Here is a 72,089-nt window from a genome sequence, read left to right on the forward strand (position 1 = left end):
TGTTTCTGTATCTTCCTGAAGCACTTGAGAATACTAATGAATAGAACAATTTATTTTTACTTTCAAAGTTCAAGAAATACATCGGGTTCAACTAGCTAAGGTTAAATAATTACTAGATTGATGACACCTAAAAAAGAATGTGACTTGTTTTCCAGGCTGTAGCCAGGGTTTTGGCAGCAGGGGTTTTTTTTGTGTGTGTGTGTGTTTTGTTTTTTTTTTAGCTTCTGCAAATTGTGCTCTGTATAATAGGATAGGGTTGTCTGCTGATTTGGATGCTTGGTGCACGCTTGCAGATGGGAAGAGAATAATACTGTTTTCTACATGATAAAAGATAAAGTCGGCTTTTGTATTGGAGTTTGCATTATAAAGACTTATACAACTTTTCCCCTGCCTCTTTTTCCTGGCAAATGTTAAATAGGTGATTAAATATCTGTTGCTAGTCCCAGTGCAATTTTTAATGTCTATTCTTTGTCCAGTTCAAATTGATGTGAGAGTCTATATTTATCTTAAAAGTAAATAGCGATTAATTATTTTCAGGAAAATGTATGTACTGTGATGACATGAGTACAGTAAGTGCAAATATTATGAACTGTTTTTCTGTTGGATAGTCACTCTATTCCTTATCTCATGGTGGTGAAATTGCTAACCGAGCCCCAGCCTGTTGTTATCCTTTGTAGACTCAATATATAGTATTCCTGGAAAGACACATATACAGTAATTTTTTTCCCATTAATTTTCCTACCAATTTGATAATGGTTGTCTTGAATAAGTGGTTTAGAGATGTATATGAGAAGAGAAAACCTTTCAGAAATGTTTATACTTTCCTGGCAGGGACTTTACCATTAAAATGAGTAGAAATGAAGAATTTTTCAGGGAGATATTAGGTTCTGGAGACATTTTGTAGCCCTGTTACCTAACAAGGTGTTCTGTTCATGGTAAACTCAGTAAAAATATCTGTCTATTATGATGATGCATTACGTTCAATAGCTATTTTCAAGTCGGTTGACTGATACTGCTCTGACACTAATGAAATTCCTTAGCAGTAGGGCCCAGAGCATGGTTTGATTTTCTCTTGGGAGCTGTGCTTGTTAGGAACAGCAACTCTCTTTAGAGCAGTTCTAAATATTTCATATACTTTCAGAAAATCAGACTAAAGCACAGTTCATGGCTCTTCAAAGAGTTCAGTGTCTTACCGGCCCTTGAGGGATGTCCCGCTATGGCCGCTGTTGAGATCACAGCATTTTAAAGGGATATTAAAATGTCATATGTTAGGTTATTATATGTCAGGGGTAGAGACACTTCTCTTATTTCTATCTTAAATAAGGAGAATATAAACAGAGGAGAAAATGGAATTCCATAAAAGTAAACCTTTCTGATAGAGTATTCCTAATAATGTTCAAGAATACCCTCACTTATAATTAAATACAAGGTTAATGTTTTGGCACCAGGGGTAAATAGTTTAATTGTGAAAAACCTAATGGTAGGAACCCAATGGAATCCAGGTAGATAAAACCATTGAGATTTATATCAGATTTTCTCACACTGATTGAGCAGCAGAAGAAAAACTTGTAACCCTTCTGGGTAACTCTTGTTCAATTCCAGTATTTGGTAGACACTATAGGATTTTTATATTATTATTAAAAAATCATCACTTTGATATCCTGATTCTTTCCTGAAAATTTATATTTCTCTTTCCCTAACTTAGTCACTTGGGCAGAGAACCCAAGCAATTATCTCATTCTCTGGCAAAGCCTGTGTTTACATTTCATTGTTCTTCCCCATTCTTTCCACTATTGTGCTAAGAAAAATTTTATCTTTTTAATGTGTGTGTAAAGAATTATTTCATCTTTTTAATGGTTGTGTAGTATTCCACCATATATATGTACTAATATATTCAATCATCTATCACTTCTTTATCCAATATCTGCTAAAGCAGGGGTCTCAAACTCGCGGCCCGAGGGCCGCATGCGGCCCGCCGAACAATTTTGTGCGGCCCGCAGACTAATCCACGAAGTTCAAAATATTTTGGATAAAATTAAGTAAGCCTAGGGGCCTACTTGTATTTTTCATTTCTCTAGCATCCTAGCTAGATATTAGGTTAGTTAACAGCAGTTGTGATGCGAACTACAGTTTCTGGTCGTTTTGTGATACTGAGTAAACTGCATGTACGATTGTGCTTGTTGTACTGATTTTTTTTTGTTTTCAACTGCAGTGAGAAAAGTGTTGCATAACAGTTGCCTTTTGTAGACTTAGTGCGGCCCGCCAAACGGCTGTGATCTTGCTCTGCGGCCCACATGCTGAGTTGAGTTTGAGACCCCTGTGCTAAAGGCTACTTAGATTGTTTTCATGTCTTAAAGCCAATGTGAATAATGCTGCAGTGGACATAGGAATATATATATCTTCATTTTAAATCTTTATTTTTTGATTTTAGCAAGAGAAGAAAGGGGAAAGGGAGAGAGAGAGACAAGTATATCAAGCTGTTTCTGTATATGCCCTGACTGGGGAACTAACTGGCAACTTCTGTGCTTCAGGACAATGTTCTAACAAACCAAGCTATCTGGCCAGAGCATATTTATATATCTTTGTGAAAAAATATTTTCAATCTTTTCAGAAGAGGCAAATAAGTCAGACAAAAATGGGCAGAGATAGTATGATTTCACTAACATATGGGATATATTTTCTTTAAAAAGCAACAAATAAACACACATATTGTAAGGTCGGTGAATAATGGAGAAAGGTCAGACCTGCGAACTTTGGCTAGGACAGCCCACAACCAAGCATGCGAAAAGAAACTTACCAGGAGCCCTTTGGAAAAGAGTGACACCACATCATATTAGCTCAACCACCCTAGGGACCCTTTACATATCTCTCACGAGGGTCATTCCTTGCAACTTGCCTAGCCCCTGTCCCCGGGGCTAGGGAACCTCGGGCGGGAAGCACGCTGTATTCAATAAAGCCTTTTATTATTCCATACTTTGTGGCTCCAGCCCCTTCCTTCCTTCTCAGAGGAGAAAAACACTTTACATTTTGGTGCCAAAAACCTGGGAAGAGTTTGAAGTCCACAAGGACCACTCCTCTCCCTATTCCCTCCGAGAAAGGACCAGGATCTCTGACCTTCCACCCACTTCGGCGCACGGTGCGGTAATTCCCCTGCCTCCATCCACCCTTGAGTTCTTTCCACTGAGACTCCCTGTCTGGAAACCGTAGCTACGTCAGGGACCTCTTTCCGTTCTGTTCTGAGTGTGTGTGCTCGTGGAGACATCCCGAGCACATCCACTTTACCTTATCCGTCATGGCCAGAGCTTGAGTTTTGGGATGCCAGTTCTCAACTCTGACCACTCCAAGACTGAGGGTAGCCATGGGGGCACAGGGATCTCCATCCCTAAAGAAGAAGAAACTGTTCTTCTTCTCCGCTGTGGCCAGGCCACAGAACCCACTGAATTAGCCTCCTGAAGGGACTTTCGGTGTTAACACCCTCACCAATTAATCGCCAAAAAAGCTGAGAACTGATTGGAAATCTCTTACATTCACAGCTTCTAGTTATTAGAGCACCCGTCTTTAATCTCTGTGCCGCATGTTCTATACGCAGGCCATTTTCTGGCCAGAGAAACCTCACCTAAAACCTCCACTCCTGATCTCTCCTTCTCTACGGACTCCCAACTCTCTCCCCCTCCTGCCTGACCCGTGGTGTCGCCCCTCTCTTGGGACTTCTCTCTGGTCACTCTGTAGACCTCTTTTGCTTGGGTCTCTTCCCTCCAAGAGCCCCCTCCCTTCCCTTCACAAAATCTTGTTTCTTATTCACCACTACCAGTCTCTCTTTCTCCTCCCCTGCTGGCCAGGGGCCCCTCCCTTTTCCACTGTACTCTTAAGTCCCTCCTCCATCAGGCCATTCTCCACCTACTATTGGCTCTTACACCAGTTTGCAGGACCCCAAGGCCCAACCCCAGTTTTCTTATAGGAAGTTCTGTCCCTGTCCTGTCTTTGGCTCCAGCGTTTCCTGCTGGATCTGGGTGCCGAGCTCCCCACAAGCCCCCCTCCTCTTATTCTAATCCCCAAGCCCCTATCCAGGACCTGTGAACACCGCATTTAAAGTTTTTAATGGTCCCAACTAGTAGAAACAGGCCAAGGCTGTTTGCCAGGCCTGCATGCAGCAGAAGATAATGCTCCAAACCCAGACTTTTGTGGCAGCCCTGAGGCCGGCACAGCAACAGAGGCAAGGCACAGGAAGTACCCGACCCAAGTCCAAGCCACAAAGAAAATCCCACCAGCAGCTCGCTTTAAGTGTGGCAAGCAGGGTCACTGGTTCCGGCAGGACCCCTGACCGCAGCTGCCCACTGAGCACTGCCCTGACTGCAAGCAGCTTGGTCACTGGTGGAGTGATTGCCCCTTTGGGCAACAAGTTTTTCCTCAGAGCCTCTACGTGGAGGACAAGCCGCCCGAATGGGAGGCCAATCCAGCCAGGTGGGTGCATCACTCATACTCCTAGGACATGGCCTGGACTCAGAGAACCCAGGGTATGCTGCAACTAGTGGGCAAGTCCATCTCATTTCTTGCGGACATGGGGGCTACCTTCTCTGTTTTGCCATCACACTCTGGATCTCTAGTTCCCTCACAGGTCTCAGTTATGGGAATGGATGGGATCCTTCCTTTCCCCTTTTTACACCACTCCTGACATGCAGTTTTGCCTCAAGCTTGCCTCCTTACAGGACCACTGGCAGTCAGAACCACTGGACTCCCTCCACCTCCAGCTCATCAAAAGGCTGGGCCCTGCAAATTCCCCTATTACTCCTCTTTTTAAAAAATCCTTAAGGGACTGCATCTGCGAAGTTTTTCCAGTCACGGCCAAACAGATGTTCCTCCTGACACCCCTCAAAGCCACCACCTTCCAATCTGCCCCTTCCCACCATGCCCCTAGTCAGCAAGAAGTAGCCAGATGAATAAACGGCACCCCTATTCTATTTAACACAAAAGGTCGGAATGTAAGGTTGGTGGATAATGGGGAAAGGTCAGACCCATGAACTTTGGCTAGAACTGCCCACAACCAAGCGCACCAAAAGAAACTTTCCAGGAACCTTTTGGAAAAGAGTGACATCTCCATCAGGCAGTGAGATTTCACCATGTCATTTTAGCTTGACCACCCTAGGGACCCTTTAAATATCTCCTACACGGTTCACTCCTTGCGACTTACTTAGCCTCTGTCCCCGGGGCTAGGGAACCTCGTTGGGCAGGAAGTGCTCTGTACTCAATAAAGCCTTTTATTATTCCACACTTCGTGGCTCCAGCCCCTTCCTTCCTTCTCGGTGGGGAAAATACCTTACACATATAGTTTCAGACAACAGGAAGGTGGTTACCAGAAAGAAGGGGATATGGGAGGATGAAGAGAGTAAAGGGGGTCAAATATATATATATATATATATGGTGAATAAAAGAGACTAGACTTCATAAGCACACAATGGAGTATACAGATGTTGTATTATAAAGTTGTACACCTGAAATTTATATAATGTTATTGTTGGTCAAATAAGTTTGTAAATATAATGTATATGTTTGCTTGCTTTGGGTGTGGGAGACAGGCTGTAAGCTGGCAAAGTCCTTATAGCCTAAGGCTTAGTTTTAAGACTAAGCCTTTTCCTCCCTTCTAATACTAAAGTCTTCCCAAAACTACGCTTTTCCCTACACTTTGACTGTTGCATGTTAGGAGGTGGTGTGTACTCTTATGAGGAATCCCATTAATGCCTCAGATAAGTGGCTTTGTATCAGAGACTTCCTTATTTGTATATTGGCTGAAAGGCTTTAATTTTCTACACTATAAAATGAAGCAGACCAGGGGCTCTCGCTCTCTCAGTCCTGCTATCACCATTGCAGAAGCCTCCCTGATCCCTTGCCCTCTATGGGAAAAGCAGGTTTTCTGCTTTTGCCTTGGTTTTTCTTGTGGCTTGCCTGTCTTGGTGAGACACCAATAAACAGAATGTCCCACCATCCTCCAACTCTGCCATTTCTTTACCATCTGTCCGAATTCAACGAGAACCTTCATGTGAATGGCCACGATGGCAGCCCCTGGCCATACAGTTATACACCAGTTATCTCAATATATTTAATTTAAAAATTAAAAATAAAAAAAGAATTAGAAGTAAAATGCACTATTGATTTTGTTTCAAGAACTGTGCAGGTTAATTTTGGTTGTTAGAAGAAAAAGGCAAATATACAAAACTGAAAATAACAAATCTACCTCCATAAACCCAATTGTCTATGTTTTGATTTTTAGTAGGAATTTCTTCAGTGAAACTCCATTTTGTCTTTATCAAAGTTCAGTCCTCCTGAGAAACTTCTACTGCTTACCTAATTATCCATTTACTCCTCTAATGCAGGGTGATAAAAAGCTAGTGTTGGGCAAATGAGTTTGTAAAATTTGTGTATTTTGAGTTTGCTCACTTTTGTTGTTAGAAAATGGTGCTGGGCAGCCACATTTGTGCTTGCCCTCTGATCAGGGCAGTTGACTGCAAATTGCGGATTGCATTCCTGCTTGGGAGGGGCCATTGTCTTGCTAATGTTTGCTGAAGGAAAGATTTTCATGCCAGAAAGTTTTGAAAAGAGAGAGAAGAGAAGGAGAGGAGGAAAGAAAGGAAGTCATGTTTTGCAAGTAGAGTAGAGACAATGCAGAGTGCTGAGAGAGAAGCCAGTTTGTGCAGAGAGAGAGAGAGAGAGAGAGAGAGAAGGTGTACAGATGAAGAACCAAAGGTGAAGGGCTTTTGTGAGCTCTGCTGAGACTGGTGAGGCCTTTGATTCTAGGAGAAACCAGAGAAGATTCTCTTGGTTGTGAAACTGGAGAATGTGTCAGTGGCTTTGGGAGACCTGAGTGAAAGGGAAGTGTTTTTTTCCTGTGTGTTTGCTTGCTGGCTGGTGCAAGACTTTATTAAAGTGTAAAGCCAGTATCCACAGCCACCATCACAGCCGCTTGGCCCATGCAGATTCGCATCTGATTCGGACAGACGGTAATGAAACAACAGAGCCAAGAACTGGTGGGCCATTACCTTTAATCCTAGCTTGCACCCAGTGGGCAAGTCAAAACACACACTGGGCTCCAAAACCCACTCATTCAGTGCTCACAAAGCTACTGACTTATCCGAGTTTCCTAGAATCAAAGGTTTGTACCTCACCAGCCTTATTCACCTCTGCTCCTCATCTCCTTCTCTCTGCACAAACTCTGCACAGGCTGGCTTCTCCTTCAGCACTCTGCCATCTTGGCTGCTTCTCCTCTCCTCCACATGGCCTTTTGCTTCTCTCCTCTCTAATGTTAATCTCAGCAACTGAGAGAGCAAGTTCCTGGTCTACCCCATTTTATAGTGTAAAAATCAAAACCTTTAATCCAATATACAAACAAGAAAATCTCTGATACAAAGTCACTTACCTGAGACATAATGGAATTGATTCCTCATGAAAGTGAACCATCTCACATCATGCAATCAGTCAAGGGTGTGGGGAAAAGCTTAGTTTTAAAACTAAGCCTTAAGCTATAATGAATGATCCTGCCTGCTTACAGCTTGTCCCTCAAACCCAATGCAAACTATAAGTGAGCAAACATATATATCATATTTATAAACTTATTTGACCAAACAGAATGGCCATTTTTTGGCTCTACTCTTTCCTTACCATCTGTCCAAATTCAACAAGAATCTGCATGTGCATGGCCAGCCACGATAGCGGTGACTACTGGCCCTACAGCTAGGTTTACAGTTGTGAGTACACAAAACACAGAGTTTACTCTTGTATTATTTATTAATTATTGTATTACTTTCTATATGAACAACTGTAAACCTACCTTGACTTCATCCTGTAGTTCTCTTATTTTTGCTGAATTGAAACAGTTTTCTCAAAGCTGAACAATTTTTTTAAATGTTATTTAATACCGTTTTCTTCTAATTTTGAATTTATGCAATATTTCTTGTGAACGAAAGTGTTACTCTGAAAAGGATAAGAACAATTTTATGAAGATCCTCAAGCTGTAGCAAAACTTCTCTTCACACCTACTCTCTGCTCTCTTCAGAAACTTCTGCCCAGGATCCCTCTAAATGACTGGCTTTCGTTAGTTAAAGGGTCAAAGAGACACTTCCTCAGGGCCAGAAGAGCTTCTAGTCTGCACTCGCAGCTCTCCTGTCTTTGAAGCCTCTGTGCACTGTTTCCTTTCCATTTGGCCAACACCACTAGGAGTTCAGTCATCAAAGAATCATCCCTTTTGAGAATTCTTAAAGAAAAACACTCCCATTCTGAGATAAGAGAGCAGATGCAATAAGTTTCCCATTTATTCCATAGGATACTAAACAATGTCAAACTGAATTTTCCCTAGTGCATGGTTTGAAGTGGATTTTGTCCAGGTATAAAATGGGCAGGCTACATCCACACAATGTCATTGGAGGAAAACTTGCTAATCGATTATTGTGTTATTTCTAGATGCTTCTAGATTAATTTCTCTCTCTGCCCATGATATTCCTGAGCTATTTCTTGTGGCTTAACATCAGTACACTATAATACTTCCTGACAACAGAGCTAATGTCTTATTAAGAAGCACTAGGGGGAGGGGATGTATTGTGATACACCACTCTGTATTTGTTGAAATCAACATTTATTGGAACAAATGTGCTATGAAATAATGATTGGTAATCTTTTTTGCTATATTGAGATTTATATTACAATATATTTTTGAAAAACAAAGTGGGAAAAGGGTCCATTATATGTCAGGTGTTTGGTTTGTTGTCTCATTTAATTGTCACTACAGTCCTGTAAGATAAATGTTTGTAATTCACACTATACAGAGGAGAAGATGAAAGGCTCCAATGAACAAAGAACTTGCCTGATGTGACCCATGGGGAAGAGTCAGTGCATGAACCCAGATTTCCCAGATTCCTCATTCTGTGTTCATTTCAGTGAACTCTTCACTTATCATGACATCATTTCAGGATTAGAAAGATCAACCTGTCTCATAATATTTAGACACTATAAAACTAAATTCTTGTTTATTGTTTGTAAATATGAAAATATAAGAATATAAAATTCATAGGTGAGAGTACTGTGTTCACTCTTTAGTGAAGAACAGAATTAAAGTTAAGGATACCCACCAAAGAGTAAAGTTGATTTTGTTTCTAGGATATTACAATGAAAACAAAGCTAAATAATGAATGAGAATCAGCTTTTTGATATTTTCTTAGGAAATAAATCATATGTTTAATGTTCTAATGTAATGGTTAAAGTGAGTGTACACATGTACACGATACACATTAGAGGGACATATTACATTGAGCAGTGGTCCCCAACTTTTTTGGGCCATGGACCAGCCTTTAGGGTGGGACGGATAAATGTATCACGTGACCGAGACAAGCGTTAAAGAGTAAGTCTTAGACAGATGTAACAGAGGGAATCTGGTCATTTTTTAAAAATAAAACATCATTCAGACTTAAATATAAATAAAATGGAAATAATGTAAGTTATTTATTCTTTCTCTGCGGACTGGTACTAAATGGCTCACAGACTGGTACCGGTCCATGCCCCAGAGGTTGGGGACCACTGACATTGAGTATTTAATTTTAATATTTCCAAACTCTTGCTCACAGAGAGTTGTAATTATGAATACAAAGTCTGAAGTTTGACTATCTGGATTATGTCCTGGTACTACAACTTAATAAATGAGTGGCTTTGGGAAAATCATGTAAGCATATTAGCATGGTTTTTCCTCATATAAAGTGGAGATAATAATATCTAATGTATGTGTATCAGATAAGATGCTTGTATTTTCAGGCAACAGAAATCCTGACTCAAAATTAGAGTTTTTCCTGTGTTGTAAAGTAACATTTCTGGAACTTACTTCCACAGGTTTATGTAGAGACAGCAAGTCAAAATGAATTTTTGAGGAGTTCTATTAATATGCTGGCTGCATATGACTAACATGGGGTATAGCTGACCCAAATCGTGTAGTGTCGAATATAGCTCTGAAGCTGGTTATATACACTTGATCACATACAGGTTGGTGGGAAAAGGAGTGGGGAATGACACAATCATTAGCAAGCTTATAACATTTGTCTATAGGATTTATAAAAAAACAACAACATTCCTACATATTAAAACTTATAAGGTAACACAATAGTGAAGAATGTTGTTTTACATATCAAAAGACATCCCCAAATCTTTTAGTGTCCATCTGCCATCCCTTTGTCTAGAGGTACATACATCAATCACATGTTTTCAGGATAGGAGGGGTTTATATGATGTCAGAGGATAAGCATTTGTAAATCCCCCATTAAGGAAAAAGAAAGGGGAAAGGAAAGGATTACTTAAATCTTTCCTCCCTCTCTGCACCTGGCTAGTTGTTTACCTTCTTTCTCACAGGTGTGGGGAAGGGAGGGTATCAAAGTCTCCTTCCTTTCATTTGAAATGTAGTACAAAAACTTCTCTATTTACAATATAATAGCCCTTCCTAACCATAAACACAAGTTTAAAATCATATTTACAAAATCTTTCTGAATGCTTGGCCTAAATTATAAAATGTCTTTTAAGCTTTTTAGTAAAAGAGGGTTTCTTATCTCAGGACATAGTAAGTCTTTGTAAGACAGGAAACTCCCATATTCCTCTCCCTCCATTCTTTACCGAAAGGAGGGGGCCAGAAACCTGACTTTTCCTTCTAAAATATTAATTTTTTTTTAATTCTTTGGTACCTTACCTCACCTGCATGGAATTCAATATTCCAAAAGTAGTTCTGGCTTGACATGTAACTTCATCTAGGATTTAAGCATGATCATCTGGATCCATCTCTAAGACCTGGTTCCCTTTTATCTTGGTTCCAAACTCAGTCATAGAATAGGCCTTTGCCAAATATTGACTGTAAGAGTTTCAAGCCCCAAATTCTTATGCCCAGTGGAGAACATGTAAATTTATACACTAAAATTCCCAGAACAGATACTAAGACTCATCTTATTGATCCTGAAATCAGTTATTGTGGTGATAATATACTCTGAGTGACTTCAGGCATTAAATTCTTAAGAGAGGACTATACTGGGCCCTGAGCAGTGGATCAGTGAAAAGAGTATGGGCCCAGAGCAAAGACATCCTGGGTTCGATTCCCAATCAGAGCACACAGGAGAAGTGACCATATGCTTCTCATCCCTCACCCCTTCTCTCCCTCTTTCCCTCCCACAGTCAGTGGCTCTATTGGTTTGAGTGTGGACCTGGGTGCTGAGGATAGGTCTATTGTCCAGAGTGTCATCCTCATGTGCTAAAAATAGCTCGGTACTTGAGCATCAGGCCTAGACGGGGTTGCCAGGTGGATCCTGGTCTGGGCACATGTGGGAATCTGCCTCACTATCTCCCCTCTTCTCACTTGAAAAAAAATGATATAAGACTGGGCTGAAGGTAGACATTTTGGACCTGTCAGCATATGAAGTGTATTCAACTCATAAGATTAGATACAATTGTCAAGAAAGTATAAACAGAGAAGAGAGGAGGAGCAAGATTTAAACATTGAAGAACTTTAAGGGTTTGTGAGAGGAAGAACCAAAAAATGATGCCAAAAAGGAAAAATCAAATGAGATAGGCTAAAAATCAAGAGACCATGTTATTTTGAATACCAAGTTAATATTTTTTCCTATAAGTAAAGAATTGCTAAGTCAGATATTACTGACAGAGTAAACAAGAGCAAGACCAATCAGGAGCAAAGAGAATGTCACTAATGACATTGAGAACAATGATTTTAGTGTTATGAACAAGAACCTGATTGGAGTGGATTCAGAAAAGAGGGAGAGAGAAATTAGAAAAAGGCTGATTAGAAAACTCTTTCAAGGGGACAAAAAGATCAGAGTAGTAGTTGGCAAAGAAAATGAAGTCATGAAAAGATTTTTCTAAGATAAGAGAAATAACAATGATTAAAAATTAAACAGTTAATGCTGGAGCCTGACCAGGTGGTGGTGCAGTGATATAGCACCAGACTGGGATGCAGAGAACCCATGTTCAAGACCCCAAGGTCACCAGCTTGAATGTTGGCTCATCTGGTTTGAGCAAAAAGCTCACCAGCTTGCACCCAAGGTCGCTGGCTTGAGCAAGGGGTTACTCAGACTGCTGAAGGCCAGTGGTCAAGGCACATATGAGAAAGCAATCAATGAACAACTAAGGTGTCACAACAAAAAACTGATGATTGATGCTTCTCATCTCTCTCCGTTCCTGTCTGTCTGTCCCTATCTATCCCTCTCTCTGACTCTCTCTCTGTCCCTGTAAAAAAATAAGAAAAAGAAAAAGAAAAAGAGTTAATGCTGGAGAGGGGAGAGAATTGCTGACATAATGTTCAAAAGGAGGTGAGAAGATCTAGGATCTAGTAGAGAGACTGGCTTTGGATAGATCTTGGAAAATTCACCTGTAGTGACTGGATAGAAAAAAGAATGGTTGGAGGTACTGATGTTGGTAGGTGGATAGATGCAGAGGTAGAAATCTGTGAACATCTTCTTCTGATTTTTCAGTTTTATGGTGAAGATGAAAGATCATAAGCTCAAACTAGGAACAGGGGAGAAGAGGTTGAGAATTTAGAGAGGGAAAATGAGTGAAATTGGGTGCTTTTTATTTGTTTGTTTGATTGTTTTTATTAGTACAACTGGAGGATAAATGATTATAGGGGATAAAGAATATGATGCCTGAACAACATTTTAATTGCCCACTGACAGCTATTTTCATGAATTTAAAATGAGACCAGTAAGCTTAGTTGTATGTTTAGCCTCAGTCACTTTTAACTTCTTGTGTATAAGCAGAGCTGATAAAGAGAGCGGTGGTATTATTTCTATAGATCAGTGGAAAAGCAGCAAGAGAATTAAGGGAGTGAGGGATTTGAGACTACTTTCTTAGCTTAACTATCTTCTCTCATTGGAATTGCTTAAATAATCTCCTAAAGCAGTGGTCCCCACCTTTTTTGGGCCATGGACCGGTTTAATATCAGAAAATATTTTCACAGACCGGCCTTTAGGGTGGGACGGATAAATATATCACGTGACCGAGACAAGCATCAAGAGTCTTAAACGAATGTAACAGAGGGAATCTGGTCATTTAAAAAAAATAAAACATCATTCAGACTTAAATATAAATAAAACGGAAATAATGTAAATTACTTATTCTTTCTCTGTGGCCCGGGGGTTTGGCACCACTGTTCTAAAGGACACCCTTGCCTTAATTATGTTCCTCTCAGCTTCCTTCTCCCCATTGCAGCCAGAATGATTTTTCTGAAGAAAATACTTGATATTACTTTCTTATTTTAAACTCTTTAATGGATACCCAAAACCCTAAGAAAAAGTCCAAAATTCTTAGCAAGATTTCTAGGGACCTTTATGATCTGGCAATGCTTACTTTCTTAAGCCCCGTTTCTCTCCACTTCCCTTCACACTCTTGAATTCAACGAGAATTAATGGGTTTCAATTCTATGCTCTTTCTAACCTCTGGAACAATCTCATTTCTATAATCCCCTCCTTTTTCAGAGCTCAGTAAGACATTGATCACCCAGATGGTCTTCTCAGCTATCCTAAGGCTGTTTGTGGACCTCCACTCTTACTTGTTTTCATGCATAAGATTCCTTCTGAAGAATGTTCCTGACCCATTAAAATTTTTATTTTAATGCCTTAGAATACTGCTAGTTTAGATTTTAGGTTAATCCTAATTTTATAAAACTGAGTTTATGATTCTTTCTACACACAAATCTCTGATAAGCAGGACCATATAGCTGCCCTCTAAGAACCTTGCATCTCAGGGGAGACAAATACCTCTTTCCTTATTTATGATTACTGTCTAGTACTTGGTCTGTCTACCAAGACTTTAATAAAACCTACTGATGGAGTGGTGCTAATGTTCTGTTTTCCAATTCCTGTAAAACATTGACTATATAGCTAAACCAAGTTCTTGTACTATTTCCTGTAAAATATTGAATGTATAGCTATACCAAGTAAGGACTGTAAAGCATTTTCTGAGTCAGAATGCCTCTAGCCCTATGAGAAATGATAAAAACTAAGTTGAAAGCAAACTCTTAGACTTTAAGAGAGAAGTGAGATATTAATAATACCTAACACAGCCATGGCCAGAGGTGCACTGAATAGAGTGTCCTCCTGGAATGCCAAGATCTCTGGTTTGATCCTGAGGTCACTTGTTTCAAGCCTGCATTTGGGCTTGATCCATAGTATGACACATTGACCCTCAAGTTGCCTGTTTGAGCAATCAATGGGTGTATAATTAAATGGAACAAGTTGATGCTTCTCTTCCTCACCCCCCAAATAATAATACCTAACACTGATCCATGAGCTCCTGAAGTACTTTATTTATACTATCTAATTTAATGGTCACAACAGTCTTTCTGTTTTTGTTATTACTATTTTTTAAGTAAGAATACTAAAATACAGAAACTTTATAGAACCTTTCAATACCACACAGCCAAAAAATCATGAAGCTGGGATTTGAATCCAGATAGTCTATCTTAGATGCATGCATAAATTCAACTGAATTACTATATATAATCTTCCCACTCATGTCCTTCAGGACCCAGTTGATACACCAAAACAACATCAGGCCCTTTTATTTTTGTTTTTCATCTTATATTTTCCCAAAATTTATTTTTTTACAAGATAATTGTTTCTGGTTAGGAACAGAGACATTTTCTTATATTTTGATTAGCACTCATATTTTTACTACTTACTGATATTAAAATAATTATAATATATATGATCATTTACATTATCTCAAACTTCTAATTAGGTTTCATTTCTTTAATCCTGCCAGTCTGTTTCAGGGCTCGCAGCAGATGACCAACCACAAAGGAATTTCTGATGTTACAAGCCGAGAAGTCCTGGCAAACTTTCATAAAAGACCCTCCTTGCCTGACCTGTGGTGACGCAGTGGGATAAAACATCGACCTGGAACATTGAGGTCGCCGGTTCGAAACTTTGGGCTTGCCTGGTCAAGGCACATATGGGAGTTGATGCTTTCTGTTCCTCCCCCTTCTCTCTCTCTCTCTCCCCTCTCTCTAAAAATCAATAAATAAAATATTTTTTAAAAATTTAAAAAAAAAGACCCTCCTTGGTCCAGCAGCCAATGGGCTAAATGCCCCACGACCCTTCTCACTCCTCCTCCCCTAAACCCTTAAAACCCAGTCCTAGGCTGTGCCTGGCTCTCTATTCCCCATTGCAAGTCAGCCTGGCAGGGTTCCTTTCTTCCTTTCTATAAAGCCTGTTACTCTGATCTTTTTGGACTCCCATGGATTCTAACACTAATTAAATCAGAAGATTTGAATTCCAGATTTTTCTAGAAAAAATGAAAAGAATAACTAGAAAATTGAAGCATCCACCAGGTATAATAAAAAAACAAATGTCGGAGACTTTCAGAGGTAGGTATAGATGTAATTTTATTGGCCAGTTTCACCTGCGCAGGGGCGAATTCCCTGATGTCCGGAGACACCGTACTCAGTAGGAGCTGCAAACAGGAACCGCCCCGGGTGCTTACAGCTAGTTCCTTATATATCCTAAGTAAGCAAGCATAATACAGAAGCAAAAATAGCAGTTACTTATTCGCTAAGGGAGTTGCACATAGCATAGCAACAGGGGCTGGGTCTAGCTCATTGGCGAACTTCAAACATAAACTTCTGATAAGGGTCTCTAACCAATGGAATGCAAACAAATGTTTGTCTTCCTTTGTTCTTAGCCTTACAGGGTCCCTATCCTTACCTCCCTGTCTCTGCGTCTACACTCTGGCAATCCCAGCACACTTTCCTGAATCTAACAATTTGATCTTCTCTTGATCCTTACAAAAATCAACACCTTGATTAATCTGGATGAAATGCAATTTTGTATTTCTCTTAAATAAAGGTAATTATTTATTACTAGTTTAAAAGTTTTTTTAGGTATCGTAAGGTCAATTTGTTATGCGGTGATTAATGTCTAGGGCAATTTGTTTTCCATCACAAAGAACCTAATATTAGATAAGCTCTACTCATAGGCAGACATACTACTTTAAGCTTTCCTTTCAGAACTGGGCCAGCTCTCCAGAGAACATAGGCTTCCATATTTGGAGATGGATCTATAACTTGATCAGTACTCACACATACCAGAAAGGCTTTTGGAAAAGCCTTTGGGACAGTCAACCTTCCCACATGCCACTCACTAAAAGATAAATGAAGAAAAACAGCTTTTACAAAATAGTTTTTTTGGATGAAAGTATAAGTTCATACATATAAGCTATTGCTATATTTAGACTATATTTATATATATGGTCTTTTTTTACTTCCTATACAGATAGTATACTATACTCAGGAATTTAGACTTCCAATTCATGGTTTTAAGACAACCCTACACCTCATATTTTCCTTGTAATATTTATAGTATTTTACAAATGTTTCAGAATATAGTTTCACATATTCAAGAAAGACAGTCAGATTGGCCTTTTAGTCAGCTAAAGGGCAAATGAGAAGCACTATAACATCTAAAAAGGAAAAAAAAACTAAGAATGTAAGGATGATAAAGATTTTTAAAGAACAAATGGCTATTTAACAAGACAAACAATGGTCAATTACACAAGAATATAAGTAAAAAGCTTTGGAAACATCAGAGAGGTTTCTGATTTAAAGTCTTAATCTTGTTAAGATAAGAATTCATCAAGGAGCTCAGTGGGAAAATTGGATTATACTTTGACCCATGGTTGGATGAGTTGCAGAATGTCTTTCAGGACAAGAAATTAAATAAAAAGAAATTTAATTCTTCTTTGATATAATACATAAATATTCCCCAGCTCCCTTTTTTTTTTTCTTACAAAAAAAAAAGATAAAATGCTACTTAAGAACTCTAGGGAATGAGTAAAACTACTATCCAAGATTTTTTCCCCTCCTATCTATATATTTATTACTTGAAATCTTGCCACTGCTGCTGGTGTTTTGTCCCTCCTCCCCCCTCAGGTATAATATAGTCTTTTGCATTTTCATAGTCATTAAGATTTTTCAGTTACTCTCACAGACATTGGTGATTATCTACTTAATAGCTCTTTCTCTCTTCTTACTAATAAAACTCTCCCCTCTACCCCCCAGTTATCAGGAATTCTGCTTGAAGGAATGCTTTAGGGAAGGCTGGTTCCTGCCACTGGGAAGAAATCTTGATAACCCAATTATGTTTATTAAATAATTATAGATTGATTAAGCCTTTTTTTAAATTTCACTGCCTATTGACAATGATTGATTATGCAGTACCATGTGACCTAATTCAGATCAAGGAGATATGAGGAGAAGATGGCTGGGGATTCTGAGGTTTTTTAAATCTTGTAAAGGCACATAAGGATTTGTTTTTCCCCTTGTTGTCTTCCCTCTGGACATTGCTGTTTAGGCAAGCACTGTTTGGTAGTTCCGTACCCATCTGAGATCATAACGGGAGCTGGCTGACAAAATAAGAAGAGCAAAACAGAAAACAGGCCTTACAATATATATAGATCTGTTTCTTTTAAAAAATCACAACACTTCATCGAAATGATTTGAAATCAAAATATGAAGAAATAAAACAAATATTTATTGATAGACACACTAAAAAGGAATTCCAAGTGGTTTGAAGAATTAAAAGAAAACCTTTTCCTTCTCTCCAGCAACATAGTAGAGAAGTCAGAACAGAAATATAGCTACAGTTTTGAAGAAAGATGAAAAAAGCCATTTCAAGGGTTAACAAGGAAAGTACTCAGACAGCAAGCAGTTTGCAGAGCAGATGAGTTAGGAGCAAGTAAGAAAGGGAAGCAAAGTATCTGTAGAAATCATTTGGTTAAGACTTAGTTTTTGAAAAAAACTGAATGACATTAGCAGGGACTAAACAAAAACTCTTCCAACATGTAAAGTGACACTTCATCAAAGACAGTATGCATTTGGACCTAGGTATATACTAGGAGTCAGAACCCAGAATATAACAATTCTCACAATTTTCTTGTGGTGATTTCAATCATTTGTGAAAAATTCTTGCTGTGTTCAAAAACTTGTCAAGTCTTTTGAGTAACAAGTACTACTAAGTAGCTTGTTTTAATAAGTGCTTTAAATTAGCAAAATAAAGCAAGTAGAATTTTTTGGTTCAGGGTCCATCAGGAAACAAAAAGCATATTGAAATGGGATTCATTTGAAGAGTGTTAATAAAGGACCATTTACAAAAGTATTAGCAAGATGCCGGAAAATCAGGAGAGTGTAGATATTTTGGACTGGTGACAGGATGATGTTACCACCTCCCATTTTAAAGGAAGAAGAAGAAGAAGAAGAAGAAGAAGAAGAAGAAGAAGAAGAAGAAGAAGAAGAAGAAGAAGAAGAAAAGAAAAAGAAGAAGAAGAAGGAAGAAGAAGGAGGAGGAGAGGGAGGAGGAGGAGGAAGAGGAGGAGGAGAAGAAGAAGAAGAAGAAGAAGAAGAAGAAGAAGAAGAAGAAGAAGAACAACAACAACAACAACAACAACAACAACAAAAATAAAAAAACAAAAACAAAAAACCAAACAGGGCAGTCACTGGATGCAGTCATTTAATGGACCTGAAGGAAAAAAGCTAAGGGAATAAATACTTTGACCTTGTTTTCTTCCTTCATTCTGATATTCTGCTGGTGTTTCCCATTGGCTAAACCCTACCAGAAACCAGAATGTAAAGGAATTTGTTGATCCAGTTCACGGACATATCACACTTCTAGGGTACAAGGCAGATGGAGAAGAGGGGAGAGTAGAGACACCCACCACAATCTTTTTTAGAATGCCTTCTTTTTTAATTTTAATTTAATTTATTGTGTTTACATAGATTCTAGTGTTGCCCCGAATGCATCCACCCCTCCCCTGTATTCCCCTCAACATCTCCTGTTGTCCCCTCCTAACAGCACCCTCCCCCCTTTCCTTTAGGTTTATCCCATCCTATCATCCCCTTTCCCTCTGTTCTCTTTTCCTCTGGTCCCTTTGATCCTTCCTCTGTCTCAGTTCCGTTCCTCAGTTCACATTGTTCATTGGATTCCTCAAATGAGAGAGTTATATGCCATTTTTCTTTCTCTGCCTGGCTTATGTCACTTAACATAATAGTTTCCAGGTCCATCCATGTTGTCACAAAAAGGTAAGATTTCCTTCTTTTTCATGGCCCCATAGTATTCCATTGTATATATGTGCCACAGCTTTTTAATCCACTCGTCCACTGACAGACACTTGGGCTGTTTCTAGATCTTCGCTATTGTGAACAATGCTGCCATAAACATGGGGGTGCATTTCTTTTTTGAATCAGTAATATGGTGTTCTTGGGATATATTCCTAAAAGTGGGATGTCTGGTCAAAGGCAGTTCCATTTTTAATTTTTTGAGGAATCTCCATACAGTTTCCCACAGTGGCTGCAAAAGAAATAGAATGTCTTCTTAGCAAGCCTTAATGACTTACTGTCCCCATGTATAAGACGCTCCTATGTATAAGACATACCTTAATTTGGGGCCCAAAATTTGAAAAAAAGACAAGCGCAAAAAAGCAAGAAATGCAAGTTAAAAAACCTACAACCACCGTATAAGATGCACCCAGTTTTTAGACCCCAAATTTTTTGAAAAAAAGGTGCATCTTATACATGAGGAAATAACTAAGTCTGTGTGCATTTCTAGTACATTTGAACATAGTGGTTATTATGGCTGAAATGCTCCTTTATATTCCATTTTTTAAAGTCACAACAACTTAACTCAAACTCCATCTGGCTAAGAATCTAGTTCAAGACTCAAATCAAGTGTTACCTCCCCTGGTAATAGAGTCTATTCTGCATCAGAATTAGAATCAGTTGAATAAAGCAGAATACCCCCAAAAAAGAGTGACTTAAACACAAGTTTCTCACTCATGAAAATTGGATCTATTTAAGAAAACTCACATATCTCTAGTTTTGTAGAAAATGAACTCCTACTATGTACTAGGAGCCTGAGTCCCAGCAGCATGGGTCTACAATCTTACCATTGTCAGCTCACTATTTGAAGATGGAGAAACACTAATTTCTACAACCTTATGCTAATGTCCAAATAATCATTAGAAGACATCAAACCACAGTTTTTCATTTTATATTAAAAAAGGAATAAGAACAATAATAGGAGAAAAGGACTTGAGACATACTTCACATTTCCTTGCAAGAAATGTAGAAACGGAGGAATTTAGTCATGTGAGCTCTTTGAAAATAGCTCTCCCAATGATTCCCTCTCTAGTAAGAGTAATAATTGCCCAATTACAGTCATGTGTGGCTTAATGACACAGAAACATTCTAAGAAATGTATCCTTAGGTGATTTCATTGTTGTAAACATCATAGAGTACACTTACACTAAAAGCCTACTAAATACCTAGGCTATATGGCATAGATTATCACTCCTAGGCTACAAGCCTATACAGCATGTCACTGTACAAAACAACACAAAATTAAATAAAGCACAAGAGAAAAATTATGTAATGAAGAGACATGGTAAACACAAGATATATAAGGCTGCTGCCAGCATAATTGCATACTATTTTACAGCAACCTTTTTCTAATAAGCAGAAAGATTACACACTAAAATGACAATAAAAAGTATACTATGCTAAATATCTATACATAAGCCAGTAACATAGTTGTTTATAATCATTATAAAGTATTATGTTCTGTGCATAACTGTATGTGTTATGCTTTTATATAACTGTCAGCACAGAAGGCTTGTTTATACCAGTATCACCTCAACATGTGTGTAATACATTGAATACCACTTTACTATGGCTATGATGTCACTGGGCAATAAAATTTTTAAGCTTCATTATTTTCTTATGGGGTCACCATTACAGATGTTTTTTGTCATTGAATGAGGCATCAGTATGCAGGGTATGACTTTCTGTGGTTCTCTGATTGCAAGTATATTTGAGGAGCTGACACAGATGAAGAGTTCTGCTAATGATTGTCAATGTTTCAAGCTACATAAAACTTGCGGTAATGTGTGAGTGTAGACCCCTTTACTCAGTTCCCCTGGGTAATTGTCCTAACTGCCAAGTCCATAAGTGCATGGGAAAGTTGTATACATCCTCACCCATAGAGTGCAAGCAGAAAACTCAGACCTTGGTCGCTGTTCCAGAACCATCAGACCTCATTCAAAAAAATATAACATTCAGAGGGACATTCCTGCCACCTACTGTTACTACCCTCAATTCTATATGATTATATTGGGTACTCAATTCCAATATTAACTTCAAGAAAGTGATATTCAAAATATTGAGAAGAGAGAGAAATAAAGCTATATAACATGTTTTCTTTCAATTCTTGAAAAGATGGTTTTGGAGCAAAGTAAAATTTTAAAATTCAGATTATAGAAAATTATTTTAGAGAGACTATTTTTTCTCATTAGTATCTTTATACTGACTATCTGTGAGGTGGGGGCCACATTGTGATCATGCTCTAGGATTTGGTTGTGATTTTGCCAGTGATCTGTTTCTACTGGAGCTTTGAAGGTCTCTGTCTCTATCTCTGAATTGGCTCTCATTTTTGCTCCTGTTCTCATTCGTATTCTCCCTCTCCCCATTCCTCCCACCCCACAGATGTTTTTCACATCTTACATTGAGCATATACAGCATTTTTTGATAATTTTATTTTATGGAAAAACAATCTAAATATAGCTTTTGAAAAAAATAATTCAAGCTATACGAAGAAGAGAGAGTGTTCAATATTTAGACACATTCACACTTGAACAATAACTTTACTAGTTTGTAAAACTCCAAGAAGAAAAGGAAGGAAGGAAGGAAGGAAGGAAGGAAGGAAGGAAGGAAGGAAGGAAGGAAGGAAGGAAGGAAGGAAGGGAGGGAGGAAGGAACAAAGGAAGGAAGGAAGGAAGGAAGGGAGGAAGGGAGGAAGGGAGGAAGGGAGGAAGGAAGGAAGAAAAAATGGTGGAAGGAAGGAGGAGGGAGAGAAGGAAGAAGAAGAGAGTAAAGGAGAGGGAGATGGTGAAGGAAGAAAGAAAGAATAACCCTTCAAATCACAGGAGATGTGTTTGTGAAAGACTAATGGAATGAACTGATTCTGATGAGCACAAGTGGCATTTAGATTCTATGACACAGACATTTTTAAAATTGGTAAATCAATAATTTAAAGACAAAATTAACATTACCTCATTACACTTAGACATTTATTTGGTTAAATTCTGAGAAATTTTATTTAATTGGCAGAGACTCAACACATTAAACTACCTATTAAGTCTCAGAGAGAAGAGATGGGAATAAAATTCTAACTGCATTTTTTTACACTTTTGGTGCCATAATGGGAAAATATTTTTTTAATTATGATTCATAGACTGTTTCCATGGTAGCTTTACAGAACTTAATTTAAATTAAGCTTTACTATGCAGCACTTTGCTACAGTTGTACTAGAAAAGCAGTATTTTTTTAATTAAGTGAGAGACGGGAGACAGGGAGGCAAGACAGGACTCCTGCATGCATCCCCACCAGGATCCATCCAGCAAAACCCCTACAGGGTGATGCTCTGCCAATCTGGGGCTGCTGCTTTATTGCTTGGCAATTGAGCTATTTCAGCACCTGAGGTGAGGCTATGGAGCTATTCTTAGTGTCTGGGGACAAATTGCTCCAACCATTTAAGCCATGGCGGTGGGAGGGGATGATAGTGAGGGAGAGAGAAGGGGGGCATGGGGGAGTTGGAGAAACATATGGTCACTTCTCTTGTGTGCACTGACCGGGAATCAAACCCAGGACTTCCAAATGTTGGCTGACACTCAACCACTGAGCCAACCAGCCAGGGCCACTATCTTTCTACTTTAAATGTAACTCTCAAATTAAAAAAATCCCCAGGTGTAATTTTGTATGTTATGGTAAAAATTAACTAGAAATAGTTTTATCTGTCATTAAAAAAGTGTTTTAAAATTGACTTTAAAGTTTTATCTTCCAGATTGGCAGCCTTAAGTGGGCCCTGCTGAGATGGCATATTAAAAACCTAAATATGCCTCAGTCTACACATGACTTCTCCAGGTTGACAATAAATATTTAAAGAGTTACTGCTGTGTCACAAAAACAAACTGCGCCTTGTGTCTATGTAGGATGATTTATAAATAAATCTGTTTTCCGCTTTTCTTTGTCTAGTCATTTTTATTTAAAGGGGCTAAACCAGCTGCATTTTCAAGTGCTCACCAGTATGCTGAGCCACATGGCTGAGGCTACAAATAGTTGCCACTTGGAACCATGCATATGTTCTATGGATATTACAATACACACATTCATGTTTTCAGCAAAATACATGGTTCTCCCTCAGAAACTGAGAGGACACTGCTTCAACAGCAGTAAGACTATAACTACATTTATTCAGTCATGTGCAAATGTTGCTCTAGGCACTTCTAGGTACTGGGACTACAAAAATGATAATAATAATCATGATAATATTGATATCAATAACTAAGCAACCACTGCCATTTATTGGACAACTACTATGTGGCAGGCATAGCATTTTACATCATTTAATCCTCTTCAGAATTCTTTGTGGTGACTATAATCCCATTTTTACATGTATATTTAAAATCTTTAGCTCAAAGGCAATGGTTGTTATAATGGCTAAACCATAGAACTAAAATATAGTCTCCAAACTGAAGTTTATTGTATTTTTCTATTTACTTTAAGTTGCTTAGATTGGCTATAAGGAAGGCTACCTATCTCTAAGATAAATTGACACTATATTGGATGATGACAAATTGACCCAACGAGGCCCTATCTTGTGAGGAAATGACAATTGCTAGGTGTAAAAAAATAGGAGAAGGAAGAGAATATTGCAGGAATCAAAGGAGGACAAAAATACCCAGACAATTTGATGAAGGAAGTAGGATTTATTAAAGCCGGTGGAGCATATGAAGCTTCTAGCACCAAAACAAGGGCTTCCCGAAGTTGACTTTCTTACAGGTTATATACCTTTACAGTATCTAAGCAATGGGCATGTGATTTCTTTGTTTAAGGCTTCCCAGGACTCAAGGAGAGGGGAGGGTAAGTTTCAGTGGGATCAGCAAGGGGGAAGGGGTTTCCAGATCACTGGCCATAGTTACATACAGATCTTGCTGTTCTTGTTTTGTATTGTAACTATGGAATATAGATAATTTATCACTGGCTGACTCTGTTACCCCAGCTGGCTCATTTCCCTTGTATTCTTTTCATTTCTTTCTTCTAAGCCAAGAAGGGGCCTGCCCCTCCTTCCACACTCCTCTTTTTGAGAATTCAGAATTTCTTTTGTACTGGAGTCTCACATTCTTCATCTGATCCCAAGGGGAAGGCCTGATAGTGGAGGGTAAGATGTAATTTAAATACATGGGCCGCGGTTCATTGCTGTACTGTGGCCTCTATCATGTTTCTTTTGCTGTTCATCAATAATGGCAACAAACACGGACCTGTTAAGCAAATCCTGGGAGTAGTAAGACTGCTCCTATTAGGTTTTTAAAACCACTAAAGGCTGAGAACCATCCCCCAAAAAGGCTACTAGGGTTCCATCCGTGCCAAACTTGCATGGGCACGTGTGCCAGTTTTGTCATCTTCTTGACAAGGTCCTCAACTCCCTGGCCCTGGTCATCTATTTGCAGGCAACAATTAGTGAGATTGAATTTCCCACACACTCCTCCTTTTGCTGCTAGCAGATAATCTAGTGGCAATCTGTTTTGGTAGATGGCATTTCTCATCTGAGTCTGCTGATGTGCCAGGAGTGTTAGGGCTCTCCCAGTCTCATTGGTAATGATTTCTAAAACTGCCTGCAATCAGATAATCTGGTTTAACATATAAATGGGGGTGCAGTACCCCCAAGATCCATCCTCTGCCCAGATGGCAGGTCCATAGTATTGGATATTCTGCTCTGGGGGCCACTCATCATCTTTCCAGTCTCCTCTCAGGAGCTCTCTTTTTACTCGTTGTAAGGGCTGTGGGGCTGGGTAGCCAAGCAGTTCCCCTGTTTCCAGAGGCAGAAGGAAGAAGGATGGTTTTATCATACATATCACACAGCTTCCTTCCCAATTCCTCAAAGGACAGGTATAAGCCTTATTTCTACAAATCTAGTAAAACCCATGTGGTGCTATCCAGTCTCTGGCCCTGCCTGAATTCAAATAGGCTCTAGTTAGCTCAGGGAATCTGGCCAACGGATTTTTCCCCACCACACACTTTTCTTGAGGATGGCATTATAAAACCATTGCCCAAGGCAAGTCAGTTTCCCCACTGATTCAGTCAAATCTCCTCCTTCTCTGGCTAAGCAGTATTGCCCTATGATAGTATGTTTTAAAATCTATTGGCTGTCAGCCCTGGCCGGTTGGCTCAGTGGTAGAGCATCGGCCTAGCATGCAGGAGTTCCGGGTTCGATTCCCAGCCAGGGCACACAGGAGAAGCACCCATCTGCTTCTGCACCCCTCCCGCTCTCCTTCCTCTCTGTCTCTCTCTTCCCCTCCCGCAGCCAAGACTCCATTGGAGCAAAGTTGGCCTGGGCGCTGAGGATGGCTCTATGGCCTCTGCTTCAGGTGCTAGAATGGCTCTGGTTGCAACAGAGCGAAGCCTCAGATGGGCAGAGCATTGCCCCCTGGTGGGTGTGCCAGGTGGATCCCGGTTGGGCGCATGCGAGAGTCTGTCTGACTGCCTCCCCATTTCCAACTTCAGAAAAATACAAAAATAAGTAAATAAATAAAATCTATTGGCTGTCATCAGAGGTGCGGGGGTCATTATATTTGGCCTACCCTCTGTGAGAACTAGTTCCTTAGCTTCCCATGGCCATCTGTCCCCTGTTTAGTTCCCCCACATACATAGCAAGAGGTGATATTTTGGGAATGGGCTATTCCCTCAACCATCCTGAGGAACAAGTTCTTAGTTGTTGGTGAGAGTGGTGGTAGGTGTCTAATTGCTTCTTTATAAAAAATATTTATATACTTGGAAGACTCGAACTGGGTGGTTCTGTATCTGGCCCTGGATGAGGAGTTAAGCATAGGGATTTAAGTCAGCTTTATTAATGCCAAGGGTTAATACCTCATTTTTCCTCCAGCAGGGATCCAGAGGTTTGGTTATAACTAGCTCTAAGGGATTGCACCCATGGCTAGTGCGATTTGACAGGGCTGTTCCTTTCCTCAAGTATACTTTCCTCTTCTTGGAACTATCCTTTTCCCAGGTTGCCCATAAGACACATGACTAATATACACAGCTGGCTTCATAGGTGAAACTTTAGGAGCATATATGCTTTTCTTCTGCCCTGTAGCTTCTCTCTCAGCTGAGAGACACACAGGTCCTTCCTTCATCTCATATTGCCTGCCTTTCTGAGTCCCCTTACACTCATAGCAGCTATAGAAAAGCAAGGTGGTGGAGACCTTTTGGCCTTCCTTGGTGACATGGATACACAGTTCACAGTCCTCTGCCCTAGTTCCCCTCCCTCCCCCGAGTCCAATTATAAGTCCCATGGTGAGGTTCCTCAGGCTTTGGTCATACATGGACCAGCCAGCTCCCGGTTTGTGGCTGGAGCAGGGTATGTTGTCCTTCTCAGGGTCAACTTAAAAGGGCTGGCAAGGTTAGTCTCTGATGTCTATGAAGGTGCCTCTGCCACAGGCTTTAGCCAGCTGTGGTGAATCTAAGTGAGTATGCCTTCTACCTTGGCAGCAGTGGGAGTGGTCAGGATCACAGTGTAGGGTCCCTTCCACATGGGTTGGAGGGGAGCTGGATTCTAATCCTCGATCCACACCTGGTTTTCCAGGGAAAAAAAATGAACAGGGACAAACAAACTGATTGGAGCCCTATCTAGCACCCACTTGGATATGGTACTGGCCACCTTGCCTAAAGCTTTTAATTGCCTATGTAGTTCTGTTTCTCCTAATTCTCGAGGAGTCTCTGGCAAGCTACGTAATATTGGGGGAGGTCTATTGTATAATACCTCATAAGGTGAAACAATATTAGGGGCAAAGTTTGTACCTATTTATGGGTCAAATAAGTTTATAAATATGATATATATGTTCGCTTGCTTATAGTTTGCTTTGGGTGTGGGACACAGGCTGTAAGCTGGTGAAGTCATTATAGCCTAAGGCTTAGTTTTAAGATTAAGCTTTTATCAACCTTTTAATACTAAAATATTTTCAAAACTAAGCTTTTCCCCACACTCTTGACTGTTACATGATGTGGGGTGGTGCACTCTTATGAGGAATCCCATTTATGCCTCAGATAAGTGACTTTGTATCAGAGACTTCCTTATTTGTATATTGGCTTAAAGGTTTTAATTTCTACACTATAAAATGGGGCAGACCGGGGGCTTGCTCTCTCTCTGGGTTCCTGAAATTAGTATTACAGAGGAGAAGCAGCCAAGATGGCAGAATGCTGAAGGAGAAGCCAGTTTGTGCAGAGTTTGTGCGGAGAGGAGAAGGGGAACAGAAGTGAATAAGGCTGGTGAGGTAGAAACCTTTGATTCTAGGAATACTTGGATAAGTCAGTGGCTTTGGGAGCCCTGAATGGAAAGGGAAATGTTTTCCCACTGTGTGTATTTTCGCCTGCTGGGTGCAAGCTAGGATTAAAAGGTAATAGCCCTCCAGTTCTTGGCTCTGTTGTTTCATTACCATCTGTCCGAATCAAATGCAAATCTGCACGGGCCAGGTGGCTGTGATGGTGGCCATGGCTACTGGCCTTACACTATTTAAGACCTGTTTCCTGGCATAATTTGCTAAGCCCTAACTTCAGAATCCTATTTCTTCGTTCCACCTTTCCCAGAGCTCTGAGGTCTGTTTGCCGTGTGAAACTTCCAGGTGATGTCTAACACTTGAGCTGTTCCTTGTACTACCTTAGCCACAAAGCCAAGGCCGTTGTTGGACCCTATCCAAAATGGCAGTCCAAACCTTGGAATTACTTCTCTGAGCAATGCCCTTGTTATTTCTTTGGCCTTTTCAGTCTGGATGGGATAGGCTTCTACCTATTTTGCCCTCTGGTGTTTTTGAAAGTGAATTACTGCTATCTGTTTTGGCCTTGTAGATTGTTTCCAGCAGCGAAGAATTTCTCCTGGATATTTGAGGTCCTTGCCCTAGCTGTCAAGAGCCTTCTTTCTGGCTTTATGGACTTGTAGAGTAAGAAAGGCAAACCAGAAATCAGTAGATACCCTGCTTGCCTTTCTCCTGGTGAGTTGACAGAGCTACCTTTATCTATATACAGCTCCTAATCTGGGTCTCTCGTGGGTTGATCTAGTAAGTCCTGCTGGCTGGAGTATACTGCATCAAGCACTTCTAAGCAACTGTGTTGCCGCTTTCCCTCATTCATTGGGAGCAGTGTTGTTGGATTTAAAGTTGTACACACCTCTATTACTAGTCTTGAGTTTTCACATAATAAACTCTGGTACTTAATGAGGTAGGCATTTGTGAGCCAGTGATGTCCTTTGGCATTCATCAGAGTCACTACTGCATGTGTCACCTGCACTTTTAGGTCTTGTCCTAAAGTTAGTTTGTCTGCCTCTTGCACCAGAATGGCAGTGGCTGCTAGGGCTCTCAAGCATGGTGACCAGCCCTTTGCAACCCCATTCAGTTGCTTGGAGAGGTAAGCTACCGGTCTAGGCCATGACCCCAAGTCCTGGGTTAATGCACCCACTGCTGTCTTGCTCCTCTCTGAGGCATACAGCACAAAAGGTTTTGCTAGGTTAGGAAGACCTAGTGCTGGGGCAACTTATAACTCCTTTTTAAGAGTCTGAAAGGCACAGTCCTGTTCTGGCCCCCAATCCATGGGCTCTTTTTCTTCTCCCTTTCTGACTTCATAGAGGGGTTTGGCCAGTACTGCAAAGTTGGGAATCTACAAATGACAGAATCCTACTGTACCCAGGAACTCCTAATCTCCTCTCTCCCTGTTGGAAAATAAATCCCAAGTATTTTACTTGCCTTTGACAGATCTGGGCCTTCTTCTTTGAGACCTTGTATCCATTCTTCTCTAGATGACATAGAAGCTCATCCGTTCCTCAAGTACATCCTTGGAAAGTCTCATGACCTAACAACAGGTCATCCATACACTGAAGGAGGACACACCCGATGTCCTGTGCAGGAAACCTCTGGAGGTCCGAGCGAGGACTTCCCTAAAGGTGGTGGAGGAGTTCCTGAACCCTTGTGGGAGCCTAGTCCAGGTGTATTGCACTTTTGCTTCTGCAGCCAGGTCCTCCCATTGTAAGGCAAACAGCTTCCAGCTTTCAGGAGCCAGTCTTATACTAAAAGGCATCTTTTAAGTTGTAGCAAGTGAACCATGAGACTTGAGCAGGGAGGAGGCTTAGGAGTGTATAAGGATTTGGTACTCTAGGGCGCAGAGTCACTGCTGCCTCATTTACGACCCTCAAGTCCTGTACTGGCTGATAATCATTGGTCCCTAATTTTCTTACAGGGAGCAAAGAAGTATTCCAGGTTGACTGGCACGGCTCCTTGAGCCTTTGTAAATGCACTAGGATTCCTTCCAAGACTTCCTTAGGAATCGGGTATTGTTTCTGGCTCACTGACAGTGCCCTAGGTTCTAACTCTATCCATACTTGGTTTATTGCCAGCCTGGGTGAGGGGGTCTTCAGTCTAGACTCTAGAGGATTTTTGAATTAGTTTTTGGCTTGGAGGCTTCCCAGACACGGCAGCAAAAATCCTCTACTCTTCCTCTCTGGGAACGGTTAGAGTTAGAACAAGCCTAGGCTTAGGTACCTGCTGTAACCTCCCAGCTAGGGGAGAAAAGCCTGGGCCTGATTCTGGAGAGGCAGTGGGAGTCACCTATGGCTCACGCTTGGGTTTGGGTGAGCTTATGTGGGACCTGATAACTCTGGGGATGAGGGGCCTGAGTCAGTGGCAGTCTCTGGAGTGGACTGAGAGTCAGGTATGGATGGGTAGAGCCTTGCTAGTACGTAAGGTGGAGGAGCCAAAGTTTCTGCTTCTTCTAGTTCACTAGGGGTTAAAATTTCTGGCTTTGGCTGCTGCAGCAGCGTGCTGGGTCTGGTGGAATGCTTCCCCGCCTTAGCTACTAATGCTATAAAAACCTGACCTCTAAGCCAAGTGGGTGGGTGCATAACTAGTGTAAGCCAAGTGTCTTTGTAGAGAAACTGGTCAGGGTGGCCTGGATCTCTAGTGACTACCTGCCATACCTTCTGTACAACAGACTTATCCAAGCTTCCTTCTGATGGCCACCCTACCCCAAAAGTAGACCATTCTAACTCATACAAAGTCCTCAATTTCCCTGGGGACATAGTAACCCTGTAATCCCCCGAGAACCCTTTCTTAAAATTCTTGACCATGTGGCTAAAGGAGTGGTTTTTTGTGAGCTTCCCATACCCCCACAACAGACAACAGTTACACCACAAGAAGGAATGGGGGAAAGGGAAGAGAAACTTGGAAGGGACGCCACTCGCTTCAGTCTGTCACTGGCTGCCTCCCTTGTGGGAATGGCGGGTCCTCTTGGCTTAATGGAGGCTGATATAAACTGTCAGCAGGCAGTTCTGCCTCTTAGCTGTATAAGGTGCCCTGCGGAATTACGGTTCCGGACCCAACACTCACTCCGGCCCTGTGCGAGAGAGTGGGAACCCTCTCCCTGTATCCATCTCATTCACTCCGCACTCACTCTCTTTCACACAACCTCCCCCACACCAGTGGAGGGTGACAAGTCACCACTCCTAACCCTGTGGGGCCCATTCCCTACAACCTGTGGAGGGCAATGAGTCACCACTCCTGTGGGGACCACTCCTCACACCTGTGAAGAGTACACAGTTGCCACGCCTAACCTATGGAGGGTGACTCTCCAGAGGGTGACTCTCCAGAGGGTGATCAGGTCTTCCTTCTGCCAAGTGGGGCAGGACCCTAGCTAGCTTCCCTTGCTTGGTTTTCCTTACCATGGCTCTGAAGCGCCCTCATTTCCTCATTCTTTCATTGTCTGGTCCTTGCTGGGTCCTGTGAAGGGGATCCCCCATGCATATGCTCAGCAGATGTATCTGCAGGGCGGCTTGGGAGTATCCTCAATGAGGTGCCTGAAGTCCACCAATTGCAGGTGTCTTTCCTCCGTGGTTTCCTGCCAATGCACCATATATTGCAGGAATCAAAAGAGGATGTCAGTCAAATAAGTTTTGCCGGGGTCCAGCCCCGGGGGGGAATCCAGGGGTCCCACAGGAGGAGACGGCGTCGGCGAAATCGAGTGAGAGAGCCGAATTCTTTTCTTTCTCTTTATTCTCCAGTTAGCATTTACTGCCAGGCATCTCTGCCAAATGCTAGTATAGCTCCCTTTTTATACACACACACTGAGTTACAATTACATGGTGTTAATCATTGCTTCTGTTTCACTATGTTTACATGTTTCTGGATAACAGTTAATTTATATCTATAAATTACAAACCAGGTAGCAAATCATTCAAAGTACAAAATAACTTGAATAGCGATAACAACATCGGTAAAAGCTTTTAAAGTATTAGTACTAATAGTTAACTAACTTTACTGCTGTTGTGAGTCAAGGGGCAGAGAGAGATTAGCAGACGAAATCATTAAGGACTAACAATGGACCACTGCTTGCTCAGGTAAATGGCTTTGAGTTTATGCAGTGTCCTACTTTTTCTCACAAGATTCTAAAAGGCTTGCCTATAAAGAAATTGACATAACATTAAGAGTAGCTTTCACCCAAAGATATACAGAGTGTACTTGCAAGATAGCCTAGTAGCAACATAAGACATTAACTGTTATTACTTCTATGGATTCCCCTACATTTTTCTCATTATCAAAAAATCTTGGAAAGCATATAAATCTCATGAGAACATCTCATTGAGAAAGCCTAGCAATTGCCTTTAGTCAAAAGACAATTCTCTTAGTAAAACATTCTTTTCTTGCCAACTGCGCTCTCATCCTAGGCCACACAATGGGCCATTCTACTATACCTTACCTAAGATACTATTGTCTAGTCAAATATTACTTATTTATTATATTTAAACACTAGTTAAGTTCTGACTCTATTCTTCTCAGAGTGTACCACTATCTGAGATCAAATAAGCAAGAAGAAAGGAATGTTTCTCTACTCTATCACATGAAAAGGCTAGGGAGGAAAAATGTTGAATTAAGTGAAGGCCGAAAGGTGCTCTGTGCACAGCCACTGCCTCCTACCCATTCACAAGTCACAATCTATTCTTTCTAACATGATTAAGAAGGAATTCTCCTACAGACTTAACCCTTTACGAGGGATATCATAGCCAGCCTCTTATGTCTATGAGCCCAGTTCAAGGGGCTTACAGGCTTTTCTCTGGAACTCACACCCTCTGTCTCATTTCCAAAGAAATCACTACGAATCTACAGGGAAAGCACAGTACTATTATCCCTGTGCCATAATTAATAGCACACACCCAGAAAAGTGGGGATATAAGGCCAGATTAATTCAAAAGGTCAAAGGGGGAAGTATCGTTGTGCCTTTCCTTCGGGTGACTTCGTCAACCTGCAGCCATTGGTCTTCTCTGCTATGACTTTGTCAATCAGCAGTTTTTGATCTTCTGCTGTGACCTTGTCAGCCAGCAGTTGTTGATCGGCTCCCGACAAAGTTTGTATATATGATATATGTTTGCTTGCTTATAGTTTGCATTGGGTGTGGGGGATAGGCTGTAAGCAGGCAGGGTCCTTATAGCCTAAGGCTTGGTTTTAAAACTAAGCTTTTCCCCACACCCTTGACTATTGCATGATGTGGGGTGGTGCACTCTCATGAGGATTCCCATTATGCCTCAGATAAGTGACTTTGTATCAGAGACTTCCTTGTTTGTATATTGGATTAAAGGTTTTGATTTCTACACTATAAAATGAGGCAGAGGAGCCCATGCTGGAGGAAGGCAGAGAAAGGCCACATGGAGGAGAGGAGATACAAAAACAGAGGTTGGCTGGTGAGGTAGAAACCTTTGATTCTAGGAAACTCGAATAAGTCAGTGGCTTTGGGAGCCCTAAATGGAAAGAAAAGTGTTTTCCCACTCTGTGTATTTCTTGCTTATTGTCTTTTGTTAACATATTTGCTATATGTATTTAAAAACATTTTTCCATTTGTCATTTACATTTATATGATATTTTACAGTAACTCTTATTTCAATTAAATTTTTTTTTTTTTTTTTTTTTTTTAGGGAGAGGAGGAGAGTCAGAGACAGACTCCCACATGCACCTTGAATGAGATCTACCCTGCAAACCCACTAGGGGGTGATGCTCTGCCCATATGGGGCTTTTTTCTGTTGCTCAGCAACCGAGCTCTTCTTAGTGCCTGAGCCACCTCAGGCCCATGGACCCATTCTCACGCCCAGGACTGACTTGCTCCAATTAAGCTATGGCTGCAGGAGGGAAAAGAGAGAGACAGAAAGAAAAGTAGGAAGGGGAGGGGTGGAGAATCAGATGGGCATTTTTTCTGTGTTCCCTGAGAGGGAATTGAACCTGGGACATCTATATGCTGGGCTAATGCTCTACCATTGAGCCAACCATCCAGGGCCTAAAATGTTTTTAATTTGTATAATAAAATTTATATTTCTAATCAATAAAAAGTACATCTTAAACTGCTTAAACTTAAACTGTAAATAGGGTCACATGTAATCTAATGTGCTTGGGGACTCAAGTTCAAGACTCCTGAAACATTTTCTATTAGTAGATTTTTCTGCTATAACCACCTAAAGCATCAATAGAGATTTGTTAACATTTCCTCATATTTTTAATTCATAATCATTAAGACTATAAAACCAACTTAAAATGTCAAGATGAAACTTCAAAGGTAAATAAAATTTATCTTGTAATAAGTATGCCATCATATAATATTAACTTGGCGCACTTACTTATCTAGAGGTCTGATGAATCATCCCAATTATTTATACTTCTAATCTTTAGATTCCCCCTTTGCTAGTTAGAATCATATTATTATATAATATTATGACTTTCAAAGTGCTTTAGGGATCACTTATCTTCATGTCTCAAATGACATTAACAACATATATAAGTAGAGAATCTTAAAATTTTTCTAAAGCAAAACTAAAACCTAGGGCTTTTGATATTTATAGTACATTATATTTATACTTCTCTTCCATGGATCATAATAGAGATAAATTTTATTGGTTTTAATTTCATTCCATTTTTTATTTAGAAAATTAAATTTAACTGGCTGACATTGATCAATAAGTGTACATAGATTTCAGTCAAATATCACTACATCATTTGAATAGTCAATTATGTTATATATCCATCACCCAAAGCCAAATAATTTTTTATCACCTTATATTTGTCCATCTTTATATCCTTCCCCCAACTCCCCATCCTCCTCCCCCTGGTAACCACTGCACTTCTTATCTATGTCCATGTGTCTCAGCTTTGTATCCCACCCATGTATGAAATCATACAGTTTTTAGCTTTTTCTGATTTACTTATTTCACTCAGTATGATGTCCTTAAGGTCCATCCATGTTGTGTAAATGACCTTATGTTTCCATTCCTTATGGCTGAGTAGTATTCCATTGAATATATGTATCACATCTTCTTTATACAATCCTCTATCAAGGGGCATTAGATTGTTTTTGTGTCTTGGCCACTGTGAAAAAAAGCTGCGATGAACATGGGGGTACATGCATCTTCATGTACCAATGTTTTTGAGTCTTGGGGTAGATACCCTGCTGGGTCATGTGGTAATTTTATTCTTAATTTTGAGGAACCATCATACTTTCTTCCATAATGGTTGTACTACTTTACATTTCCACCAGCAGTGGAGGAGGGTTCCTTTTCATCCACAGCATCTCCAACACTTGTTATTACCTGTCTTGTTGATAATAGCCAATTAACAGGTGTGAGGTGGTATCTCATAGTTTTGATTTGTATTTCTCAAATAGCTAGTGAAGATGAGCATTTTTTTATATATCCGTTGGCCATTTGTATGTCTTCTTGGGAAAACTGTCTGTTCAGGTCTTTTCCCCATTTTTTAATTGGATTGCTTGCTTGTTTGTTGCTGATCTTTGTGAGTTCCTTATGTGTTTTGAATATTAACCCTTTATCAGAGGTGTTGTTTGCAAATATCATCTACCATTTAGTTGAGTGCCAATTTGATTTGTTGTTAGTTTCTTTTGCTGTGCAGAAGCTTTTTAGTTTGATGTGGTCCCATTCATTTTTTTTTTTTTTTTTTTTTTTTGTCTTTACTTCCCTTGCCTTTGGGGTCAAATTCATAAATTGTTTCTACAGCCAAGGTCCATGAGCTTAGTGCCTATGTTTTCTTGTATGTAATTTATTGCTTCAGATCTTATGTTTAGGTCTTTGATTCATTTTGAATTGATTTTTGTGCAAGGGGACAAACTGTAGTCAAGTTTTATTCTTTTGCCTGTGGCTTTCCAATTTTCCCACCACTATTTATTGAAGTGGCTTTCTTTTCTCCATTGTGTGTTTTTGACTCCTTTGTCAAAGATTATTTGTCCATGTATATATGGTTTTATTTCTGAGGTCTCAATTCTGTTCCATTGGTCTGTGTGTCTGTTTTTCTGCCAATACCATGCTGTTTTGATTATTGTCACTCTGTGGTATAATTTGAAGTCAGGTATTGTAATACCTCCAGCTTTGTTCTTTTGCCTCAGGAGTGATTTGCCTATTCAAGGTTTTTTATGGTTCCATACAAACCTGGTGATTTTTTGTTCTATTTCTTTAAAAAATAAAATTGAAATTTTGATAGGTATTGCATTAAATTTATATTGCTTTGGATAATATAGCCATTTTAACTATGTTGATTCTTCCAATCCATAAACATGAAATATTTTTTTCATTTCATTGTGTCTTTTTCAATTTCCTTTAATAATACTTTGCAATTTTCAGTATATAGATCCTTTACATTCTTTGTGAAATTTATTCCTAAGTGTTTTATTTTGTTGTTGTTGCAATTGTAAAAGGAATGGTTTTTGTGAGTTCATTTTCATTGTTGGCATATATAAAAGCAGTAGACTTCTGTATATTGATTTTGTATCCTGCAACCTTACTGTGTTGGTTTATTTTTATTAGTCTTTCTGTGGAATCTTTGGGATTCTCTATATACAGGATCATGACATCTGCATGTCATTCTATATACATGTCATGTCATACTTCTTCTTTTCCAATCTCAATGCCTTTTATTTCTTTCACCTGCCTGATTGTTTTGGCTAAAACTTCTAGCACCATGTTTAATAAGAATGGAGAGAGTGGGCAACCTTGTTTTGTTCCTGATTTTAGAGAAAAAGCTGTCAGTTTTTCACCATTTAGTATGATCTTAGCTGATGGTTTATCATAAATGGCCTTTATTATGTTGGTGTACTTCCCTTCTATTCTGATTTTATTGAGTGTTTTAACCCTTTGAGTAGTGAGTATTTTTCATGCTCATTGACCCCAAATAGGAGTGAGCTATTTTTCAAAATATTAAATTAGTTCCAGTACATTTTATTAACTTAAAGTCATGTTTGTTTGATGAAATTTATGAAAACAAGAAGAACATACATTTGCCTTTCTTAAATGTTGCCTTATACATGTATGATCATACTCTGGATGGTCAGGAGGCACGAGGATGTATATAAACATTTGTACTACTTAAATTAAACATAAAGAGATGTTGTATCATATTGAATGCCTTCTCTTCATTTATTGATAGGATCATATGATTTTTGTTCTTTGTTTTGTTGATTTGGTGTATAGTGCTAACTGATTTACATATGTTGAACCATCCTTGTTTTTTTTTTTTGTTTTTGTTTTTTTGTATTTTTCTGAAGCTGGAAACAGGAGAGACAGTCAGACAGACTCCCGCATGCGCCCGACCGGGATCCACCCGGCATGCCCACCAGGGCGATGCTCTGCCCACCAGGGGGCGATGCTCTGCCCCTCCGGGGAGTCGCTCTGCCGCGACCAGAGCCACTCTAGCGCCTGGGGCAGAGGCCAAGGAGCCATCCCCAGCGCCAGGGCCATCTTTGCTCCAATGGAGCCTTGGCTGCGGGAGGGGAAAAGAGAGACAGAGAGGAAGAGGAGGGGGTGGAGAAGCAAATGGGCGCTTCTCCTATGTGCCCTGGCCGGGAATCAAACCCGGGTCCCCCGCACGCCAGGCCGACGCTCTACTGCTGAGCCATCCGGCCAGGGCCCTGAACCATCCTTGTGCTCCTGGAATGCATCCCAGTTGATTGTGATGTATTATTATTTTAATGTGTTGTTGTATTTGATTTGCTAGTATTTAATTCAGGATTTTTACATCTTTATTCATTAGAGATATTGGTGTATAGTTTTCTTTTTTTGTAATATTTTTGTCAGGTTTTGGTATGAGGGTTATGTTGACCTCATAAAATGTGTTTGGGAGTATTGCTTCTTCTTCCATTTTTTGGAAGACTTTGAGAAGATTAGGAACCAACTCTTCTATGAACGTTTGTTAGAATTCACTAGGGTAGCTGGCTGGTCCCAGACTTTTATTTTGGGGGAAGTTTCTGATAGTTGTTTCTATTTTCTCCCCACTTATGGGTTTATTCAGGCTTTCCATTTCTTCATGACTCAGTGTAGGAAGGCTGTATGGTTCTTGGAATTTATGCATTTCTTCTAGATTGTTGAGTTTGGTGCCATATAATTTTTCATACTATTCTCCAATTATCCTTTGTATATCTTTGATATCTGTGATAATTTCTCCTCTTTCATTTTTTTTTGTTTGTTTATATGAGTTCTTTCTCTTTTTTTCTATTACTATAGCCAGGGGTTTATCGATTTTATTGATCTTTTCAAAGAACCAGATCTTTGTTGTATTAATTTTTTCTATAGTTTTTCTGTTTTTTCTTTTATTTATTTCTGCTTTAATTTTTTTATTATTTCTTTTCTTCTGCTAACTTTGGGTTGCCTTTGTTCTGTTTTTTATAGTTCCTTAAGATGTGATGTTAAGTTGCTTACATGGGATCTCTCTTGTTTCCTGATATAAGCCTGTAATGATATAAACTTCCCTCTTATTACTGCTTTTGCTACATCGCAGAAATTTTGATATATTATATTGTCATTTTCTTTAACCTGTATGTATCATTTTCTCTCTGCTTTTATTTCTTCTTTGACCTAGTCATTTTTTAGAAGTACATTGTTTAGTTTCCATATTTATGTGGGGTTTTTACTTCTGTTTTGCAGGTTAATTCTAATTTTAGTCTGATGTTCAGAGAATATACTTAATATAATCTCAATCTTCCTGAAATTGTTGATGTTAGTTTTGTGACTCAAAATGTGGTCTATTCTTGAAAATGTTCCATGTATACTGAAGAAAAATGTGTACTCTGAAGTCCTGGGATGAAATGTCATGTAAATCTCTATCATGTCCATTTGGTCCAGAGTGTCATTTATTTTTTTATTTATTTTTATTTTTTATTTTTGATAAATTTTTATTAATGTTAATGGGATGACATTAATAAATCAGGGTACATATATTCAAAGAAAACATGTCTAGGTTATCTTGTCATTAAATTATGTTGCATACCCCTCGCCCATAGTCAGATTGTCCTCCGTCACCCTCTATCTAGTACTCTGTGCCCCTCCCCCTCCCCCTAACTCTCTCCCTCCCTCCCTCCTATGTCCTCCCTCCCCCCACCCCTGGTAACCACCACACTCTTGTCCATGTCTCTTAGTCAGAGTGTCATTTAAGGTCAATATTTCTTTACTGATTTTCTGTTTGAATGATTGATCTAGAACCATCAATGGTATATTGAGATCTCCAAGTATAAATATGTTTTTGTCTGTTTCTAATTTTAGATCAGTTAGTAGGTGTTTTATATATTTTGGTGCTCCCAGTTTGGTGCATGTATATCAAGAAGTGTAATGTCTTATTGATACAATGTTCCCTTTATCATTATAAAATTATTATCTTTGTTTCTGCTTACCTTTGTTGTCTTGAAGTCAAGATTTTCAGATCTGAATATGACTACCCATACTTTTTTTGGGGGTATTATTTGCTTGGAGAATTGTTTTTCAACCTTTCACTTTGAGTCCACTTATGTTCTTCCAGCTTAGATGTGTCTCTTAAAGGCTGCATTTGGTAAGGTTTTTCTCTTTGAGTCAATCTGCTACTCTGTGTCTCTTTATTGGCGAGTTCAAACCATTTACATTTAGGGTAATTATTGACACTTGAGAATTTTCTTGTCATTTTATGTATTGTTTTCTGATATGTCTGTGTTGCACTTGGTTCTTCTCTTTTGTTTTACTGTCAGTTATTTTTGTTTGGTGGTATTCCATAGTTTTTATATTTTTCCCCTTGTTCTTTTTTTTTTTTTTTTAAGCTATGTATTTCAGTAGTAGCATTTTTGTGGGTGGCTACCTTTAGGTTATTAAAAAGAATTGTCACATTTACAAGAGTCCATTATCATATAAGTGCTTCTGCACTCATTCTCCTTTGCTACTGCTGATCTTTATCTTCTCACCTTTTATGTTATTATTGTCACAGGTTATCTTTGCTTTTATTGTGATCTCATTGGAGCTATTATTTGTAGTTTTGTTTTGTTTTGTTCTTTGTATCTGGTCAAATAACCTCTTTTAGTATTTTTTTACAGTGTGGGTTTTCTGGTAACAAATTTTCTCAGTTTCTCTATTCTGTAAATGTTGTTATTTTTTCTTCATATTTGAAGGTTAGCTTTCATGAATATAGTATTCTTGCTGGTAATTACTCTCTTTCAGTACTTTATTTATTTTTTTTTATAAATTTTTATTAATGTTAATGGGATGACATTAATAATTCAGGGTACATATATTCAAAGAAAACATGTCTAGGTTATCTTGTCATTAAATTATGTTGCATACCCCTCACCCAGAGTCAGATTGTCCTCCGTCACCCTCTGTCTAGTTTTCTCTGTGCCCCTCACCATCCCCCTAACTCTCTCACTCCCTCCGTCCTGTGTCCTCCCTCACCCCACCCCTGGTAACCACCACTCTCTTGTCTATGTCTCTTAGTCTCGTTTTTATGTTCCACCAATGTATGGAATCATGTAGTTCTTGTTTTTTTCTGATTTACTCATTTCACTTCGTATAATGTTATTAAGATCCCACCATTTTGCTGTAAATGATCTGATGTCATCATTTCTTATGGCTGAGTAGTATTCCATAGTGTATATGTGCCACATATTTTTTATCCAGTCTTCTATTGAAAGGTTTTTTGGTTGTTTCCATGTCTTGGCCACTGTGAACAGTGCTGCAATGAACATGGGGCTACATGTGTCTTTACGTATCAATGATTCTGAGGTTTTGGGGTATATACCCAGTAGAGGAATTGCTGGGTCATAAGGTAGTTCTATTTGCAGTTTTTTGAGGAACCCATACTTTCCTCCATAATGGTTGTACTACTTTACATTCCCACCAACAGTGTATGAGGGTTCCTTTTTCTCCACAGCCTCTCCAACATTTGCTATTACCTGTCTTGTTAATAATAGCTAATCTAACAGGTGTGAGGTGGTATCTCATTGTAGTTTTGATTTGCATTTCTCTAATAACTAATGAAGCTGAGCATCTTTTCATATATCTGTTGGCCATTTGTATTTCTTCCTGGGAGAAGTGTCTGTTCATGTCCTCTTCCCATTTTTTTATTGGATTGTTTGTTTGTTTGTTGTTGAGTTTTATGAGTTCTTTGTAAATTTTGGATATTAGGCCCTTATCTGAGCTGTTGTTTGAAAATATCATTTCCCGTTTAGTTGGCTGTCTGTTTATTTTGATATCAGTTTCTCTTGCTGAGCAAAAACTTTTTCTTCTGATGTAGTCCCATTCATTTATCTTTGCCTTCACTTATCTTGCCATTGGAGTCAAGTTCATAAAATGTTCTTTAAAACCCAGGTCGATGAGTTTAGTACCTATGTCTTCTTCTATGTACTTTATTGTTTCAGATCTTATATTTAGGTCTTTGATCCATTTTGAATTAATTTTAGTACATGGGGACAGGCTGTAGTCGAGTTTTCATTCTTTTGCATGTGGCTTTCCAGTTTTCCCAACACCATTTGTTGAAGAGGCTTTCTTTTCTCCATTTTGTGTTGTTGGCCCCTTTATCAAAGATTATTTGACCATATATATGTGGTTTTATTTCTGGGCTTTCTATTTTGTTCCATTGGTCTGAGTGTCTATTTTTCTGCCAATACCATACAGTTTTGATTATTGTGGCCCTATAATATAGTTTAAAGTCAGGTATTGTAATGCCGCCAGCTTCATTCTTTTTCCTTAGGATTGCTTTGGCTATTCAGGGTTTTTTATAGTTTCATATAAATCTTATGATTTTTTGTTCCATTTCTTTAAAAAAGGTCATAGGAATTTTGATGGGAATTGCATTAAATTTATATATTACTTTGGGTAATATGGCCATTTTGATTATATTTATTCTTCCTATCCAAGAACAAGGAATATTTTTCCATCTCATTGTGTCTTTTTCTATTTCTCTTAGCAATGCCTTGTAGTTTTAGTTATATAGGTCCTTTACATTCTTTGTTATGTTTATTCCTAAGTATTTTATTTTTTTTGTTGCAATCGTGAAAAGGATTATTTTTTTGAGTTCGTTTTCTAATATTTCATTGTTGGCATATAGAAAGGTTATGGACTTTTGTATGTTAATTTTGTATCCTGCGACCTTACTGTATTGGTTTATTGTTTCTATTAATCTTTTTGTGGAGTCCTTTGGGTTTTCGATGTATAGGATCATATCATCAGCAAAAAGTGATACTTTTACTTCTTCTTTTCCGATATGGATGCCTTTTATTTCTTTGTCTTGTCTGATTGCACTGGCCAGAACTTCTAGCACCACGGTAAATAAGAGTGGAGAAAGTGGACAACCCTGTCGTGTTCCTGATTTAAGGTGGAAAGTCCTCAGTTTTACGCCATTTAATTTGATGTTGGCTGATGGTTTATCATATATGGCCTTTATCATGTTGAGATATTTTCCTTCTATACCCATTTTGTTGAGAGTCTTAAACATAAAATTGTGTTGTATTTTATTGAAAGCCTTTTCTGCATCTATTGATAAGATCATGTGGTTTTTATTCTTTGTTTTGTTGATATGGTGTATTACGTTAACCGTTTTACGTATGTTGAACCATCCTTGAGATTCTGGGATGAATCCCACTTGTTCATGATGTATTATTTTTTAAATATGTTGTTGTATTTGATTTGCCAGTACTTTGTTTAGTACTTTAGCATCTGTATTCATTAGAGATATTGGTCTGTAGTTTTCTTTCTTTGTGCCATCCTTGCCTGGTTTTGGTATGAGGGTTATGTTGGCCTCATAAAATGTATTTGGAAGTATTGCTTCTTCTTCAATTTTTTGAAAGACTTTGAGTAGAATAGGAACCAAGTCTTCTTTGAATATTTGATAGAATTCACTAGTATAACAGTCTGGGCCTGGACTTTTATTTTTGGGGAGGTTTTTAATAGTTTTTTCTATTTCTTCCCTGCTGATTGGTCTGTTTAGTCTTTCTGCTTCTTCATGACTCAGTTTAGGAAGGTTGTATTGTTCTAGGAATTTATCCATTTCTTCTAGATTGTTGTATTTGGTGGCATATAGTTTTTCATAGTATTCTACAATAATTCTTTGTATATCTACGGTGTCCGTGGTGATTTCTCCTCTTTCATTTTGGATTTTATTTATTTGAGTCCTGTGTCTTTTTTCCTTGGTGAGTCTTGCCAAGGGTTTGTCGATTTTGTTGATCTTTTCAAAGAACCAGCTCCTTGTTTTATTGATTTTTTCTATAGTTTTTCTGTTCTCTATTTCGTTTATTTCTGCTCTGATTTTTATTATCTCCTTTCTTCTGCTGGTTTTGGGTTGTCTTTTTTCTTCTTTTTCTAGCTCCTTAAGGTGTGAAGTTAAGTGGTTTACTTCGGCTCTCTCTTGTTTGTTCATATAGGACTGAAGTGATATGAACTTTCCTCTTATTACTGCTTTTGCTGCATCCCAGAGATTCTGATATGTCGTATTTTCATTTTCATTTGTCTGTATATATCTTTTGATCTCTGCGCTTATTTCTTCTTTGACCCATTCATTTTTTAAAAGTATGTTGTTTAATTTCCACAATTTTGTGGGTTTTTCCCCCTCTTTTTTACAGTTGAATTCTAGTTTCAAGGCTTTATGATCAGAGAATATGCTTGGCACAATTTCAATTTTTTTAAATTTGCTGATATTGTCTTTGTGGCCCAACATATGGTCAATTCTTGAGAATGTTCCATGTACACTAGAGAAAAATGTATACTCTGTCGCTTTGGGATGAAGTCTCCTGTAGATGTCTATCATATCCAGGTGTTCTAGTATTTCGTTTAAGGCCACTATATCTTTATTGATTCTATGTTTGGATGACCGATCTAGAGCCATCAGCGGTGTATTGAGGTCTCCAAGTATGATTGTATTTTTGTCAGTTTTTGTTTTATGATCAATAAGTAGCTGTCTTATATATTTTGGTGCTCCTTGGTTTGGTGCATATATATTAAGGATTGTTATGTCTTCTTGATTCAGTGTCCCTTTAATCATTATGAAATGACCATTTTTGTCTCTGAGTACTTTTTCTGTCTTATAGTCAGCATTATCAGATATGAGTATTGCTACACCTGCTTTTTTTGGGGTGTTGTTTGCTTGGAGTATTGTTTTCCATCCTTTCACTTTGAATTTGTTTTTATCCTTGTTGCTTAGATGAGTTTCTTGTAGGCAGCATACAGTTGGATTTTCTTTTTTAATCCATTCTGCTACTCTGTGTCTTTTTATTGGGAAGTTTAATCCATTTACATTTAGTGTAATTATTGACACTTGTGGGTTCCCTATTGCCATTTTATAAATTGCTTTCTGTTAGTTTTGTATCTTGTTTGATTCTTCTCTTTTGTTTTTCTATTGTTTGTTTTTGTTTGTTTGTATTCCATACTTCTTTCTTCTGTTGCTACCTTTTTTTAAGTCAAGTGTTTTTGTGGTGGTTTTTTCAAGGGTGGTTTCCATTAAGTAATGAAAAGGGTACCTACCATATTCATTGTAGTGACCTTTCTTATGAGTATTTCTGCGCTTCATCGTCCTTTGCTGCTGTTAATCTTCATCTTTTCTCCCCTTTTTTTTCTTTTGTTGTCACAGTTTACGTTTGGTTTTATTGTTTTCTTGGTGGAGCTATTACTTGTGGTGTTGTTTTCTTTTGTTCTTTGAATCTGGTTGGAAAACCCCCTTTAGTATTTCCTGGAGTGGGGGCTTTCTGCTGATAAATTCTCATCTTTTCTGTATTTGTGAATGTTTTTATATCCTTCGTACTTGAAGGATAGCTTTGATGGGTATAGTATTCTTGGCTGAAAGTTTCTCTCTTTCAGTGCTTTGAATATTGGGGTCCACTCTCTTCTAGCTTGTAGAGTTTCTGCTGAGAAATCTGATGATAATCTAATATGTCTTCCTTTATATGTTGTATTCTTCTTTTCCCTGGCTGCCTTGAGAATTTTTTCTTTGTCATTGGTTTGTGTCATCTTCATTATGATGTGTCTTGGAGTGGGTTTGTTGGGGTTAAGAAAACTCGGTGTTCTGTTTGCTTCTTGAATTTGAGGCTTTAGTTCTTTCCACAGGCTTGGGAAGTTCTCATCTATTATTTGTTTGAGTATATTCTCCATTCCATTTTCTTTCTCTTCTCCCTCTGATATACCTATTATTCTTATGTTATTCTTTCTAATGGAGTCAGACAATTCCTGTAGGGCTTTCTCGTTTTTTATTATTTTTGAGTCTCTTTCTTCTTCTCTCTGTTGTGCCTCAAGTTGCTTGTCTTCTATTTCACTAATCCTATCTTCTATCTGGGCTGTTCTATTAGCTAAGCTTGTTATCTCGTTTTTCAGTTCGTGAATTGAGTTTTTCATTTCTGTTTGATTTGTTTTTATAGTTTCAATTTCCTTGGTAAATTATTCTTTGTGATCATTGAGTTGTTTTCTGATTTCCCTGAATTGCCTTTCTGTGTTTTCTTGTATATCTCTGAGTATTTTTAAGATTTCTATTTTAAATTCTCTGTCATTTGGCTCCAAGGCTTCCAATATGTTAAATATTTTCTCCATAGATTTTTCCACATCTATTTGTGTTACCTCTCTATCTTTTGTATCCATAATATTCTATTTCCTTTTTTTTATTGGCATCTGAAGGTGGTCTTGTTGACAGTGTTAATTAGAATTAATAAAGAATAAAAAGGGGAAAAAAAGAAAAAAAAAAGGAAAACACTCCACACACAAAAAAAGTAATAATTTATTATTTCCCCCTTTTTTCTTTCTTCTCCTCCCCTCCTCTCACCTCTTTAGGGAAATATCGTGATGACCTGTGAATTATATTATGCTAAATGGAACAAAAACTGCCTATAACGGAGGCCCTGATTTGGGGTGAAGAGTTCAGGGGGCAAAAAAGGGAGTAGGGACCTACTAAATGAAAAAAAAAAAAGGAGAATATCTTAGACAAGCATAAAATGATTTGCTTGTAAGGGATGGTCGACTAAGAGATATAATAATAGGGATAAGAGGGAAACAGAAAAAAGGAGAGAAAAAATAATAATATTTAAAGAAGAAAAAAATAAAAATAATAAGTAAAAATCTGTTGTATTACGTAGAGCGTAGACTAAATACAATGGAGACTTTGGGTTGGGAGGAATGCTAGTGAGTTAAAAAGCAATGTAAAAAGTACCCAAAATGCCACAAAAACAAACAAATATAGGAAAACCAAGAACAAAAGCAGAAAAAACAACAACAAAAAAAAACAAAAAAAAAAACTTGAGTCCCTAATTAAATAATTTGTTTGTGATTGAGGATTAAATGGGAGGAAAAGTAATAGGAGAAAAGAAGAAACGAATAGAAAGGAAAAAATAAGAAAAAGAGAGAAACGAAGGAAGAAAAAAAGGAAAGGGAAAAAAAACAAAAAGAAAACAAAAGGGGAGAGAGTGAGAGTTAAGGGTTTTGGAGTGTAACCCTAAAGGATAGTAAGGATGAAGAAAAGAAATAAAATGTAACACTCATGGGTAGTGTAGTTCAAGAAAAGGGTAGCATAAGTTGGGCAGAGAATAAAAGGACCGAGGTGGAGGAAATACAAATAATAATAAAGGCAATAAGAAAGAAGAAAGAAACAACAACAAAGAATTAGTGGAACAAGTTATAAAGTCTGTGGATTTTTCTTGATTTTGAGAGGTTAACTTCTTCCTTTTTCTTTTCTCTCCCTCTTCCTGGTCGGTGACTCTGTACCCCAGGTTCTGCCCCTGTGTCACGCTTAGGTAGGGATTTGCAGTTGATGGGATTCTATGGCAATGTCATATAATTGGCTTTAGTCTCGCTGGTAGTCAAGGCTTGTTGGCGTTTGCAGAGTCCAACAATGAGAGAGTTTGCTTTCCTGGAGTCTCTCCCCTAATCTCCCCTTCCTGAATTAGCAGCCTGGTTATCCAGCTATGAGGCTGCCACTGCTTCTCTCTGGGGAGTAAGAGGCTCAAAGAGCTGGGAAATCCCCACTCTATCCTCACTCAGCGCAAGGCTCTGGGTAAGGCTCTGGCAGTCAGAGCCTCCAGCGTAATCAGGTGGGGCTGGGAGTCAATTGTTGTCAAGGTGACTGTTCAGCGCCTACCATTCAGTTGGACCACTCAACCCAGGCTTTCCACACTTTGTAGCCTGTTTTGGCTGGGAAGAAGATGCACTATTCGCTGCTTGCTGTATAGATCTTAATATCTGCCAAGTCCCTCTTGTTAGGTATATCCCTGAATATGGAGGCTCTGTCAATCAGAAGTTGCCCCCGCCCCTTTAGCGAACGGCACTGAAAAATATTATGCCTCTTGTCTTGGATCACTGAACTGGGAGAGATCTTATCAATTAGAGCCCCGTGGGTGCGCAGATTTCGTGGGTTAAGCTAATTTCAGTGATTGGATCCGCAGCTGTGCTCCAGAGAGTATTTCAGGCTGCCTGCGTGGCCCTCCCCCAATGCTTGATTGTTAACTTGAATGGCTGGGTGAGGTGCCCCGCCCACGGAGAGAATCTCCTGACTAGGAAAGACAGGTTTGGCGCCCCTCCCGGACTGCGGCACGGGGCGCGCGCGCGGCTTCTCAGTGCACGCCGGTGGCCGGGACTCCCTGGACCGCAGCACGGGGCGCGCGCGCGGCTTCTTAGTGCACTCAGGTGGCCAGGACTCTCCGGACCGCGGTGCGGGCAGCTGCACGTGTGGGTTGACTCACCACAGGCATATTCCCTCCTTGGCAACAGTCCTTTCGCTTTCAGTGTGTGTGTGGAACTCCGGGATGCTCCGAGGATATATTTTTCTGTTTCTAGTTGATAAATTTGTTGAGATTTTGGGGAGATCTGTCGGATGCGCTGCTCACGGCACCATTTCCGTGACGTCACTCTCTTTCAGTACTTTAAATGTGTGGATCCACTCTCTTCTGGCTTGTAGGGTTTCTTTTGGTAAATCTGATAATAACCTAATGAACCTTCCCTTATATATTATATTCTTCTTTTCCTTAGCTGCCTTGATGATTCTTTCTTTCTTATTGATTTGTGACAATTTTATTACAATGTGCCTTGGAGTAGGTCTGTTTGGGTTGAGGTAAGTTGATGTTCTGCTTGCTTTTTTGGATTCGAGGATCTAACTTCTTCCATAATCTTGGGATATTTTCATCAATTATTTGTTTAAATAGGTTTTCCATTCCTTTTGCCCTTTCTTCTTCTTCTGAGATACCTATTACTCTTATATTCCTCTTTTTTTATTTGACAGAGACAGAGAGTGAGTCAGAGGGAGGGACAGATAAAGACAGACAGACATAAAGGAAGAGATGAAAAGCATCAATTCTTTGTTGTCTTCCTTAGTTGTTCATTGATTGCTTTCTCATATGTGCCTTGACTGGGGGGTTACAGCAGAGCAAGTGATCTCTTGTTCAAACCAACAACCTTGGGCTCAAGCTGGTGAACCCCAGCTCAAGCCAGATGAGCCCAATCTCAAGCTGGTGACCTTGGAATTTTGAACATGGGTTCTCTGTGCCCCAGTCTGATGCTCTATACACTGTGTCACTGCCTGGTCAGGCTATATTGCTCTTTATGATGGAGTCAGTCATTTCTTGTAGAGCTCTTTCATTTTTTAAAATTTATAAATCTCTCTCTTCTTTTCTCTGTAGTATTTATAGTTGCCTGTCTTCAATATCACTGATTCTCTCCTTTATCTGACGTGTTCTATTGGCTAAACTTATTACCTCATTTTTTAATTCATATATTGAGCTCTTTTTGGTTTTGTTTGATTCTTTTTAAAGTTTTCATTTCCTTAAAGTACTCTTTCTGTTAATTTGTTTTTTGAGCTCATTGAATTGCCTATCAGTCTTTTCTTGCAACTCATTGAATTATTTTAGAACTTCAATTTTGAATTTTCTGTCATTTAACTCCAAGGTTTCCATGTAATTAAAATTTTTTTCTGGAGCTTTTTTTATTATCTATCTGGACTATTAATACATTTCTGTCTTATGTATCCATAATGTATGATTTCTTCTTTCTTGTTGACACTTGAGCATAGTATTGTTAAGAACCCTAGCAAAAAACAATTTTTTTTCCAGTGAGTGTTGTTGTACTACAAGTTTTGGCACTGAGAAATTTTTGGGAAGAGCTTTGCTGTTGTAATGATGTAGGCAGGGTCGCTGCAGTCACATTGGTAGGTGGGGTTTTGTTATAGGGTCTTTACAATTTCATCTTTACAGCTTTGTAGCTTTACAGCTTTAGCAGTGGTGATTTCAGTTCTCTGGGCATTCTTCCCCATGTATCAGCAGACCAGGGGATAAAACACAGAGTACTTCTGCCTCTCAGGGTAGAGAGTGGCCCCAAAGAGTCAGCTGAAGGGAGTCTACCATTGCTCCTCTTCCTATTGGGAAAGAAGGGAGGTGGGATCTTGTAGATTGGGGGAGCACACTTTGGTTTTCCCTGACATTGCATAGAGTGTGGGTCACTGATAAAGCACTAGCTGTGGTAAGTGTGTTTGAGCGCTGTGGGTCTAGTGTGCACAGTACTATGTGGGCTGATTTCTATTGTCTAAGCAACCACCAATGGAGTGGACACTGTGCTGTGTGCGTGAACTGGGCACCATGGGCTCAGCATGTGCACACTACATGCAAGAGAGCCAAGCATTTTAGGCCCAGCGTGTGCCAATCAAGCACACGCTGCAGGCTGAGCATGAGCCCCTGCACCAACTGATTGCAAGCCAAGTGATGTGGACAGTCCTTGGTAACCCTGAACCTGGTTGTTCCTGCCTTAGTTCAGCTCTTTTTTCCATGACACCCAATCTCTCCACCTCTCCTGGTTAAGAATAAAACTCCCTTCCTGAGTCCAGTAAGGAGAAAAAAATGTTCAGTTCTCTGCCTTCTCTCCTGTCCAGATTCCAACAGAAAAGCATTTTATCTTCTGATCCTCTTTTTACCTCATCCCACCTTTAGTCCATTTATTGAATGGATCTTTTAGATGCAGTTGTTAGTTCCGCAGGTGTTCCTTCACTGCATTATAGTTGTTCAATTTGTTGAAATTTTAAGGGGAGAATCAGAAGTATTTATCATGCTGCCATTTCTCTGACATCACTCTGGTGTCAATTCTCATTTAATTCTTTGATTTCTGAATAAAAAAGAGTAAAAATGTATACAGTGATTGAGATATTAAGGAATAATTCTAAAAGAACCTCTTCTTTAATTAATCAGAGTATAGAACAGGTCTTCTCAGTTGCTTTATCTCTATCCCAGGAATCTCAGTTTAACTAACCAGTGTTTAGGAAGAGTGTCACAGCACAGGAAAGAAACAGAAACTGAATTCTCATTCAGGAAATTCTTCATTAAAAAATTGGAAGCCTGACCAGGTGGTGATGCAGTGGATAGAGCATCAGACTGGAATGTAGAGAATCCAGGTTCAAGACCCCGAGGTAGCCAGCTTGAGCGCAGGCTCATCTGGTTTGAACAAAGCATACCAGCTTGAGCCCAAGGTCACTGGCTTGAGCAAAGAGTCACTCGGTCTGCTGTAGCCCCCCGGTCAAGAGGGGCTTGATGAGAAATCAGTCAATGAAGACCTAAGGAGCCACAACAAAGAATTAATGTTTCTCATCTCTCCCTTCCTGTCTGTCTGTCTCTATTTGTCCCTCTCTCTGACTCTCTGTATCTGACACACACACACAAAAGAATTGGAATATTATAAAATAATCCAAACTTCTAAAACCCGTGAACAGGCTTCAGCATTATAATCCAGGTGATTTAAGATATTCCAGGGGCAAGAATGTAGTTGATGAGGTTGAAAAAAAGTATGAGTCAGGTGCAAAAGCAGGGGACAGGGAGAAGATCAAACTGAATAGAAATTAGCAATGGAATAAAAGACAAGAAAATTAAACTAGATAAAAATTTTATAAGAATGCACTCTAATCACTTGGACTGGGCCTCCAGCCCTTCCTGTGTTTTCCTCCACATGATCAAGGCTGGATACTATGAGGAGTTTTTTGGTTCCAGGCAGCCTGCTTATTTCCTTTGGGATCAACATTATTCTCACTCTAGTTACTCATTTACCAAGAAGCTAATTCTGCCCTCATTTCATGGCTAATACATGAGTTAAGGAGTCAAAGAACAAAACAAATCAAAACTTAATTTCAAACCTCATATTCACCATTATTAACCATGGGTAAATTGGTTAAAACCTTTGAACATGGAGGTGTGTGTGTTTATATATACTGCTCACAAAAATTAGAGGGTATTTTATGCTTCCGATTTATTTTTTAAATATTCCCTAGTTTTTGTGAGAAGTGTATATGGCCTAGCTTTACAAATGGCATATGGTAAGTGCCCAACAAGAGATATGTAGTGAGGTCATGACTATCATAACTATAATTTACTGCAATTTTAGATTGTTTAAAATCTCTTAGTTCTGTTCAGTGGTCAATTAGCCTTCTCTTTTACTTTGAAGATGTAAGTTTTAAAAAATGACATAAAGGTAATAAAAAGATAAATTCTGTTTTTCCTTAAAGTTTCTTGCCCAGTGTTTACTTGGTGCATTGAATGAAAATAAATAAGGAAAACATTAATTCTAATTAGAAAGAAAGCTGTATCTGAAAAAAAATAAAACCCTCTCAATTTTCTAATAAATTAGAAGTCTCAAGAGAAATAAATGACAATGCAATATGACAGTCCTGTACATAACCTTTTTTTTTATTTCTGGTTATAATTTCTCTACTTTGTACAAGTGACCAGCATTTCCCTGGGGTTTGAAATATCCAGGAGACTAACAACAAAAGATTTATATTCTTCTTTTTTTTATGTGAAAAAAGGAGAAATAGTGAGGCAGACTTCTACATGCGCCCCAACTGGGATCCACCTGGCAACTGTGTATGGGGTCAATGATTAATCAGCTGAGCTATTATTACTACCTGAAGCTGATGCTCAGAACAACTGAGCTATGCTCAGAACAACTGAGCTATCCTCAGCACCTGGGGCAAACACTCAAATCAATGAGCCACTGGCTGAGGGAGAAAAAAGGAAGGGAGTGAAAAGCAGATGGTTGTTTCTCATGTGTGCCCTGACTGGGTATTGCACGTGGGACATCCATACACTGGGCAGACATTCTATTCACTGAGCTACTGGCCAGGACTGAGATTTACAATCTTGTATTTCAAAATAAATTTCTGTTGCAAATGCAAGAAAGTTAAATAAGTCTCTGGGATTTAGATAACACAATGAAAAACTCTCAAAAAAATTATATAAATTTACCAAAAGAAGACAGTATAAAATGAATTGAAATGAAATAAATTGACTTAATGTACAATATAGTTGCTTACTTAACATTTCTAAAACTCTTGAAATTAAGATTTCAGATTTACCAGTACTTTTCTAATATATTTTATTCTGGTATTATAAAAATTCTTTTATTATTTAAAACTTTATTCATCTTTTCAGCTTTTGCTTACACAGCAAGTTTTAAAATGTTTTTTTTTTTATGTTTTTTTGTTTGTTTGTTTTTTACAGAGACAGAGAGAGAGTCAGAGAGAGGGATATATAGGGACAGACAGACAGGAATGGAAAGAGATGAGAAGCATCAATCATCAGTTTTTTGTTGAGACACCTTAGTTGTTCATTGATTGCTTTCTCATATGTGCCTTGACCATGGGCTTTCAGCAGACTGAGTAACCTCTTGCTCAAGCCAGCGACCTTGGGTCGAAACTGGCGAGCTTTGCTCAAACCAGATGAGCCCATGCTCAAGCTGGCGACCTCTGGGTCTTGAACCTGGGTACTCCGCATCCCAGTCTGACGCTCTATCCACTGTGCCACTGCCTAGTCAGGCTGTAAAATGTCTTTTTTAAAGTAAAGTGTAATGGAATTATTAACAATATCATTATATTTTACATGTTTATTTTTAACTTATTTTTATAAGCTAATATTCTGATAAATAAATATTTCATATGCACATATATCATCACCCTCTTACTGCCTCACTGATTCACACCCACACAGTAAAACAGTAAATATCTCTAAATATCTCTAATAGAGGCTATTGCTACATGGTGATGTATTTATTTTCTTTTCAGTACCAGTCAAAAACATATTTGTTTTCCAAATAGAGTCAATTAGGAAAATAGAAGTTCAACTTCACAATTACTTAAATTCAAGAAAATGAGTTTTCTTACAATTGCTTGAGAAAGTAAATGCAAAATAAGACCAACTTTCTGGAGGACAATTTGAAACTCTCCATAAATCTCCTTAAATTTTCATACTTCTGTTAGATTAATTTCCTATCTAAGAATGTAGTTGGGGAAAATCAGAGATGTATGAAGATATTTAGAGAAAAGATAGTAAGTATAATATATTACTATAACAAATTGAAACACCTAAAAATATCTAATAGTATGAAATTAATTTAATAGTTCTTAGATCTGGATATATTATACAACATTTAACTATTTTAAAATGAATATATAAGGACATGAAAATAGGCTTATGTTATAAAGTTAAGTGAAAAAAATATATAAGCCCAATTTTGGAAGGCTATATGCCAAAACTATCCTATAACCATTAACAATAATATGATTAAAGGACTCTCATATTCTATTTTATACATTTGTTTTTTACATTAAACATACATGACACATATAATTATAACAAAATGATAAATTATACAAATGGTATAAAAAATTCATACTTATAGCTACAGTCTCTTAGAAGCACCAGAACTTGATTGACAAGTAGCTGCCGCATATTACATGATGTATTATTTTCTTGAATAGTTCAAGCTCCACATATCTTTCAAATTTGTTATTCTTTCATGATTTAATAATTCTTATTTTACTACTATCTGTTAGCCACCAAAGATATACATTTATATTTATATTGATCTCTTTCCATTTTTCAAAAATAATTAGTTCCCAAGTCCAGTGCATCATTTCTCGTAAATGGTTCTTAAATGTCTCTTCTACCTAAATTAATAGCACCTATAGAAAATTTTTCAGTGTTCTAAACATATTATACGAAGTTTATTTTTTTAATTTTTAAATATTTTTATTTATTCATTTTAGAGAAGAGAGAGAGAGAGAGTAGAGCAGAGAGCATCAACTGTTATATGTGCCTTGTCCAAGGAAGTCAGAGTTTCAAATCAGCAGCCTCAGTGTTCCAGGTCAATACTTTATCCACTACACCACCACCGTTCAGGCTAGAAAGTTTATAAATATATATTAAGCTTAATTTTTTGGAGAACCCAACTCAGTCATATGTTTCACCACACCCAATTCTTTACCATTTCCTTAGCAAGAAATGCTGTTCCTTTTAAAACGTATATATAAAACAGCAAACGTCTCTTCTTCCTTGACTTCTCCTCTGAGTATTACTGAGACAGTTAACTGAGCTGTTTTTATTGCTCCCCAAATACTTCACACAACCTACTTTTGAAAAACTCAGCTACTTATTTGCTATGTGTAAGTTCTCTACTAAACTGTCATCTGCTCTTTAGAAAAAAAATCTTTCATATCTTACATTTGAATCTCCTTTCCTGTTAACAGATGGTGAAATACATGGCAGGCATTTAATACCTTTTTTACTGTATCACACTATTTTAACTGTTAGTCTGTTATGATTCTAAATTCAAAATGAAAAATTCTATTGACTCATTGATAAATATATTTATTTCACTTTAGTCCCTGTTTATACAATACTTAGAATTTACACTGATGCCATTGAATAATCAGAAAATGAGCCCATCTTTAACTTGGAAAGATACCTTAAATATCTATTAATTTGGAAAGGAAATATATCTTATCTGAAAACATAGTAGGATTTTGTTGACAGTTTAAAAAGTATTTAATTTTATTAATTTTTTACTTAAAAATGAAGGAACTGAAGCCCAGAAAATGTAAACGACTTTGGTAAGATCTCATAGCCAATGAATGTTAGATCTACCTAAAACTGACTCTAATTTTGTATGATTAGAAAATCACTTCTCTTAAAAGAAATAGACAGAAAAGTTTGTGTCATAAATAATACACATTTATTTATGAGGGTATTACACAGGTATATGGGTATTTTTTTTTTAAATAAACCACAAAATTGTTACAGAAGTAAGAAATAATAGTATTATTAAATTTCAATTGTTCTAGTATTTGTAGAAAATAACACTCACCTAAATAGTAAAGGTATGTTATAATCCTCAATTCTCTTGTTTTTCCTGTGTATCTGCAATGAACAAGATATTTGACAAGGTATCTAAAGATCCTTAGGGTTAATAACAAGAAATATAGACTAGATACTAATATAATTAAGTAAAAAAGAAAATGCTTATATTATCACACTTAGAAGCTATTAATAAATCAATCCCAATCTGTTGACATTTTTTTTTTCCTTTGGATGAAGAATTAGCATAGGTACCTATTGCATTGCAGATAAGATTGTTGATGTAACAAAAATACACTGAACAAAGAAATGGTGAAATGACATATATAGAGATTAAAAAACTGGGCTAAATCGTTAGAAATTGTATTTAAAAAGAATTAATATAAATTCTTATCTTTGGTTCTAAAAATCCAAGTAACTTTTTTAGGAAAAGATAACTGAGAGAGTGGAGAAAGTAGAAAAGGGAAGAAAAATGTGTTGTTTTCTTTCAATTCACTGGGGAACAATTTTTTTTTTTCATTTTCTGTTGCATGAGGTTTTAGAACTGATTCTATATATTTCTGCATCGCTAATTCCAAATCTGAAATTTGTTTTTTGGTGCATGCTCTAGTTTCTATGCAATTTAAATTTCTTTTTGTTACAGTTAATGGCATGCATTGGTTTTTAAATTGGAGTTAAAGGGCAACAACTCTTGGATTGAACATAACCACAGGCAATTAATGTTTTTCAAACATCACTTTTACATAATTGTAGTTGTTTTTAAATGTAAAATATTATTATCTGATAAAAACACCCTCTTATTTTGTTTTAAGATTGAATCATGGCTTCTTTCAGTAGGTGTGAATGTAAGAATAGTCCTGACACCTTCTGTTATATATGTGGCTGTTACACACTTCAAAGTCAAAGGTGCAATATTTTATCATTTGTGACACATGCATATATTACCTATTTTCAAGTTCCCCTTGGCAATCCAGACAAGAATTGGGCTCCTTATATTGTGTGTCATAATTGTGAGGAAATGCTTCATGACTGGACAAAAGGAAAATGCAAAGGAATGCCTTTTGGTATTCCCATGGTTTGGCATGAACCTAAGGACCACAGCAGTGACTGTTATTTCTGTCTGATCCATACAAAGGGCACCAGCAAGAAAAAGCGGCATATGATCGCATATCCTAATATTCCTTCAGCAATATGACCTATCCCACACTCTGAGACACTCCCGGTTCCATTTTTCAATGGTTTTATTTCCTCTAAGGACAAAGAAAGTGAACATGGTGATCAAGTGTATTTTAATAAGATGCATGAGGAAATGGTTGTAGAATCTGAAGGGTCTTCTTCTAATGCCAAGCAGTTATTAACCCCTCAGCAGTTTAGCCAACCCAAATTAAATGACTTAGTAAGAATGACATAAAAATTGTCCTCGACTTTCTGAAGTATGAGGAGAATAACTGGATCATTAGTGTAGATTTTAAAGTGATAAATTTCTTGCTAGGACAACAGAGAGGTTTCACAAAGTATCCTTGCTTTCTGTGTTTGTGGGACAGCCAAGCTTGGGAGAAACACTGAACACAGATGGAGTGGCTGAAATGTGAAGCTCTAAAAGTAGGGATGCAAAATATTATGAATGAACCTGTAGTTAATCGAGACAGGATCATTTTTCCCCCACTTTACATTAAACTTGACTTAATGAAACAGTTTGTTCAGGCTTTGAATAGAGAAAGTGAATGCTTTCAACATATTATTTCTGCTTTTCCTGCCTTGTCTTTCGAGAAGATAAAAGCAGGTGTATTCGATGGACCTCAAATTTGAACCCTCATACGTGATGAAGAATTTGCCAGGAAGATGAATAAAGAGGAGAAAGCAGCAGGGCAGTCTTTTGTGGCAGTTACAAAGAAATTTCTTGGCAACAAAAAAGCAGAAAACTATAAACTTCTGGTTCAAAGGATGCTGTTGGCTTTCTGTGACATTGGATGTAACATGAGTGTTATGATTCACTTCCTGAACAGTTAACTTGATAAGTTTCCCGAAAATCTTGGAGCTGTTAGTGATGAGCAGACTACTGCTGGAGCATCAAACAAGATTGTCCTCAACAAGTACACAAAAGCAAGAGCTACAAACGCAAATTTTTGTCTGAATAGAATTCAAATAAGTTTTGTGCAAATTTTCTGATTAAAATAAGTGTTTTAATATGTTCTATTTCAAAATTGTAGACAAATTCTGATGTAGTCATATCTTTTAGTATATTTGTGTATTTACTACATTATATAAATTATTATATTTTCACAAAGATGATGCCCAAGAAGACATTCTACTTCATTATGTTAAACTAAATGTTGAAAATTTTACAATAAGATGAAAACCTAAAATCTTGAATTGCAAAAAAACTCTAGCTTACAGAGAAAAACTAATGTCAGAGTTGAGATCAGCACACTCGAATTAGTTAAGAACTAGTGTTTTGTGGATGCAACAAAAATTTTGTTCCCCAGTGAATTAATAGCTCAAGAGCAATCAATAGATAATGTGGCTTTCTTGCTGTGGACCAGCACAGCTAGTAATTGTCCAGGTCCTGAGTGAGAACAGTGTGGAATAAAGAAATAAACCCAAAGAGAAAAAGGATGAGATCAGGAGGTCTCTGCAATGCCAATAGCTCACAAAAGCAAGTCATCATCCCCAAACCATTTTATTTATAGGGCAGAGAAAAGTCTTTAGCAAATCAAAGAGATCTCTGATACAAAGTCACATTTCCAAGGCAACCCAAGAATTCTCCAAAATGTAGAAAATCCTCCACCTTGCATAACATCTTAACTTCACAGAACAAAGAATAGAAAAAGAAAAACTTCCTCCATCCTCTTCGAGGGACATGGGAAATGGGACAAGTAGAAACACAGCTAACATGGAGGTGTGGAGAAGAACTTAGCCTTTAGCAACTTAATCAAGCAAGTGTGGTGGGAGAATGGGCAGCAAGGATCCTGTCAGCTTTCTGCCAGTCCCCCACACCTCTGTCCCTCAAAAATCTAAACTGCAAGGACCCTGTCAGTTTGTGGTCTCCAACATATCCCCCTTTTTAAATTTTTTAACTTTAATTCATGTGCAGTGATTTATACTTGACTGATTTTCCAGATTCTGATTTGGAGGCAGACTGGAAAAATACAAAATAAACACAAGATTAATAGAGCCAATGCTAACAGATACGAAAACAAGTTTCTTAATATATTGAAGGGATTAAAGCCTTTTAGATTATCAAGCAAATTCTTAGCCAATAATACAGCAGGATCTATAAGAGTCTTTGCTGTTATAAATTTTCTTATTATGTTCACTAAGTTCATGATGATATCATCACCATTCCACATTCCCTGTAGATGCAACCCAGCCCCACTTCAATCCCCTTGAGAACTGTGACAAGGTGCAGGAGTCACACTCAAGTAAAGTCCTCATAGCACTGGAACTGTTGTCACATTTTCACACTCTGCAGCTAGTTTCCAAATCCCAATGACCACTGCTTTCAGCATATTAAGCTTTTATCTCAAGCTTAATGTCAATTCTGGATTTCTGTTGATGATTCAGGTAGACTAGAAGGGCCATCTATAGGCATGTGTGGAGATAGGAGCTTCTGTTTTCTTTAACTTGGAGAGATGAAAGAAGGGGGCCTTTTCCTGGAGTTTTGCAGCCATGGGGGTGGTGAGGAGAACCTTGGAATTTACTATGCTGGGTGGTAGAGGTAAATTTGTAACAGAAGTAGACAAATCTGGTTGGCCAAGAGTAGCAACAGGGCCAACTCCGAGGATGGGAGGTGAAAGGAGAGAGAGGCTTTTAATTTGGAGAGTAGGTCCTGGCCTAAAATACAGTGTGTCCATAAAGTCATGATGCACTTTTGGCTGGTCACAGGAAAGCAACAAAAGATGATCGAAATGTGAAATCTGCACCAAATAAAAGGAAAACCCTCCCAGTTTCTGTAGAGTGATGTGGCAGCATGTGCACATGCTCAGATGATGACATAACACCGTGTATACAGCGGAGCAGCCCATGGCCATGCCAGTCGAGATGTGGACAGTACAGAGGAAAGTTCAGTGTGTTCTGTGGCTAGCTAAATTCAAATCTGTGACCAAAGTGCAACGTGAATATCGGTGTGTTTATAACGAAGCACCACCACATAGGAATAACATTACTCGGTGGGATAAGCTGTTGAAGGAAACCAGCAGTTTGGTGGAGAAACCCTGTTTTGGTAAGCCATCAGTCAGAGACGAGTCTGTAGAGGCTATACAAGATATCTACCTAGGGAGCCCTAAAAAAATCTGTGCATGAGCGCACATCGAACTGCACTGAATAGGTATGAAACTTGGAGAGTTTTCCTTTTATTTGGTGCAGATTTCACATTTCTATCATCTTTTGTTGCTTTCCTATAACTGGTCAAAAGTGCACCATGACTTTACAGACACACTGTAACTGTGGGGCATTGAGGCAGGAAGAGATAAGAGTATGTAAAGAAGACACCATGTATTAGACAAGGCAGTGAATCCATGGCAAGTGAGGAGGAAAATAAGACCATCAACATCCACAACAGAGATCTACAAGGGATGAGCAGGACCTGAATATTTAGGCAAGGCAGAGTAAGTGGCCCCCGTGTCTATAAGAAATGAGATCGGCTTACCTGCTCCTTGGATGGTTACCTTAGGCTCTTTGATGGTGATGAGAAATGAGGCCAACGACCCTGGGCACCTTCAATCTTCAATGGCGAATCCCAGCAGGTTAGGCAACTTTAAGTCAGAGGTGGCTGGGTTAGGGCCGGAAGAAACTGAACCTTCTTTTGGAGGAGCAAGGGGGCAATCTACCTTCCAATGTCCCTTTTTCCCACAGCGAGTGCATAGCCCTGGTGGGGGCCAAGGAGCCAGACAGGCTTTAGTTCAAGGCCTGATGGAGTCTTACAATGCCCTTAGGGGCATTGGAGCCTTTAAGGCCATTTGCCAAGAGCTGGTATTTTGCCTGATCTCTTTGGGCTCTGTCTGCCTTCTATTGTTCTTCTCAGTCATTATAAAAGCCATGCTCAGGAGATCTCATTGAGGGATTTTTAATCCTTTTCTGTATATCAGGGGCTTATTGGAAGAAGACAAAGGGACAGTGTGATAAACTGAATCAAAAGAAGGAGGGTTGGAATTTGCAGGATGAGGAGGATTTGGGGTGTGCTAAGAGGATTTAATAGGTGGAACAATTTTGACAGAGAGATGGACAAAAGTGGAGCAAAATAAGCCTTATATAATTGCTCTTGTGAATTGAATCTCTCCTCCTGGCTCATGGTTTCTCACCAAACTTCCAGGAACCCACCAAGGAGACTCAGTAGACCTAGGAAAAACACACACATCCTCTACCCCATAAGAGAACAAGGTCTGGGAGATGAAAGAAGAGTTTGTGGGTGGAGATTTTGTCAGATTCCTGTGAGTGGGTCCTTCCATTGCACTTCAGGGAAGGCCTTCCTTGTTGGATTCCAGAGTCCCTTGGCCACTGAATGATCTGTATATCAATATTCAAAAAATTTAAAGTAAAAGGAGCATGATAAAGAAGATTTTCAGGCATTCCAAGGCATTACTCTCCCTTTTTTATTTTTTCTAAATGATCTTTAAGCATTTAATGGGCATGCTCTACAATGCCTTGACCTTGAGGATTGTAAGGAATACCTGTCCTCAGGTCAATTCCAAAAGTCTGACAAAATGTAGTAAATGCTTTTACAAGTAATGCTCCCATATTTTTTCAAGTATTTTTATCCCATAGATTAACAGGCAATCTAGAGAGCACATAAGGCTTAAAAAACTCCAATATGACCTCTTTATTTTCCCATTGTAAAAAAAAGTTAGAGCTTTGTTAGGGAAATTTACTTCGCCCTAAGCCTCGCAGCTCAGCTCAGTAACTGCTTCAAGAGTGAGCCAAGAAGAAAGCCAGTGTTGCTCAGCAATAACAGATACATGAGCTCCTGTATCTAAGATTCCTCTGAATTTATGCCCATGTATTGTTAGTTCTATTTCAGGGCACCAAAAGAGCCAAATTCCTGATTTCCTTGGGGCCCCTTTTGCAGGATGTGGCCTGACAAGCAGAATTAGCAATCTTATATTATTCTTCCAACTGCCTGAAGGAGCTTGAGACAAATTTTTGAAATGACTTATCAGGGCCCTACTTAATTCCTTTGTTTCACAGACCTAAGTACAATGTTACACACAAACAAGACAATTTACAGTACAGAAACACTATGCACACTTGGGGAGTTTCGTCACCTGCCTTTTAATTTAGTTTTCTCTTCCTCAAGTCCCTGTTCAGGCACCACTTGCTGTGGACCAGTACAGCTAGTAATTGTCCAGGTCCTGAGTGATAATGGAGCAGAATGGAGAAAAAAACTCAGAGAGAAAAAGGATGGGATCGAGAGGTCTCTGCAACGCTGATAGCTTGCAAGAGCAAGTCTCCACCCACAAACTACTTTATTTATAGGGCAGAGCAAAGTCTTTAGCAAATCATAGAGGTCTCTGATACAAAGTCACATTTCCAAGGTAACCCAAGAATTCTCCAAAGTGCAGAAAATTCTCCACCCTGCCTAACATCTTAACTTCACAAAACAAAGGATAAAAAAAAAAACTGCCTCCAGTCTTTTCCATGGACATGAGGGATGGGAAAAGTAGAGACATGAAGGTGTGGAGTAGAACTTAGCCTTTAGCAACTTAATCAAGCAAGTGTGGTGGGAGGATGGGCAGCAAGGATCCTGTCAGCTTCCTGCCAGTCCCCCACACCTCTGTCCCTCAAAAATCTAAACTACAAGGAACCTGTCAGCTTGCGGTCTCCAACACTTCCTCAAATAAATAAAAGCAAAGGAGGGGACAAAATACCTGTATAAACTAATGTTGTTCATATTAACATATGTTTGTTTTGACAGAGACAGAGAGAGAGTCAGAGAGAGGGATAGATAGACAGACAGGAAAGGAGAGATGAGAAGAATCAATTCTTCTTTGCAACACCTTAGTTGTTCAGTGATTGCTTCCTCATATGTGCCTTGACCAGGAGGCTACAGCAGACTGAGTGACCCCTTGCTCAAGCCAGCAACCTTGGGCTAAAGCCAGCAACATTGGGCTTCAAGCCAGCAAACCCTGGCCTCAATCCAATGACCATGGGGTCATGTCTATGATCCCACACTCAAGCTGGTGACCCTGCACTCAAGCCAGATGAGCCTGCACTCAAGCTAGCAACCTCAGGTTTCAAACCTGAATCCTCCACATCCCATTTTAATGCTCCATTCACTGTGCCACTGCTTGGTCAGGCTGAACTAATATAGTTTTAAAGGAATTATTTCCACTAATAAATGCAGAATCTTCCAGGTGTTAGCAGCTAGTAGCAAATACAGGCTCTCCAGGTGAGAAAAGGCATTTGATAAAACAGACCTATAAGATTGTCAGTCTTTTTTTCCTTACCCCTAGAACTCAGCCACTTAGAATACAGTGACCCTTGTGGATTTCAATGCCACTGTGCATGGCTCCCCTCCAGTCTAAGCAATAACAAAAATATTGATTTTGTATATACATCACAAAACTGAGTGTGATTGGGCCCTAGCCTATTGGCTCAGTGGTAGAGCATCAACCCAGTGTGTGAAAGTCCTGGGTTTGTTTCCCAGTCAGGGCACACAGGAGAGGTGACTTTTGCCTCTCCACCCTCCCCCTTCCTCTTTCCTCTTTCTCTTCTCCTCCTGCAACCAAGCTCTATTGGAGCACATCACCCTGGGCATTGAGCATGGCTCCTGGAGCCTCCGTTTCAGGTGCTAAAAATAGCTCAGTTGCTAGCATGGCTCCAGATGAGCACATCAGCCCAAGACAGGGGTGGCAGGTGGATTCTGGTTGGGGTGCATGTGGGAGTCAGTCTTTGTATCTCCCTACTCTCACTTAAATCAAAACAAAACAAAAAAAACCCTGAGTGTGATTGAAGTTTTTAGAGACTTTATTAAACACTAAGAGAGAACGAAAGAGAAATTTTCATAGACATAAAGATATGTAGAAACAGTATGACTCAAGATTTCAGCCCAAGGCTCAAGTCTGCCTTGGCCTGCAAATTGTCCCATACAAGTTGTTTATTTTTTTTAAATATATATATATAAGTTTATTGTGTTTACGTAAATTCTAGTGTCCCCCTGAATACCTCCTCCCCTCCCCCATGTTCTCCAGTACATTCATTGTTTAAAATAAAGAGTAGATTGCTATATTAAAGGAATTATTTAAGTGTTCTTAAAGCTAGAGATGATTACACAGCTAGTTTGGATTTAAATTCTAGGACTCCTTTAATGCCCTGGAGTTAAATCTTCAATGAATTCTTTTGACTGTTAGAACTGAGCAGCTGTTTTCATACCCTTTGTTGTTTTATTTTTAATTGATTTAAATTTGTGTTTACATAGATTCAAATGCCCCACCGAATACATCCCCCTCACCCTCATGTTCCCCTCAACATCCCCCTTGCCCCCTCCCCCAATGCCCTCCCCTTCCCTCCAGGATTTGCTTTTCTGCTCTCGTCTCATCCTATCAGCCTATCATCCCCTTTCCCTCTGTCTACTTTCCTTCTGGATCCTTTGATCCTGCCTCTGTCTCTATTCCATTTCTCAGTTCATATTGTTTGTTGGATTCTCCAAATGAGTGAGGTCATATGATATTTTCTTTCTCTGCCTGGCTTATTTCATTTAACATAATAGTTTCTAGGTCCATCCATGTTGTCGCAAAAAAGTAATATTTTCTTCTTTTTCATGGCCCCATAGTATTCCATTGTGTATATGTATCATAGATTTTTAATCCATTCATCCATGCTCTACCACTGAGCCAATGGACCAGGGCCCAATCACACTCAGTTTTGTGATGTATATACTGTTTCCAGATCTTGGCTATTGTGAACAATGTTTCTATATACATGGGGGTGCATTTCTCCTTTTGAATCATTGATGTGGTGTTCTTGGGATATATTCCTAAAAGTGGGATGGCTGGATCAAAAGCAAGTTGTTTATTTTTTAAACAATGCAAAAAAATATTTACCAAAAAAAAATATATATATATACTGAAGAATTACAAAAAGTATCCCCTAGTGTTTTAAAATTTTTGCCTATGTAACCTAAGAATAATAAATGTATTTATGTGTATTATGTGACTGTGTATGCTGGAATCTGTCCATGTGTATTATATATATGGAAAAAAGGACTGAACTTGTATACCCTATTTTGGTAGGAATACAAAAATGTGCTTATATTTTTAAAATTCTTCTGAATTTTCAAAATTTTCAATAATGAATACATATTTCCTTCATGATTAAAAATTAATTTTTCCAAAGGCAGTGTGCACTGCTCACAAAAATTAGGAGATATTTTATCACTTCATATTTATTTTGAAATACCCCCTAATTTTTGTGAGCATTACATATAGTCATATATACATATATAGTTATATATACATGTGTATCTATGTGTATATATATGTGTGTGTATGTGTGTACACACAGACATATATATGATTCATACACATTAACAAAAATATCAAATGGCTAAATGTCAGAAATAAGTAGATGGCCAAAGTAGATTATCATATTCTGGAATTAACGTCTAAGATCAAAGAATAACTCTGAAATTTTAATTTATATATCAATTATTTTAATAATCATTTGGCTTTCTAGTGCAAGAACAATGTTTCAGCTCTGTGACATCCAAGATTACTCTTTTAGTCGCTACACTGAACATTCGGGCTACTAAATTGAAGTGAGGTATCTTTTGGCTCATTCTTCTTAGGCTTCTGCTCACGATATTGTACCACCTGTCACACGTGATGAACAAAAAAGGACAAAGCTGATATCCATCTGTTAAATCATCTTTACTAAGACTGGAAAACTACAAAATAGGCTTTTTTTAGCAGTATGCAAAATAATGAACTTTGTTTATTTATATTTAAAATTGTTTATTAAATGTATTGGGATGACATAGGTTAATAAAATTATATAGGTTTTAGGTGTACAATTCTGTAATACATCATCTATATACTGTATTGTATGTTCACCACTCACGTCTCCTTCCATCACTATTTATCCTTCCTTCCAGGGGTCTCCAAATTTTTTACACAGGGGGCCAGTTCACTGTCCCTCAGATCATTGGAGGGCTGCCAGATACAGTGGTCCTCTCACTGACCACCAATGAAAGAGGTGCCCCTTCCAGAAGTGCAGTGGGGGCTGGATAAATGGCCTCAGAGGGCCGCATAGCGGCCTGCGGGCCGTAGTTTGGTGACACCTGCTAGCCTCTTCTATTTCTGTTCCCTTCCACTCCCCGCATTCCCTTTGGTAATTACCATATTGTTGTATGTCTATAATTTTCTTTCTTAATACTTTCACTTCTGGAAATATATTTGAAGAAACCCAAAACACTAATGTGAAAGAATATATGTATCCCTATGTTCATTGGAGCATTATTTATAATAGCCAAGATTTGGAAGAGGACTGAGTGTCCATCAGTAGATAAGTGGATAAAAAAGCTGTGATATATTTATACAATGGTATGCTAGTCAGCCAAAAAAAAAGAAGGAAATCTTACCTTTGCAACAGCATAGATGGACTGGAGAGCATTATGCTAAGTGAAATAAGCCAGTCAGGTAAAAACAAATAGTATATGATTTCACTTTTATGTGGAATCCAATGAAAAAAATAAACTAATAAACAAAATAGAAAAGTCTCATAGATGAAGAGAACAGGCTGAGAGTTGTCAAAGCTGAGGCGATTGGGGAGCTGGTTGAAAATGGTGAAGGGATTAAGCAAATAAGCATTTTCATTACAAATATTAGGCCAAATATAAGAATTAAATGATTAAATACTAGAGTTATATGTTTATGACCCCAAGTCAAATGTCTTTGAAATAAAGTCTTAATCTCTCATTATATAATCTTCATTAATAAAGTTAACTATACAATTGCATTATTTAATAATTAAAAATGTTTTAAATAAGTGCAAAAGAAGAATAGTACATAGTAAACAAACTAAAATGAGTAAAACTTTCAAGTAATGTACATTGGCCTCAGGATATATTTTTTTCAGAAGATTATATATATATAATATATAGAGTCAATCAGCCTGACTAGGTGGTGGTGCAGTGGAGAGAGCATTGACTTGGGATGCTGAGGACCCAGGTTTGAAACCCTGAGGTCACCAGCTTGAGTATGGGATCATAGACATGACCCCATGGCTGCTGGCTTGAGCCCAAGGGTTACTGGCTTGAAGCCTAAACTCACTGGCTTGACCCCAAGGTCACTGGCTTGAGCAAGGGGTCATTGGTTTGGCTGGAGTCCTTCCCAAATCAAGGCACATATGAGAAGCAATCAATGAACAGCTTAAGTGCCACAGCTGTGAGTTGTTGCTTCTCATTTCTCTCCATTCCTTTATCTCTCTCTCTCACTCTCTCTCTCTTGCTAAATAAATAAAATAAAAAATAAATAAGTAAAGTCAATAAGGTAAATACCTATCAAGCTCTTAGTGTTGTGTCAAAGAATGCTACTGATCTAAGTAATTTTGGTTAGTTCTGTCTGGGAGCAGTATCATCCGATTTCCATGGTGATTTGGGGAACTACTGCCAAAAGATGGACATAATTTAAGATGGTCGGTTTTGGCCACTGCATTTGGTCAAAATACAACACCTGGATTCATATCTGGTCTTATCCTTTGAAACATATAATTTTATTAACCAATGTCACTCCAATAAAGTAAATTAAAATTAAAGACTTAACATACACCTATTGAAAAAAAATAAGCTTTATTTTTTTTAACTAAGCAACATTAACATATTGTCACCTAAAAAGGCAAAACTAATTCTTACTAATTTTAAGTAATATTTGTAAAAGCTTTTACTGTCATTTTTCTTGGAACTACTACTTGGATGATTTATAAAATCACTGATAGCCATTTTTAAAACACAGTTTTAAGTGATTACTGTTTGACATTTGCTTTTTGTGGTTGCTTGACCAGGGAATATTATTTAAAGGCTGTATTTACCCTGGTCAGTGGCCTGGATTGGTTTAAATGCTAGCTTGACATGGCTCAGTATTGTAGCAATGTTCAAAAGTCACTGCCTCATGGACATAACAGCCTACTTTCAGAAGGCTCAACAAAGAGAGTGAAGAAAATAATCTCATTCTATTGTATGTGGCTTTCAATACATCTAGTACACATTTATTTTAACTGCTTTTGTACTCCAGATCTTGTCATCTGACCTATTTGGACTTGTGGCAATGTGTTTTCTGTAATAGGATGATAACATTTTCGAATGAACCTATAAATATTTTTAATGAATGTTAAACCATGCGATCAAAATAGTTGAATAGATCTACATATCAGCTAGTTTTAGTTTATACCTTGGGTTTATATTTGTTTGACCAAGGCTGTGCTTTCTCTCCATTGTCCATAGCACTTCCAGCTTAGGTACTGTAATAAAGTACAAAGACTTAATATGTCTTTAGTTAGTTTTCAAGAAAGAAAAGCAATTGATGTCTTTCAGGTCCTTGCCTATCCCAACATAACCATGAAACCATTCAGAATGAACAGGAATAATAAGACAATGGGAGAAAAAATCCAAAAGTAAATAGAAAAATTAAACACCTAAAGAATATCCAGAATGTAATTGTTATATTATATTAGATATTATTTTATATTAGAGTGAGACATTCTTTAACACTGGAATCATTCTAAAATTAGATTTTCTCACTTCACAAAAAAAGAAAAAGAAAAAAATCCAACAGATTACTTAGTTTTGGTATTGTTTATAGTTTTCAACATGTGATAATTATTTAAACATAAATATCTAAATGTTTAACTATTATACTTAAGTTATAATTATAAAACTCATTAATTTTTATCTAAAAAAAACAAATAAACTATAGAAAACAGATATTATAAGACATTTTCTTTTAACTTTACCATTGCTTATTTTTAGAATAGAAGAAACTATTCTTTGCTTTTTTCCTAGTTACAATCAATATAAAATAAAATATTTTGGTTATGAGATTATTAGTTTTTTTTAATTCTTTTATAGTAATAAAAAATTTAAAATATTTAGTACTATTTTTAGAGAAAAGCAAATTAATTTTGAGAAATTAATAGCTTATAGCATTAAAAAGATTCAAAAATAAATATTAGGAAAACATTCTGTAATTTGCAACAAAATGTTGACTATTTTAAGACATATATTTAAGCAAACACTTGATAGACTTTTTCTCTTCTTTACATAGTTGTTTTGACATAAAAATAACTACATATTTAAAAGTAAAATAATATCCAATTAGGAACTCAAATATTCCTTCAGAAATATAACTAGTTGATATTTGGACTTTCCACTTAATTTCTTTAAAAACATAAAAACAAAAGTTGGATGGTTTTCTAGTATGATTGTGGTATGTAGGATAATAAAGCTATTAAGAATCAAACCTCTGCACTGGAACCCATAGTACTGCCTTCCAACTAAATGGGCTAACTTGCAAACTCAGGTAAAGCACACAAATTTGGAAACACTCTGGGCACATTGTACTCCTGAAGCATAATGTACAGTGAACAGACCATATGATCTGCAAAAAGTTATAAATGTGTAGATTTTCAGCTGTCCCAAATACTTAGTTTATAATCTTGGGTAATTTCTTTTCCTTAACTTGTATTTAAAATAGACATTACAATTCAGAATTTGAGAACAATGTATCACATATCAAAAACATAGAATATACATAGTAGAGAGTGTACAAAAATTAGTTTCCATATTATTTCTAAAACCTTGATGAGGGAACTACAGAGTTAATATGACAGTCATTAAAGTTACTAGCACTATATATTACTAATAATGATAACAATAACAACAATAAAGTAAACAAACAGGAAGGGTGGGGAAGAGGAGGAGAAGAAGGAGAACAAGTAGAAGTAGCCAGATTGATTGTTAGACACTTTTTTGAATAATTTTGAGTTTTACCAAATGGTTTTTATTTCATACTCTACCCTTTGTATTTTTTATGCATAATTACATTAGGAAGGGATTTTTTTTTGAGGGGAGGGGATGTTGTTGTATTCCTCTGATTGGGCTGCCTTAACAAACTACTACAGATTGGATGACTTAAACATTTATTTTCTTACAGTTTTGAAGTCCAAAATTGAGGTGTCTGCAGGTTTGGTTTTTGATGAGACTTATTTTGGCTTGGAAAGTGTAGCTTCCTCGCTGTTTCATCACATGGCCTGCACTCTGACACATGTAGGGAAAGACAGAGATCAAGCTCTGGTGTCTCTTCTTCTAAGGAGACTAGTTTTATTGGATTGGAGACTGACCTTATGACCTTCTTCAGCCTTAATTACTTTCTTAATGACCCAGCATTCAAATATAGTCACATTAGAGGTTAGTGGTTCAATATATAAATTTGGGAGGCATGTGATTCAGTTCATAACAGAGATCAAGAGCAGAAAGTTGGGGTTGAGGAGTGGCTCATAGTGAGAATTTAAAATCAAGGAAACTAGTTAGAAACCAAAGGAACACAGTTTCACTAACTTACAATCTCATTTGCCAACATCCTGATCCTCAAAAGAAATATTATTTAAAGGTTTTCCCATATTATTTTGTTTCCTTTGTATCATTTTGCAAATAATAGACTGTTAACCACTTTATTTTTTTACTTCACTTAATAAACAAAGGTTATAAGGTTATCAAATAAAGATTTTTAATTTGCTTTCCATAGCTGACACAAACATTTATACATATTAGTTGAGGTAAGCCCTTTTTCTCTTCCTTTGTACCATTATAATTTCCATTAGTGTTTATGATCATTAATTTATCTCTAGAAGCTGTAGTGCTACTGCAGCCTGTCAGCCAAAGCTCTCACCACCATATGGAAAATGTTTGATTTTACTAAAAAACCTGGACCATCATTATGCTAATTGCTTAGTTAAGTGACAGCACCAGGTTTGTACCACTTAAGCTGATGCTTTTCTGGACCGATTTTTCATTTCAATTTGTCTGTGGGGGCTATTTAGCCCGAATAACAAATACTTAATCATGAATTGTGAGGCTCAGTCAATGAGTCCAACTGTGACCAGCAGTGTTGACTGCCCAGCCTTAATCTCTGTTACTGATATTTTCTCTCCTGGTTAGGAAAATTGATTGTTCTGACCCTCATTTTCTATCTGTTCAGGCAATTAATAAAATATTTTCTTTAGCATTTGATGGAGATGTAGTTATTACATTTGATCTTTAAATTTTTCTCTTCTTTTTTTTTAAGATTTTTAAATTTATTCATTTTAGAGAGGAGAGAGAGGAAGAAGGGGAAGAGGAGCAGGAAGCTTCAACTCCCATATGTGCCTTGACCAGACAAGCCGAGGGTTTCAAACCAGCAACCTCAGTGTTCTAGGTTGACGCTTTATTCACTGCGCCACCACAGGTCAGGCCTAATTATTTCTCTTCTTATGTGTTAATATTTATGTCATATTTTAGTCAACATAAACAGTACAGCAAACTGAACTTTATCATCACCTTAATAAGTCCAAAACCATGAAATGATTTTCTTCTTCAAATATCAATCTATGTCTTTAATGATTAAGTGATCAGAATTATCAGTGTTCAACTACAGAAGCAGCTATTTGTGTGTGTGTGTGTGTGTGTGTGTGTGTATGTGTGTGTGTGTGAGAGAGAGAGAGAGAGAGAGACAGAGAGAGGAACAAATGGAGACAGACAGAAAGGGAGAGAGATGAGAAGCATCAATTCTTTGTTGCGGCTCTTTAGGTGTTCATTGTTTGCTTTCTCATATGTGCCTTGACCAGGGGGCTACACTACAGCAGAGTGTGTGACCCCTGCTCAAGCCAGCGACCTTGGGCTTCAAGCCAACAACCTTTGGGCTCAAGCCCGAGACCATGAGTCATGTCTATGATCCCATGCTCAAGCCAGCAATCCTGCGCTCAAACTGGTGAGCCCTCACATAATCCAGATGAGCCCGTGCTCAAACCGGCAACCTCGGAGTTTTGAACCAGGGTCCTCTGCATCCCAGTCCGACGCTCCATCCACTGTACCACTTCCTGACCAGACAGAAGCAGCTCTTTCTAATATTTTATTTACCATGTAAAGTTACGACTTTTAACTCTGATCATGAACTAATAAAAAAGCTTTTTAATATTTTTTCTAAATTTATACATAATTTTGCTTTTTAAATAATTTTGAATATAATATTAGGGTTTGCTTTACTAGAAAGCTGCAATTTTAAAACATTTACTTTAAAAATGGCATTGGGGTCAGAGTAATGGCGGGGTAAGAAGCGATACCGATAAATCTCCCCCAAAACTCAACAAGATCTTCAACCAGAAACAGAAAAACCTATACTTGGAGCCTCCAGATGCTTCGCAATACACCCGAAGGTATGGTCGAGTGAAAAATTGGCTAAATATATAACCAAACCCCGAAGAAATTAGGGAGTAAGAAATGCTCCGCCTTCCTCACTAACCTAAACAGGGCGGCTTTCTCTGGTAACTGTGAATATAGAAACTGAGGCGGGCAAAGGGGGTGAATAGATCCAGGCCGCGGCACAAACGGCCGAACCAGGCTGTGGCACGGAGATCCAAGCCGAGGAAAAACTGATCCTGTGGCAACCCGGGCAATACAAGCTAACACTCGCGCCAAACCCAAACAAAGAAAGACAAGTGGGGCAGCCATTTTACCCGATCTCCTGGTTGGTGCGCGCAGCTACTGGGCGAGAGACTTCTTCCTAAGCCCCAGAAGTGGGTGCCCATGTTACCCCACAGAGAGGCAGAGTCAGGGGCCTTTCTGTGGGCCGAAAGCAGAATCTCTGGGCAGCCCCAGTGCCCTGGGAAAGCCGCGCATGGGAGGGAGCGAGAATTAATTCCAACGGTGGAAATTTTCCGTGCTGGTGGGGGTTTCACTCAGAGGGAAACGTAGCCGGCCTCATATCCTGGTTTGCACGCACAGATAGGGAGTGAGAGATTCCTCCGAGTGCCTCGGCAGTGCGCGCCTGTGTTATCGCACAGAGGGGCAGAGTCAGGGGCCTTTGTGTGGGCCAAAGCGGAATCTCGGGCTGCCCCAGCGCCTTGCAAAAGCCGAGCACGGGACAGAGCGAAAGCCAATTCCAACGCTGCAACTTTTCCCTGCAGTTGGGGGTTTCACTCAGGGCGTGAGACTGCTGGCCGGATATCCTGGTCTGCGCACGCAGATAGTGAGCGAGAGTTTCCTCCAAGCGCCCCGGAAGTGGGCGCCCGCCTGTGTTACCGGACAGAGTGGCAGAGCCAGAGGTCTTTGAGTGGGCGGAAAGCCCGCCTGATTATGCTAGCAGCTCTGACTGACTGAGCCTTACCCAGAGCCCTGTGCTGAGTGGAAATAGAGTGGGGAGTTGCCAGCTCTTTGAGCCTCTTACTATCCAGGCAGAGGCAGCAGCAACCCCATAGCTGGATTATCAGGCTACTAATTGAGGAAGGAAAGACTAGGAGAAAGGCTCCAGGAACACGGACTCTCTCACTGTCAGAGCCTATAAATGCTAATGAGCTTCGACTGCCAACAAGACTAAAGCACAATACATGACATTGCCATAGAGACTTATCA

This window comes from Saccopteryx leptura, chromosome 5 (genome assembly GCF_036850995.1).
Source record: "Saccopteryx leptura isolate mSacLep1 chromosome 5, mSacLep1_pri_phased_curated, whole genome shotgun sequence".
In the NCBI taxonomy this organism is placed as follows: domain Eukaryota; kingdom Metazoa; phylum Chordata; class Mammalia; order Chiroptera; family Emballonuridae; genus Saccopteryx; species Saccopteryx leptura.